At 39.9% G+C, this 72089-nt stretch overlaps 2 protein-coding genes across 3 annotated transcripts; both read left to right on the plus strand.

Moving 5' to 3' along the window:
• Positions 1-3521: 3521 nt before the first annotated feature.
• On the plus strand, positions 3522-9007 carry LOC118791071 (non-POU domain-containing octamer-binding protein-like). Of its 2 annotated transcripts, none has more exons than XM_036548318.1 (10): positions 3522-3645; positions 4464-4600; positions 4679-4872; positions 5213-5514; positions 5998-6093; positions 6529-6725; positions 6875-7062; positions 7453-7483; positions 7650-7741; positions 8566-9007. In XM_036548318.1, the coding sequence occupies exons 2-10, from the start codon at positions 4465-4467 to the stop codon at positions 8701-8703; spliced, it is 1374 nt and encodes a 457-aa protein (XP_036404211.1). In that variant the 5' UTR covers positions 3522-3645; position 4464; the 3' UTR covers positions 8704-9007. The 2 variants fall into 2 exon arrangements, with proteins under 2 accessions (XP_036404211.1, XP_036404212.1); XM_036548319.1 differs by having other exon boundaries at positions 8569-9007.
• Positions 9008-13807: 4800 nt separating this feature from the next.
• On the plus strand, positions 13808-56938 carry LOC118791014 (melatonin receptor type 1C-like). Its single transcript, XM_036548221.1, has 2 exons — positions 13808-14006; positions 56073-56938. The coding sequence occupies exons 1-2, from the start codon at positions 13808-13810 to the stop codon at positions 56936-56938; spliced, it is 1065 nt and encodes a 354-aa protein (XP_036404114.1).
• Positions 56939-72089: the final 15151 nt, after the last annotated feature.

The raw sequence follows: 72089 nt of genomic DNA on the forward strand, positions 1-72089 counted from the left end.
TTACCTCTCAATCGTCCCTATGAAATCAGCATCTATAAAACCCCACTATCCTCTGTATTTCATACAGACATTACTGGAAGAGTGAAGCTTAATGAATCACAAGGATACGGATATAATTGTCTCACTAATTTAACCTAATCATGGTGTTTTGCTTTGAAGTCTTTTCATTAGCTTATACACGCCAGTCAATGACAGCATTAGACAGCTCCATTAATGGGTTCATGAAGCCTTGTTCTCCTATCACTCAAAAACTAGATTCAGCAGCTGTTAGTGCCCTTTAGAAAATGCAAATACAGTATAATTTCATTTTATCTCAGTAAGCATCCTTATATATTGTTTAGCGCTCAGTATGAGATCAGCAATTATTGAACATCCAGCAGATATTGGATAATTCCCCACCAACATATCATTTTAGTGTTCAAAAGCCTTACTGAGCTGGAAAAGAACCATTTGAACGTTGTAAGAGCAGTCATGTGTACTAGAGGTAAGCATTTATACTGTCATCTGGTGTTGTAAAATGGCATCACAACAGATCAAGGCAAATCTCACTAAAAAATTATATTGCCATCTGGTGTTATGAAATGGCATTGCAGCTACAAAAGGCTGTAATAAAATAATATGGTATTAAAAAGGCGACATGTCTTTATGATCTGTTATTGTTAGCTTTTTTGTGAGTTGTTCACTACATACATGTAAAAGTAACAAAAAAAGAAAAACTTGAGTAAATGAGGGGTACAAAATATACTGAAAGAAGGTATACTTCCAGAGTTAATTAAGTAATTAGGATCCCATCATGCTTGGCATCATGCATAAAAATGCTGGGCAGGCCCATTATTTTGGCTACAATGCCAAGAAAAATAGACCTCAGTGACTTTGAAAGAGGGATGATTGCCAGGGTATATTTGGCAGGAGCTTCAGTAATGAAGACTACTCAACTTGCTGGTGTTTCACAAGGGGTTGCGTAAGGTGATGCCAGCAAGGACGTCTGAGGGAAAGACAAACATAAACTAGGGACAAATGTGGTCAAAAATGCATATTCCTCAACCGTGATGTCTGTGCATTGGTTCAAGATGCAAGGCAAAACAAACGAGCAGATCTGAATCGGTTGACTGCAAATATCAATGTAGGGTGTGAGCAGACGGTTGCATCAAGAACAGATCATTGAGAACTTCACAGAGAGGAATACTATGGTAGGGCTGCAGTGCATGAACCCTTTATTACACCTATAACTGCACATTTGTGAGTAACATGGTACACAGGCAGTGGTCTACTGAGCAGTAGATCAAAGTCATATGATCAGATGGTGTCATCCTTCATCCTGTGATGAGATCAAGTGGGTGAGTGCATGTGTGGCACACACCAAAACAAACTTACACACAGCAGTGCTTGTTTCCCCTGGTAGAGGGCTCTGATGGGTTTGTTATGGTGTACGGTGCATTCTCCTGGCATGATATAAGTCCATACAATCCCTTCGAGGACAAGGTAAGTATCAATAAATACAAGGTCATTCTGAGTGATCACCTTCATCCTGCGGTGAAGTATTTATATCCAAATGGGAGTGGTCTCTTCCAGGATAACAATGCCTCCATCCACAGGGCACGAGTGGTCACTGAATGATTTCATGAACATGAAAACGGTGAAAACCATATGCACTGGCCATCTCGGTCGCCAGATCGCAACCCAATCGAACACTTATGGGGATCCTGGAGTAGCACCTGAGACATTTTCTACCACCATGAACAAAGCACTAACTGATGGAATTTCTGGTGGAAGAATGGTGTCGTATCCCTCCAATAGAGCTCCAGACACTTGCAGAATCTATACCAAGGTGTTCTGTGCTAGCAGTTCATGGTGGCCAAACACTCTATTAAGACACTTTATTTTGGTGTTTTCTTTATTGTGGCAGTTACCTGTATGCATGAGTATGTGTGTGTGTGTGTGTGTGTGTGTCTCATTCTCCTGAGATGATGGTTTCTGTTAGCTCTAGCCTCCACAGGAGAGGAGAGGTAGTGACAGCTTTCCCATGGGAGAAATCCCATGTACCCCCATGCAGCATTTTTATTTAATCACCTTTACTGAAAGTCTGTTTTATTTGTCTGTCAGAGTCTAACCAGAACTGAAAAGGATATGGGCTGATTTAAGATGAAAATATAAAATAGGAAATGGCATCCTAATTCACAGGTAGGCAAAGCATACCCCATACAGCACTGAGTGCAATGGTCTTTATGGGGTGTCCTAAGGAAAGAATCACAATAACTACAATCACATGGTAGATGGCCAAACTTGGATTATTTTACACTTTCCTCCTTATCTTATTCTTCTGCTTATTTATCTTAATTTCCTGCCAAACTACTGTAAATGATTGCCAATCCTCCGGGGCATCTAATAACCCTTGGTCTGTCCAGCCTAGACACTAGACATGGTCTATTCTATTTGATCATATTCAGCCTAAAGTTACACCTGTTCCTTGTAGTCTATTGTTGAGCATTGTGAGTAATAACAATTACAGGTGCAGTCACACCTTGGATGTGATAGTAGGGCAACAATAATCCTTTGCCTTCAATCAGGTCAGTGAGTAAGTTCATCTGTAGCTGTAATACTGCCTTAAAACATCATGTTGAGTAAACGATGTTTATGATGATATAATAATGTTTAAATGTTGAAAAAAAAAGCTCACCATTTGTCTGTTCTGATTGAACTCCCTAAATTCCATGTTACTTGTCCTGTAGCTGTCTGTCACAAACAGGCTAAGTTACTCACATGTACATATCATGTCAGCACATATTTATGTGCAAAAATAGGTCTGCCACTCAGTATTTTGATATCTCTAACTAAAACACTTTCAATATACATACCACATGATTCACAGGTTCAAAGAACATGTTATCTATCTGTAAAAATACATGCACATTAAAAAAAACAATAATAAAACAGCTTTGTAAATGCCGATATAAATATCACGTCAACTTACAACTGACCGATAATAAAATTTGATCCCAAAATTTTGTGACAAGATCACGAGAGTTTTTTTTTTTAAATATATATATATATATATATAGTAGGTAAAATCAGTTTATTTAAAAGCAAATAACTTTTACGTGGGCTCTAGTCAATATAGTTTTGAAGGCATTTGTCATTCATATAGTTGTAACAAATGTATCCTCCCTCACATAAAATATAAAAAATCTAACAGAAAGTAACTACGAATATTGTACACCCCTTCCACATTACATTTCCCAACTTCAAGTACCTTTCTTCTTTGACCATGTCTGAAACCATCGAATCGCTATTTAACAGGATTTGACCAATCGAATTCAACAAAGAGATTTTTAAAATAAGTACCAATCAAATTATTCTAAGGAGTAGTAGAAACTTGATTTTGGGTTGTGTGCCGGAAACTAATGTCCAATAAACATGGGTAAATATTTGATTGACGTTTATCTTACCGAATTATGGTGTTCTACACTGCCATGGCTAGCGAATCAGTGATTCTGATTGGCTATCATGGTAGGTTGAACGGAAGGAAACTACCACCGCTTTCTTTCCGCCTTAATGAGCTGACGATACGGCCGTAATAGAAAGCCCATAGATTGTTTCGTAGCATCCAAGAAGAGGATAATACTGCTTGTTCGATCGCCAACAAAGGTAAGCTATGTTGTGCAGAATTATTCCTTCAAGGCAACTTGGCTACACAGCAGACTTGAACAAAACACTGAACCCTCAATGTGTTCTAGTTAGCTGGCAAATTAGCAATTTCTTCAGAAAGTAGCTAACCAAGCCAACTTGGCTAGCTTCAGATAACGTAGATTGGCCGACATCCTTATTCTTATGTCTATCTAGGCGACACAGCTAGCAAGCTAATAACTGGAGTGGTCTTAAGTAGATAGGTAATGTGATGTGAAATCTAAATGAGGATATTACTTTTTGGCCTAAGTGAGTTAACGTTTCCTTTCCAATTCATACTGCTAGCAAGCTCTAAGATTGCTTGCTAGCGGTTGAATGAAGGTGTATCCAAGTACTTAGCAAACTGGTGTACATAAAAGCCTTTAAATTGCATGACGCGAAAGTCGTTACTTCAGTGTTAGCTAGAGAGATGGCTGCCTCGCTACTAATTTGTAGCACAATGGCTAAATGTTGCGAAGATATTGACTCGTCAGATGAGATCAAAGCGAAGCATACGTGTAACGTTAGCACTTAGCTATAGCTAGTAGCTACTCGGATAACAACATAACTGATTGTTGGAAGTCCTTTTGTTTATCACAGGGAAGGAGTTTCACTGGGCCACGGCGCGCTAATGTCTGCTGTGTGTCGTGTGGTGGCTCGCTGAAATTTGATTTAAGTTTTCTGGGTAGCTTATTTTCTGTAGGTGACAGTAAAGACTGCACTCACAACATTGCGTTTACAATTTGATCTAGTTTTTAACATTATCCCTTCACGACATTTCAAATGTGCCTTCTCTTCAGGATGCAGGGCAACAGAGGACCCCGTCCTGAACAGCACAATCATGGGCCTCCTAGACAGCAGGGCCCCCCGGCCCATCAGAAAAGAGGAGAAGACAGCAACGGGCAGCATGCCGAAAGCAGCAAACAGCCAAACGCAAGTAAGGCCGTCACCTTCGCTGGATATTTGTGTTTTTTGTCTAAGCGGGTTGTATCTTAATATTTTTTTTTTCGTACAGATTCGTCTGTGACGATAGATCTTCAAGCTTTCAGGAAACCGGGTGAGAAGACTTACACCCAGCGCAGCAGACTGTTTGTAGGCAATCTACCGACGGGGGTGACGGAAGAAGAGGTGGAGAAGCTGTTTTCGAAGTATGGCCAGCCCTCTGAGATCTTCATCAACAAAGACAGAGGCTTTGGCTTCATAAGGCTGGTGCGTCAACTTTCAACTTTGTTACACTTTCAAACCGTGTAGGGACAACTGTGACGTAATGCAGCGAACAGAGAATAGAGTTGACACCGCATCACTATGCAGGAACCGCTCTGATCCATTTTATAACATCAATAAATGGCATCGCATGTTTTGCTCTTTCTTAATTGGAATAACTGCTATTGTCGCTGGTAAGATATAGTTGGCTGCGTTTTTACAGGATGTATTATATATACAATATATCAGGCATTGTGATTGCAATTTTGCGAAATATTGCAGACTTGAAGGGAATTACATTATTCCCATGCAAGACCACAAAATCTAAATCATGTCCTGTCAACAGGAGACCAGAACCCTGGCTGAGATCGCCAAAGCAGAGCTTGACGACACCCCCTTCAAGGGCAGGCAGATTCGCGTGCGCTTTGCCACCCAGGGGTCTGCGCTCTCGGTGAAGAACCTGCCTCAGTGCATCTCCAACGAGCTCCTGGAGGAGGCCTTCTCAATCTTCGGCCAGGTGGAGCGGGCCATTGTCATAGTGGATGACCGGGGCAGGCCCACTGGGAAAGGCATTGTGGAGTTCACGGCGAAACCGCCGGCAAGAAAAGCTCTGGATAGATGTGCCGACGGTGCTTTCCTGTTGACCGCGTGAGTGCACTTTTTTAAGGAGGGTATGACCACTGGGACATCTTGTACTGTTAGCCATGTGAAAATATCTTCCAGTATTTCTGTTCATTTAGAATTTATCCTTTTCTTTCAAATGAATGATTTGAAGTTGAATGGGTTTACTGGTGCTGATCCACTGTTGTCTCTGTGTGATTAGCAAGTTTATCATACATAGCACAAAGTCAGAGTCTAAGGTATGCAGAATGAGTCCAAAATGTGTCATGTACATTTTGGTTGCTAATAAGTGACTGACTTTTGAGCATGATGAATTTGCTTAGTATTAGACCAGCAAGGCCATCACAGCCTCTGTACCTGTAAAGCGGGGGTGGCCTGCCCACAGCCCTAGCATCTCGTGCAGTCCCTCAGGGCTGAATGTAGTTATAGGAAACGTCCCTACTTTAAATGCAACTAGCAATTCATCAACACATACGAGGTATGTGAAGCAAACTACAATGTCTTTTCCAGATTTCCCAGGCCTGTAACAGTGGAGCCATTGGAGCAGTATGATGAGGAGGAGGGCCTGCCAGAGAAGCTTCTCAGTAAAAACCAGCAATATCACAAGTGAGTATTACATTACATTATTGTCATTTAGCAGACGCTCTTATCCAGAGCGACTTGCATATGTTACAATTTTTACGTGTTACCCATTTATACACCTTGATATTTACTGAGGCAATTGAGGGTTAAGTACCTTGCCCAAGGGTACAGTAGCAGTGCCCCCACCAGGAATGGAACCAGCGACCTTTCAGTTACCAGCCCTACTCCTTACCACTGTGCTACACTGCCGCCCACGGTATTGTGCTCCCCTTTGTTCCCCTGGAGACAAGCCACTTTGTGCTGTATTGCCTACTCACAAATTGCTGTCCTGTGGAGGTGTGTGTGTGTTTGCCATTGTACAGGATTTTACACAGACTAATGTAATGTGATCCCTGTAAAAGCAGAGCAACAGGAAGTGGAGCGGGGGGGACTTGATTAAACGGAGCACTCTTCCTGCAGGGAGCGGGAGCAGCCACCACGCTTTGCGCAGCCGGGGTCGTTTGAGTACGAGTACGCCATGCGCTGGAAGGCTCTGCTGGAGATGGAGAAGCAGCAGTTCGATCAGGTGGACCGGAACATCAAGGAGGCCCGGGAGAAGCTGGAGGCGGAGCTGGAGGCCGCCCAGCATGAGCACCAGGTCATGCTGATGAGACAAGGTGAGCCTGCGGGGGACATTCTATATGTCACCACCTCCTTGTTGTGCTTAGATTGGGGAACGTTGGTTTTTATTTTATCTGCGAAGATCTGGAGGCTGCATTGATTGTGTGTGTTTGTGTGACTTCCGGCCTGGGTCCCTCTGTTCTAGACCTACTGAGGCGTCAGGAGGAGCTCCGTCGGATGGAGGAGCTGCACAGCCAGGAGGTGCAGAAGAGGAAGCAGCTGGAGCTCCGGCAGGAGGAGGAGCGGAGGAGGCGTGAGGAGGAGATGAGGAGGCGCGAGGAGGAGATGGCCAGGAGACAGCAGGAGGGCTTCAAGGGCAACTTCCCTGACAACGTAAGTGACTGTCAAGCTGCATTTCTCTGTCTGACACCAGATCATTCCAATGCAGAGTTCACAAATTGAATAAATGTGTGCTGCCAGTACTCCCAAAATTGAATTTGGGAAAAAGTTTTATTTGATACTGCATCTCAGCATTTTTCCTGTTGGTTTCACAGTACTGCTCATGCATACGTGGCAATTAAGTTTGGACAAAACATTTTAGGTGGAAGTGGCTAGATTTCCTGCGTCACCGCTGGCTCTAAGGTTTTTTTAGTATTTAGTAAAGTAGAGGAAAATGTTAATTGTGTTGGGCTAAACTCTGACAGTTGATTAAAAGCCTTTTATATGTTTAAATCTTTGTTTTGGTAACTCGCCATGTTGATTAACTGTGTTTGTCCTTTCCAGAGGGAGCAGGAGATGAGAATGCACATGGCAGGTATGTGTCCATGCATGTGAAAGTGTTTTGCGCTTCTGCGTATAACTTTGCGTGTGTCTCTCTGTCTTGGTATTTGTGCCTGTGTGCCTCCCCTTGTTTGTCTGTCTGTCTGTCTGTCTGTCTTCCTGTGCATGTGCATGTGTGCTTACTGTGTTTCCCTTTCCAGGTCAGGGGATGGGCATGAATCGGAACCCAATGGCGGGGCCCCCTTTGCCTGGTGGACCTGGGAACATGCCACCTGATGCCAAGCCCATGATGGTGAGGACAGCAGTGATCGCCTGTGTGTTCAGGGCTGAAACGGTTCAGCATGTCGTCTGCATCCCCTAAACACACTTGTCATTCGCACACATTTTACCATTAGTATAGGGGATTCATAGATTATTATGTCAGTGTGAGTCCACTCAGGGCTTTCAGTGATGTGAAACTGCCTGCACAGGTCTGCCATACATTTAAAGCAAGACGATCAAGCAAGTTAGTGTTACAAATGAAGAAATTCCTTGGTTGAGTAAAAGAAAAAGTTGGTTTGATTCAGTGAGAAGATGTGAATAAGGGCTCCTTTATTAGCTTTGTCAAAATATTTTTTAGTTTTATTATTAATCTGATTGCATGGGCTGATTAGCTAAAGCTTTACTTTTTTGGACTGAAAGTTATCGTTTTAATAAGGTGGACATTGGAAAGCCATTGTTGAGAGTTGGTATGTTCGCTGCACCTGACGATATTGAGTATGTGCCCATTTTAACGCTTTCACTGGTAACTTTTAAAATCACTAGCAGTGCCTTCAAGAATGAGCAGTGAGGCATAATCTAAAACAAACTGGTTTATCTATACAGCAGTGCGAAACAGTGATGAAGAAGTGAATGTGTAAGCAGAAGTTTCAAAAACTGAGTAGTGATCTCTTGAGCAAGGTGCTTAACCACAGTTGCTGCTGTAAAACATTGCTGCTAGTGGATAGTATGTAAAATGTGTGCCATCTAGGTTGCCCTGGCTAAGCGTGTCTGTGGTGAAATGCATGTAAGTCGCTAATGTATTTCTTTCGACCCTCTCCCGACTCTCCCTCGCTAACCGGGGCGTGGCCCCTGTAGCAGCAGCCGCCGCAGCAGCACGAGCGTTTCCCCATGGAGGGTGCGGGAAACAGCGGCATGCCCGGACCACAGCCCGGCTTCCCCAGGGGCCCCCCGGGGCCAGCCGACTTTGGACCCAACAAGCGCCGCAGATTCTGAGGAACATCCCTTGTTCTCTTAATTTTTTTCGAAACCTTTTTATAGACTGCTGCTGTACGATATTTTTAATTTCATATTATGGAGGATGCCTTCTGTGCAGTTTTTTATGGATAACTTTTAAAAAAAATGTGCTGAGAACCTGTTCCTCTGGGTTGTACCCCTCTTATGTGGGTTTGACAGTGTAGAAGTTCAGCCCTGCATACATCATGTTTCTGATCTTTTTGCCCCTTGTAGTGAGCTTTTTGTACCCCTCCACCTTGCATTGTACAGTGATAGTTTGATACTTTGAGACATGAGAAAATAAAGCACATTCTCATAAATACCTGTTCTCCTCCTTTAATAAATCCATACTGCCATCTCCAGTATGATCTCTTCAGAATTGGGTGGTATAGGCCTAAATAATTGTCAGTTCTTTACAGATCACAGATTTACAGATTTCATGTAAGCGGTTCATGTAATACTGAACATAATCCAAAGGAATGAGGTGCCCTAATGGAGCACCTTGGTTACTTTTAGAAAAGGTTTTCTCCTGAGAGAATGAAAAGATACACCCCAGATGTAAAAAATTTCACCACATTCCAAAGGCAGCCAAAGATTAAGATGAAATGGACAGATAACATACTATCATAAACTGGCACTGAGTTACACTGGCAGCTTACTAAAACTCTTGGAGAGTTGAAACTATTCCAGTGTATATACTGCCAAATGAGATCAGATGTGTTTAAAAACAGCAATCAACCATTTCAATATGAAAAGGGAAAATGATTTCAAAAGCAGTGTTAGCAAGTGTTTGATTTCCTGGACTGTCATTCACAATAGGCCCCTCTATCATGGCTTGGGAAAAAAAAAACTATGGAAAGTTATAGAATGAGTGCAAAGTTCATGTGTGACATGCTGAGTTATTAACCATGGTGCTTACGGTTATCCATGAACACACAGACAGCTATTTGCTATCCTTATGGCAGGATGCTGAGGACATGTGGGTTAAGGACTTTGATCAAGGGGCCAATGCTAGGGCTCTACATTGAATTCAGACCATGCAACCTGTTGAGTACTTATGGCAACAATACTCAGGTTGCAAGGGTGCTACTGCAACCCACAACAATGGCCATGGTTTCCTTTGGACCTGTTGTGCTGTCACTCCTGTTTCCATGTTTTCCATGCATGCCATTGTAGGTATTCTCCACCTACTAGGGTCACCTTAAAGTGAGTCTTTTCAGAGAAGGACGGCCAGATCGGGGCTTTCATATGTTATAATCACATGGTCATGATAATACAGTAGAGTCTGAACTGTATAAATAAGATGGTTTGGGGTATTCACATATTCCAGTCAAGACTCTGGGACTTAAATTCAGCCATCTCTACAACTATTTTTGTGGACAGGAAGTTTGAGTCAAAGGTGGCAATTTGGCAATCAATCAGGACAATTGCTTTTGATCTTTTCATTTGTCTTCATCTTTCTTGAATGCAAGGTACAAAACAGACTCCACCTGCAATTATTTTAATAAGGCACCTTGGTTTCACTTTAGAATTTAAAAGATACTCTTTTTGCTTTTTCTTTTTTTAATGGTTGTTTTTTCAGACGTCAGAAGAGGGATGATATATTTTTTGGAAACTGCATCACCTGAATAGTGATATTTAAAAGTTTAAAAAAGAGAATAATGGATTGCACACTACTTAACTTAAAATTAACTGCAAATTAAATTCTTTTCATGAAAGAGGCAATGAAGAAGCTCAATAAGCACCTTTCCTGTGAACATACAGTATATTTATTTTTTTATGCAAAGGATAATTTTAAAAAATGCACTCTAATCCTATATGATTGATGTTTTAAAAATCTAATCTAATCTAATGTTTTAACAGGATAGCACTACAGTAAAGAGAACAGCGCAGTGTCCCTTTGTTCATGGTTCTCCATATCACAGCTCATGGCATGCCGTCTAATTAAAATGATGTCAAGTTCACAATTTTAAAACTACCCTAAGATCTGTGTCGTAATGGAGGTGAGCTATTATTAGAATGCGGTTCAGCCGTGGTGTTGTAACTCATCTGACAAATCAGAGTTCTTTTATTACTGTGAGTGTGACTATATGACTAGGGTCACAAAACAAATAAAAGGAGACAGTTGAAACAGGGGGCATTACTGCATTTGCTGAGCTTTTATAATAGCCACTATTGTGTATTAATAGCGCATCTCCTTGAAAAGATCAGAAAGTATATCTTGTGGGAGTAAATGCAAAAGAACATACTAATTGCTTGGCCCACAGTACCCCAGAGTTCACACGCATTGTGATGGATTTTGTGACACCAGAACTGCAGCTTGATTAGGCTGGCCTTAGAAAGCTGCTCCAGCTTCCTCTGTATAATACCGAGCCTGTAAATGTCATGCTTTATTTAAGGAAGAATTTAGTCTCGACTTAAGGGTTATGGTAACAAAACTGTTGGTGTCTCTGCAGCTTTAGTGACCATTTGTTTATATCTTGCTAAGATAGCCGTACCACAGATGTGCATGTTATTTCTTCATGCAACAGAGCTTGTCTATTTTTACATAACAGTGTGTGAGTGCAGAGTTAACAGCTCAGCAAGGAAGCAGTTATTTCATTTCATTGAGTCTATGGCTACCTTCTCTGACTACATGGAGAATTTATTTGGAGGTCACCTGTTAATTGGTGGTGGTTAGGGCCACCAAGGCCTTTAGTGAAGGCCCTAATAGATTTAAAACATGTAAATTTATTAATAAATACAGAAGTAAAATTAGAAGTGAAATAGATTTCTATCTTGACAACAACACAAAGAGAGTGTTCAGTGTTTGGACCTGAAACCTAAAGCCAAACGCCTGTCAATTACACAAACCTTGAATTTGAGTGAAAAAGCCCAACGAACATTGACTGAGTATGTGAATCACCCAGTTATTTTTTTTTTTTATATTCTGCAGCCTTTGTGCTTATGTTAAACCAGTTTAGGGTGCATTTTCAAAAGAAACACTGTTATGATGTTAGGATGCTCAGCAGGTTTGTGGGGTTGTGTTAGTACAGTGAAGGCCATGTGAGCAGTAAGCTGGAACATATAACCAAAAGTGGTCAGAAAGAAAATACTGGATAGAATTGGAATAAGAACAAAGATCTTTTTTTTTTGAAAAACAAGGAGCTGAATCAAATGCAAAAGCATTAAACCAAATGAAATATAAAACAGTACACAGTGTAAAGCTACCGGCAGGGTACCTACTTTGGGCAGTGATTAAATAGTACAGCTTTGATGTTTTACTTCACAGGATGTTATTAAGATTCCACCTGTGTGACAGAATGTTAGCATTTCTAAGGCCTTTGCAAGGAATGTACTGCATTTCTTTGAATTTTTTAAAAGGAAGTGAGATAGCTGACTCCCCAGGGTTTTTTTTTTCCCACACCGCAGAGTTATCAAAAAAATGATGTTGTGCATTATGATGTAGGACCATAAAACTGTCAGCTTGGTGCGCCAGATATCGTTGACCTAAAGCAACACGTTTATAATACTATGAAATCACACTTGCACTAACAATCTACGTAAAATATTTAGCGTAAACATGTATTGCAATATGTGTGGATGATTATCCACCGTGCTACTTCCCTGTATACATATAGCACATTTAGTCATACCAGCTAATATTTATGGCTTATGTTAAGTTGTATAAGTTTGCGATACCACGTATTCATCACATCGTGGCGCCATTTCCCAAACAATAAGACTTGAGCAGAACACACAGACTGACAGGAATCCTGCGAGTGAAATGATCAGCTACGGACTTGACTGATAATTCGGGGGGCTTCACACAGTGATACACAGGGACACGGGTTTAAATGAGAAGGACCTAAGCGACAGGCTCCTAAACTACATTCCTAGTCGTCAGGTGCGATGGATTTGGCACGTTTGAAACTAGATAGAACTGATGGATTTAAGGCAGTGGTTTACTTATTTAAATTCGTGGCAAAATGGTGATACTTAACCTTTGTTAAACGCACTCTATTCCCATCTCCCTCATTGATTTAAATCAAACTGGAAAAACAAACAATATTACAGATACCATCAGTTAAATGAATTATCCAGGAACCTATAAATGTAGCAATGTCACCATTTTAATACTTTGCCGTATATTGTATTATTTTCAAACAACCTAATTGTATTATTATTAAATATGACTCTCTAAATCTTCACTCCATTGAGCCTATATTATACGTGGCTGAATTAACTCTAAAAGTTAAAAACAAATGTTTTAAAACATTGCACAAGTTGCACAAGTAACGTTGCAAAGAGCGTGTCGGAGGCGTGTGGTATAGTTTCACTAGGGGCCGACCTGTAGGTAGCCTAAAAAAAAAAAAACCAGTTCGATGCGTACTTTGGCAGGTGCTTTAACCAGTGACACACCTGGACTTCCGATTTCCCCCAGCAATATAAAACATTAAACTGGCTGATACATCACCGCCGTTTAAAAAGGACTGCAAGGATAGCCTACCGTGCGTGCGTGGTGTGGGCTACAGTGCACCATCTCGGGATCTCCAGCGCGGCATTCGTCTGTCGGTTTGTCTCTCTCAACTTCTCAAGATGTAGAAACAGCCACCCCCGCATGTCGACACAGCAGAGAAGACGCCACTGAGAAAGCTCTGTCTGATCAATCCAATCATCCCAAACACGTCACTGATTATTGCTTTTCATTCAGGTTTTCTTTTGTTTCATTCAACGGATTTTCTTTCAATGAGCGGAGACGGTGAATAAATGAATGGAAAAAACAGTTTACAGTGCGTGCCTGTTAAGACAGGCTATAAAGTAGTTCTCGATGAGAACGCGCGCGCTCAAGAACAGGGGCCAGAAAGGACGCAGCTACAACGGAGAGGCACCCGGACTTACATAAATAAATGCATATTGAATGCTTACTTCTTACTGAATACAACTAAGTCTACTACTATTTGCTACACAGTATTAATGTGCTATTGCTCACTTATGTGGAGAAGTCATAATTAGTATGCGTCCATGGCAAAAGTTGTTGGATTTCGGACTAATTCAGTTAGCTCAATGTACATATGTATTTTTCTGAAGACGTTTTTGTTCATGGGGCTTCATATTTGTGACTATGGAGTTTGAGGCGAACGTGAGCTGTATCGATTGTTCGCGAAACGGTCCAAATGAAAGCAGCTTCGCGGCGCAGACCTCATCAGCCGGTGTGACGACAGCGCTGGCCAGCGTGCTGATATTCACCATCATCGTTGACATCCTGGGGAACCTACTCGTGATTCTGTCGGTGTTTAGGAACAAGAAACTCAGAAATGCGGGTAAGATGATGTTGACACATTTATTGTGGCTTTATCCTCGTTGCTGTTCTGTGTTTGGCAAAACGTAATTGCGCTCATAATTAGGTGGATCATTAATTAATCTACCTGTAGTTGATGCAGACTTATCTGAAATGCTCGTTCACATTCTCCTCGGATGTAGCGAATAACATTGGTAAACAAAGTTGTTGGTCTCACTGTAAGTCTCCATATTTTCCATCCCTCAATACCACATGTAATATCACATATAATTCACACGTCAACAGATATAAACATGGATAAGCATAAACATAATATTTGTCAGTTGCGTATGTAAGTTTAGTCTCTAAACGATTGCGAGTAGTAGTCATGCATGCTCCAGACATGATATTTTATGTTGATATGAATTGATAGGTGTACACATTATATACCAAGTAGCGTGATTAAGTGCCCATTGTCAGTACCTGACCATGCAAAGCCATTAAAACAAAACACACAAAAAACGGTACACAACGGATAAATGGCCATTCTCTTTAATGAACGAAATGTAAGTAAAGAACTCACAAGTTTAACGTATTTACGTCGAAATCAAATTATATTTAGAAATTATTCTGACACTTTTGAATACTACAGCAACGCGAGAGTATGACTTATATGAATATGTCATGACTTTCATACATCATGAACCAGTTTCAGACAGTTAAAGCGCGCTTAACATTGAACGCAGTGCGCATGCGACTATTTAGCTTTGGTTAAGTATCTTCACTTATGATGTGTTGAAGTTATTTTCTTTTGCGCCTTCTGTGGTGGTGGTGAAGTAGTCATGCATGTAGCCTGTCCATTCTCGAAACACAATCGCACAGTGCAGAAAGAGTTTCCTTATTCTATTGATAAATTGTATGAAACGGAAACGTGTAAAGTGAATAAATATTTGTTACGGGCCATTAAATGATACGGGAACTCACAGTGCCTTCACTGTTCTTTGATTACGTAATGTGGAAAACTGGATAAGCAGTTTGAAACCACGCAATTCCCCCAGTGAGTTGAAAGACATTTTTATTTATTTTAAAGAAATGCCAGTTGCCTGTGAATTGCACATCTGTGTGTTTATAGGGTAGTCATTGATTTTTGTGCAAAGCAGATGAAAACATTCTTTTAAAAAGTCAGTTTAAGAGTTCAAGAGGGCAGGGTGTTTCCTTAACTTCTAACGCAACAGTCAGAGTCAATAGTAGAGTTCCAAGTTAATTTTGTTCAGAATAATCTCTTGAGTGTGAGGTACAGTAATGTAATCTACAATGGACAATTATATTTATTTGCATTAGTTAGCATGTGTTTGTTGACTATTCACCAAGTCTACATAAGCCCTGTTAATGCATTGTAAATCAACAATTACCATGGTAATATGATTGTTCATGTAACCTTACTGTAAAATGTTAGTAAATAGATCTATCATTTTGTCATTTTGTCTAATCTGTTTTGTGATAAGTTAAATGTAAAATTCAACTTATTTTCCTGTTTTCAAAACATATGGATTACTATGACCTCTTATGTGGGTTTATTTTGGTAACACACAGTGGGCTTTTAATGGCAGTTGCTGTTAAGGTTTAAAAGGCCTAAGAGATGGTTCTATTTCAGTTATGTGTCTTTATGGTGAATAGAATTAACATTCATGGGGTAGCACACATAATCACTTCAGTGACTTTATACATTTAAGTCACTGCATTCTCCCAGCCTCCAGCCCCCCCAGAAAACACACTAAATTGAGAATGGCAGTTTCCTCTTGGTGATTCTGAATGAATTCAGGGGTCTGAATAGATTGATTGTACATTACATACCATTTCTGGTTTGATCTACCAAAGGAAAGCACAGATTTCACTCAAGTTGTATATAATATAATCGGCTTATATGTCAATATCATTAATACATTATCTGCATTTGTGACAACTTGGTATTTGGTTTTGTAAACTACCTCTGCAGAGCTGTGATTGCCAGGCCAAAGTTTTAATGATTTATTTTTACTTGAGCTTCAGGTCCACAGGTTTTCCCTGTCAAGCAAGATCTTAGATCTTTAGATCCTTTACTTTGTAAAACCTTGCAATGTCTCTCTTTCATCTGAGTGCTGGCTCGCTACCTTAAGTGGAGAAAGTCCTTGTCAGGAATCCAGAGCAACATGGTTAGGCTAACACTGATGTTTCTTGAATCATAGCTACTTGCGCGCACACACACACACACACACACACACACACACACACACACACACACACACACAAACCTTTTGTTATGCAGCTGAGCAAATAGAAAATAGGTGATGTGGAAAAACATGCATATATTACCTATTATTTACTTGCATAAATTAATTATTATTAATATTAAATATGACAAATACGACAAAAAGCTCAGTTTACATGATACTTGAGGAAGAGGCTGCTATAGCTTTAATGGCCAACATTTGGCCCTGCAGTGATGGAAGAGGCATATTTGATTTTTATCTCTGTGTTGCAGAAGCTTCAGGTTATCCATCTCTCTGAATACATACAATATGTGAACACCAGGTCCATCTCAGTGTCACTGCATGATGTCTCAACCAGTGGATCTTTGTCCCTAGACACCTGGCCTGGGAAACTGTGTCTGTGTTCAGAGTTGGTGGGGTTGGATTGCACTCCCACTTGGATTAGGCTAATTGTAATGTAATAAGATGCGATTTGGGTGAATTATTATGTTGGTGACCCCTGTGGTACACCTGGGGATGCAGCTCCAGTGGAGAAAGCTGTGTACTGTCTCCTCATCCCTTGCCTTGCTATAATATCCCAATTGGCCTGGGTTCATCACATCTTAAAAGAGTTGCAATAAATTACATTCCCCCATCAGGGCTTGTATCTCGACAAACGCCCACTGAGAGAAATCTTTTCATCAGGCCTTTCCAGTCCTGTACAGCAGCCCTGCAACATGCTGTGTCCTGGGTAATAAGTGTGTTCCTCTTATCTGAAACATCCACGGGAAAAATGACCGTCTGCGGTGGGAAACATCAGAGATATTAGACCTGCAGACAGAGAGACAGGTTCCATTGTTCAAATGTGGTCACCTATGCTGCATGAATTTGGGAAGGCAGACTGGGCAGAGTTGGGGGGGGGTGGTTCCATTAACTTCAAGCTTTAACGTTTAAATTGAATTGAAAATGTGATAAAAAAGGGGTGTCCAGGGAGGTTTAAAGAAACATTAGACGATACAATTGCTGTGCAAAGAACCACATGCAATTTGTGTACAAATTGCAAAGTTGTGAGTGTAGTCAAGAGTATCATAAATCACAGTTATTAAAACTGCTGAATTTAATCCCTGTGATATCCTAATGCTAAGATTCAAGTCAATACAATCCTAGCTAATCCCTTGTCAGTTTACTGAAAAGTGTCAATACAGTCAGTCTCATAGTCACTGTAATTGTAAACCCAGACACAGTCTGAGCAAGTGAGTCATAAGAAGGGGAGTTTAAGGTTGTGAGTGACTCTGATACTCTGAGGTCCATAGCTGACTCCACCAATGAATTACCAGAAAAGAAAATTAGGGGAACCACACCAGTGGTTGTTAGGGACAGAAAAACCATCAGTGTTTGACGGTGGTGCTCAAGGAAGGTAAGAGGCCCTATACAAAAAGTTGAGCTGGGGGAAGCAGCATTACAGCTCATTGCAGACCTGCTCTAAAGTTTAGATCCAGCCTAACGTCAATGCACGTTGTCCTTAACTTTTAATAACAAATCTATCAAGCATTACCTATTCCTGTTCTTTCAACAATGTTCCTTCATTCTAGTGACATAAAAAGTCAGGATATTGTGTATTTATTGAAAAAAAATCAAAACTTGCTGAAACTCATCACTCAAAATAAAGAAAAAAGCACATATGCATTATGGTTGAATAGAGTCTGGGTAAATGTGGTTGTGGTGGTGGTGGTGGTGGGGGGGGGTTATTGGATGCAACAATTTGGTTAAGAACACTTCCATCAACTGTTGACATTAAGGCACTCATTCTACACTCATGAGTTATGCATGGCAAGTAGCAACATTCCATTTACCTGCAGGCATTCTAACAACAGATGGACTTATGAGACATGTTTAAGTTGTAATCTTGGAGATGTCATCTTGTCATCTTGTGAGGGGAATTTAGTTGTCTAAATGGAGAGGTCTCTCATCTCATGTTCTGTCATACCCCTGAGTGGTACTACTTGTTTAGATATAAATCATCTGAAACCCGCCCAGCTTAATTTTCTCAGACTGGCAGCTGTTACTTTCCAAATACCAGACAATGTCTGTGATGCAAGTGATAAATCATCACTTGGAAGAGAAAAATGCTGGAATTGAAACCTTTTGCTTAAACAAATTTTTATGGATTTCCCCATTGCAGTTGGCCAGCCTTCTTCTGCTAATCTGTGACATATAAGAGAGTACTGCTGCGCACTTAGGGGTATTCTTTGAATGCAACACAATATTATACCAACAGTCACTGTCATTAGATATTAATAGATATTAATAAAGGATAAACAGAAAATGACAAAAAATAAAGCAAATAAACTTCACAGGCTATATGATGACAAACTAGAGCAGCCTGTTGTAAAGATGTGTGGCTAGTTTATGTGCACAGCTCATGTCATTATGTATGTTGATAGACATTAAATGAGACAGACTGCAAGGCTGTACTGGTGTTCATTGAATAAGTAATTCAAATGCTTGAATGTTGCTTCTTTAACTCTAATTCTATGTTAGTAACACCTTCCAGATCACAGCGGTCATGCTGTAAATATTTTGCCCGTGATTAGTAAAAACGTTTGTATGGTCTGCAAAGCTGAATGTACATTAAATCGAAGCTTTAATTTAAAATGGCTGCGCTACAAGACAGCCACAGATTTCCGTAAGTCTCTTGCATACCATGTTTTGAATGGGATGACGACAGTAGAAAAGTACAGAATGCCAAGTACAGCTAGTTCCTTGATGTTATATTTGCAGTAAAGCTGGATGCACTAATTGCAGTTAAAGAACAGCAGGGGGTAACTGTGGAAAGCATTCTCTACAAACATTGTTTGGCATGAATGGATGAGGGAGGCGGAGGCTTATTTTTCTAGCCAAACCTTTCAAAAGGACAAATGTGTGATTTGTTAAACATTTTGATTAGGGGTGTAAATAATGGGTCGAAGTATAAGCACTTAACATATTTCAAAATTTTGAAGCGCTCTTCAACATAACACATAATTCATAACATTTCATAGTTGAGAATGTGTTTTTATTTCCCTCTTCAGGGTCCCCGGTGACCTGGCCACGATTCACTTCCAGAAATAAATGAATAGTGCTTTTACCTCAGGGGTAACTTTTACTTTCTTTCAGCATGTCTAGACTGTTGTTGATTGTTGCCCTTACAGTTTATGGAATGCATGTGTGCAGAGAAAACTGCTTCTTCGCCATCACTAAACCAGGCCCATCAAATAACAAATTTTGCATTGCATTTACATTTATTCATTTGGCAGACACTTTTATCCACAATACAAATGGTGCGACTAGTCGCACAGATTATACCAGAAAAGTTTACAAGCTGGACAAGCTGGAATGAAAAAAAAAATGCATTATCCTTTTCAAAATGTGTAACATTGTTGGTTAAATAGCCAGAATTTGATAAGTAGATGCCTGAATATTAGTTTACATCCCTAATTTGACTTTGTGTCTGTATTGTTTTGTCTGCAGCAAGATATTTCTTCTGCTGCTTGTTGCCAATCGCCACCTCCCGAAAGCGCAGTTCAGAAGATGGCCTGGCTCCTATTTTAAGATTGCGTGCCTGGTGGGCCGCTGAAAGATCCCTTTTTGCGTTATGGGTTTAGACACAAAACATGGATTTCAAGCCCGCATCTATAATTAAAGCATTGTTACTGTCTGTGGTTCAGGAGGACAGCCTGTGACTCTCAGCTGAGAGGATTCGTGAGCTCATTTCTACATCTCCGCTTGGCAGCTCTCTGGGCTGTGCTTATGGAAAACTGCTACAGGAATTGCTGCTGTGAAGTGTCTTTTCTTCAGACTCATTTCTTGGTCTTGAATGACTCCATGGGAACATCGGTCCCAACACAGCCCAGTAACACATAAGAGATGTATGGGAAGGTTTATCCTCAAGAATTCGGAGCGTGTTACATGTGTCTAACAGTATGTTTTGGCTTCATGAATTTATCGTTTTCTAGAGTAGACATGGCAAGTTCTCAACTCGACGTATAACCAGAGAGTTAGGTAAGTAAGGAACTTAGGCAGTAAGCAACTTGAACTGAATTGCCTGGAATATCCATCTGAATAAATGGATGGTATGTTAAGTGTTAGAAGTGATGTAAGTTTCACTGGGAAACAGAATCTGCTAAGTGGATAGATAATGTTTCCTTACGCAACAACACTACCAATAACAATGGCTATGGCTCGGTATCCAAGCAGTCGTGGTCTGCTGTTATGCAAGAAGTCTTAAAGACACATTATCCGAGTTACAGTATATATCAGCTCTTCTTATATGGTGAGTAAGGTGTGTTTTTTTTGTTAGAAAGAAATATTGAACCAACTCCCATTTGATGGTTGGCAGAATGTGCACAGTATGTTTAGCATACATGTAACTAACAATGTCCTGGACATTATTATCAGTTACAGAACAATTCTCCATGAAAAGGTATTCCTCCTTTGTCTGATGACCTTTAGCTTGTTGGGTGGAAATATGACATAGTGAATAAAGAGTCGTAACCATAACCAGGTTAAAACCCCAGTGGGACACTGCTGTGGTACCCCATGGAGCACCATTCTTAACCTTTATTGCTTCAGTGAGTGTCCAGCTGTAAAAATGGATCGTTTATAAAAGGTGACCTATGCAAGTTGCCCGTGGATACGGGTGTCTGTAGACCTGCGGAGTATTGACAGACATGACAGATCTTACAGTAGCACAGTAGCACATGTGTTCCCCTCTAGGGAAATGAGTGAATGAGTGCCCATGTCCAGCCGCTTTCCCTTTGTGCCTGCTTCCTGGGTAAAACGTCTGAGTTGACAACCTCAACATTCAGTGTACAAAGTGTAGGCTATACAGGAAAGCAGCCTTTGACTGTTAGCAGGTGCATTTCTGTGGTAACATAGCCACCTTATTTTTTCCCTTTGCCTAGTTTTTTTTTTTTGGGGGGGGGGGGGGGGAGTATAAATACAAGCACATTTGCATGGTCACATACACACATAGCAAAAAAGAAAATCACACACATTTTCAATAATCAGTGTAAGTTCAGACAGCAAATGGCAATTATAGCAGAAAATAAAAATGATGTAGGCATCAGTAAAAATGATGTCAACCTGATGAAGACCATGTGGGCAGAAACATTGTTCTTTTTGCAAAAAATCACTTGGAAGCATAACAAGCCAAACAGGCTTTATTTAGATTGCACAGCTTGCTGCTACCTACACACTGTACCTCATTATCTAGAAAGCATGACAATTCAATTTGATACTTTGAAATGTATCAAGAAACATACCATGTATATCAAGATTTTCTTGCACTAGTACTGATGTTTACTTTTACTGTTGCACACGCATATTTTTGTGTAAGACACCATAAATATACTCTTGAAGGATTTTTCCTTATCTTCTAACAGTCATAGCCAATTTGTTTCGACCCATTTCAGAGTCATTGCAGGTTGGTGCTACTACAAAGTAGGTAGTGTGCTGTTCTATAAAAGCCAAGTAATACTAGGAAATAGAAAGCCCTAGGGGGAAACTATTGCAGTGCAAATTCACAAGTTAAATTAATTCAGACAGATTTTTCTGTGTATGTTGTATAATCTAGCCACACTTGGGCTGGTTTCAAGATTCATGAGCAAAAATAATTAACAGCAAATTTTCTACATGAGCTCTTGCTTGAGAAGATGACTTGCTAAAGGCACTGACAATGTAAGAAACGTATGTTTGTGTGAGGCCATTTCAGATTGAAACATGTCTTTCATAAACATGGGTTGTGAAATAACAGAATAACATCAGAACGTGGCTGTTTCCAACAAGCCCTTCCTCACAGCCCCTTTAATGTAAATCACCTGTCGTTAGTCACTGTCCCATTCTATGTTTACTGAGGGAGTTTTTGTCTTATTTGTCTTGGTCTAATGTGTAAAAATCTGAGGGGAGGTTTTATGCAGAGACCACTCTTCCCAAAACATTTATATTGTCATAGGTGCCACTTAATTATTAAGTTTAGCTTCATAAGACCTCGTAAGGCATATACCGCATTCATACGCCTGATTAAGTAGTTCTACACAAATGGAGTGCCATTTAATACTAATGTTGGACCATATAATATGAAGCATTATACCACTTTGTTGTTTTGTTTTTGAAAATAATACACTATATGGCTTTATATCAGCCAGCAAAAAAACATCACAGTTGTTCATGAACATGTTATTAACTAGCCATGGTCATAAATGGGTTATGTATATTTTTTGAATTTTTACATCTCTGACCCAAAGATGTAAATATTCATAAGTAGTGGTTTGTAATTGAGGAATTTAGTACAGATTAACCTAGTTAATATTACAACCCTCTTAATGTCATTTTTTTTAAGTTCCACTTTGTAAATCATACACATTTATGCAGTGCTTCCAGCAACAGAGAGGCTGACTGGCAGTTCAGTAGTCCAGATGCAAAGCTCTGAGAATGTGAGATTTTGTGTGCGTTCTCGTGCCATAAGGCTCTTTTGAAACTTTGATCATATCCGTTGCCTTTTTACCACCCTAGTCAGGCATTCCAGGGTTTAGAACATTAGCAATTTCCCACTGTGCATGGAATCACTGGAGTGGAAAGAAACAAGCACTTTATGAAAGTGTACTGCAAGCTCAGGAATTTGTCTAATTGCCTTACTGTGTTCAATAAGTCTTGATGGACTAACTATTGTATGTTATATAGTTGCTGAACCTTGAACCAAAGCTCTCACTTGCCTCCCAATGTATATCTCCTTGGCTGAGAGCACTTAAAGCTCAGTGTATGAAAAGAGCTTTAAAATGTGTTACTATTCATTTTTCTGTTTTGTGCGTGAGGGTATGACAGCATCTGTCCACAATCCCCAGTTGGATAATTTCCCAAGCCTAGCAACCATTATTGGAAATGTGGAGTACAGGAGACTGGACATTGTATTAGCAGTGAACAAATTATAGAAGTTGTTCCAGATAAGCTTCTCCACAGTACTCCACAGCAGTCTTCATACTGCAACATACCAATCCGATGATGCACTGATGAGAGTTTAGACAGGATGAGGAGTGCTCTCACATTCACATATTTCTAGCCACATATTTCAGACCAGCTGTTTTTTTTAGATGAACCTCAGTTATGCAATATGTGACTCCATAAACCATCCATAATGTATTAAGTTGAAGTCTTATAATAATGTGAGAGTGGGGCAGTGAGTACTGAATGTGAACTGTCCCTAATTGGATCACTCTACAGAGCTACAGCTCCTCATAACAAGGAGATGAGTTCCAAGGTCAAGGTCATCATTTTTCTCTCAGGGGGTTTGTGCCTTAATGGGCTCCAGCTGATGCTGGAAGTTTCTTATTTATGCCCTGTCCACAAAGTCACATCCTTGTTGAAGACTTTTTGACTATCTAGCTCTTTATTTTTTTCTTTTTACTGGATTTAAAAGAATTTACTCCATGGGATATGTTATTTGAAATGGTAAGCAACTCTTTTCAACATGCATGAGGTTGTCGTTGCCCTTTGCGGCAGTTCTGGGTCTGTGAGCTCCCATTTGGAAAGACAAGTGAAGTTTAACATTTTGATTTGAAAGCTGGCAAAACTGCCAGATGCAGGGAACAGTTGGCTTTGTCTTCTTTGTTTCTTGGTGTCTGTCTTTGGGGCTCAGAATGTAGCAGAGCGAGCAGGGAGGCAGAGGGTGCGGCTGCCCCGGGCCCATGGTTCTTCCAGTTCCAAAGGGGCCCACCTTGGGCCAGATCTGCCTGACTAAACATGCAATTTTGTTGTTTAGTTGAATATTTTGAATAAAGACTGTTTGTGTGTCTTGATTGCAGCAAAAAAATAAAAAGTCAGACTGAGGATGTAATGGTTTCGACTAACCCCTAGCTAAGTTTCTCGCTGCGATATTTATTTTGAATGTGCAGGGACACAATAGAGTTACAGAAAACTTAATTCGCTGTCCAGTATCCTTGTGTAAATGTTTTTTGTAACAAAACAGAAAAATTACACCCTCTGTTCGAGTCCCAAAATAGAAATTAGGTGATCGCTGGCTGTCTTGTTTTATTTCCCATCACGGTCACTCCTGACCTAGCCGTGGTATTTAAAAATGGTCTCATGCAATGAGGTGTGCTGAAATCTAAGTTTCCCCTTGGATCTGTCTTGCATCTCCATACAGCCTATAATAGGCTCTATAAGGGCCCACTACAGGTCCTCACCCCCTCTGCAAAGAGCCATTGGCTAAGCCCCTGGGCTCAGATATCAATCTTGGCATGTGTTGTGATTTCCTTTCCAATTTTTATTGTAGGCACCCCAAATATGAAAACATAATTAATATACAATATTCATTAAACCTGAGTGAACACATGGGGTGAATGGACTGACTAGTGAAATGTTTTTTGGAGAGGTTATTTGTTTTCCACTGTATCCTTCAGCTTTTTCTTGATTTTTTTTTTGTTTGAGGTCAGCAGACTGCAATCATTATTGTACTGCATCCAATTTTTTCACAGCATTCAACATACATCATCATAGCATGATGGTGAGGTATGCATACCTTGCACATATACAGGCACATACACTCATATGCAATTTGCTTTATTGGTACAAAAACATAAAAAGCAATTGCAAATGTGTAGTACCAACAGTTTAAACATATTTGACAATTTGTGTTTGTAACTTTTATTAGTAGGACCATAATTACAGAGACTGTAAGCTATGACTAAGAGTTATGCACAAGAGGGCAAAAACTGTTTGGGGGAGGAGGAATCTAAAATTTGGTCATTTTTATGGGCCTGGCATTATGAGTTACCTTAATGCGAACCAGCACATTGTTATTATCATTGCTAAATGGGGTGGGTCACATGAAATTATTAGTTGTTGGTGTGGTGATGGTTGGACACTCTGATCACCACTCCTCTCTCATAATTTCCTCTTTAGAAGTCATTGTGTGGGTGGGTTGCTGATTCTAGAATTCGACATGGCGCAGTTTGAGCAGATTCGCCAATTTGGGTTCACCGCTGAGGAAACTGAGAGAGTTTCTCAGGTGGATAAAGGTTTGCTGGGTGGGTAGAGCCACAGGGAGAGAGGAGACAGAACCAGGGAGGAGGACGGGGAGCGTATAGGGACTACAAAGCTGCCACGATCAAGTGACAGATGTCAGGCAAGACCTAACGGGACAAATGTAATTCAGGGCACCACTCCTCTAATGACAGGTCAAGGAAAGAATATCTTTTCTTATCTCTAATAATGTAGGAGTTTATTGAAATAAAGTTATATGAAATAATGTTAAAAAAAAATCAATGGATATCTTACAAGATGTTTTCATGATGTAGATGCATGTCAGTGTAAGTTGATGTTTCTCATAGACATGTTCCGGATGGCAAAGCACACCACAGTAAACTTTGGCACAAAAGTGTTAAACCTAACAGGAGAAGCATGTCTTTTGAGTGGTGTAAAAGACAGACACAATCCCAACCTAATGTTGCTTGGCTTTCTGTAAGCATGCTTTTGCATGGGCTGCAAAGGTTATAGAGATCATGTAATTTCTCTAAATGTGTTCTATGGGGGACCTGGTTGAAATAGAAAAAAAAAATACTCTATCAGAAGCCATTGTAGAAAAGTAAATGTTTAGATTTTTGCGTTGTTTTTATTACCTAATTTTGCAGTGACGGCATAAAAATGTGTTTTTGGAAGGAGAATTAGCCTCTGTGAGGCCATTAAAGAGTCAATGCTTGCATAATAATAGTATACAATTTCACTGTTGTCCCCCATGTGTGCAGTTAATGAAAATAAATGCACAATTTATTTTTAGAAGAAATAGAATGTTTAAAACACAGCGGAACTGAAACTTCTTGATTTACTCCAGATCAATACAGAAATACAATGATTAACCTGGTACATACAGTAGCAAACAACATAACAGTTAACTCTAAAGTCCAATAAACAGAAATTTAAAACTGTAGTAGCATGTAGACAAATAATGTTATGGAGAAACATCGAAAGGGATTACCACTAAAACTGAAGCATTGTATGGACTGGTTCCCCGCGATGATGTAGTGGAACGATTTGATGACAGTAGTCACATTTATGTCATGTGCCACCAAAATCAGAAAGAACACTGACTGATCTGAACCTTGACCTTTTTTGTCCACAGATGGATTAACTAATTCAAATGAACAGAAAAATCGATTAGCATGTTGCTCGCAATGCATTTTGTTTTGTTTTCAGTGTTTCTACTTAATTTAATTGCCAGGGCTGCCGAGGTGGAAACCAGAGGCTGGCACAGTGGTTCAGACAGAGAACAGCTCCATCAGATATGGTTAAACAGTTTAAAAGATGTGGTATGGCTTGTAATTGGTGACCAGTAGGCAAAGATGTCTCTCTACTTGATTCTGATTGATCTGACAGTTTCAATAAGAGAGCATTCCTTCATGTGGCTGCTGTAACTATATTACGTACTATGATTGGAGTTGAAAACAATGGATCTGTTTGCAGGACTGTGACAAATATAGTAATAAATTCACTTCTGACAGCTGTGGTTTCCTGGTGGCATCATGCCAGCATGCTGTGGTTTCCTCTCAACAGGCAAAATGATGCTGAGTAATGATCACTGTGGTTGAACAGATTCAACATAATATTAATCATGTATTGTGGCTGAAATTTTGATTAAGCATGTGAATTCATTCTCAGTATGTGTGTGTGTGAGTGTGTGTGTGTGTGTTTTGTGCCCCCAAACCAGTCAGCAGTTATGGTTATCATTAATATAATGGGTCAAGGAGGTCATTTTGACAGTGGTCAAGGGCTTGTTTGTTTCCTTGGATTCTCTGATCTTGAAAAATAAAGCCTAAGTCAGTTACTCTTCTCTAGTAAGAATTTACAGTGCTACACATTCATCTGGAAAAATCTGAACACAAGCCTAAGTCAGTTACTCTTCTCTAGTAAGACATGCATCATTTAACACTCTGTATGATATGGCAGTCAATTTCTTCACTGAATAAACACAATGCTTGGTTGCTGAAATCTTTCAGTGCATGATTTACAGATTATTTGAGCTAAACCTTCAGCAGTTCTCATTAGTCTTAATTGGGCAATGAGCGCTGGTTTCATTCTCTGAATCTCTAAACATGCTATGCTGGAAGGACTTTCACTGCTGGTCAGAGAAGATGTTTCAGTCAAGTCAAGATGGTATCACGGCAAAAACTGTTTGCAACAACCATAAGGTAGATTCGTCCACATATCCAATGGCCATTCCTCATAAAACAAAGGAAAACAAAACACCACATAAACATATTTCAACATAAGATATATGGGGCACAACTACATTTAGGCCAAGGGCTTGAGTGTCATGAGCACCTCCATGTGCCTGTCTATATGCATGCAGGCCTGCTAAGAACAAGTTTGATCTTTGGTCAGTCATGTGTAGAGGGAAGTTTTTTTTCTCTTAAATCCATAAATTGCGCAACAGATGGATAACATTATGGTGTAATGGGACAATCTGTCAGGCAGAAATATAAAAATACTAAACGTTTAAATGCAAAGGTTCTGTTCTCTGTGGCAATTCCTTTCTTTAGGAGTGCTACCACAAACACACACATTTTGTTAACATGCTTTTCAGAATTATAGAATGATGTTTCTTCAAGTGTTACTTGTGGTAATGTCATTTCGGACAGACACCTTACATAAGAGTCTTTAGTGGAAGAGACAAATGCATGAATTTTGTACCCAGCACACGATGCTCTCTAGTGCTGACCTCACTGTGAATTGAAGCACTCTGCTCAGGGCAATGGTGTCAAGGGCCTTCTAGCTGTAAAGGCCATTAGTCGAAATTGCTTACTTTCCTAATTACGAGAACAAGGTAATTAAAGCAGAAATGTGACACCGACATCTACTCTACACAGTCTCCTGCTCGCTAAACTGCAGAAAGGTCACACAGTAAGCAGAACTTCACTTGTGTTTAACATTTTAAATCAACTTGATGAATATGCATACCATAGTTGAGCTGAATCAAGTGGGTACTTGGGGACAGCTTCATTGTCGGTAATTGTTTTGGTTGCAGCGTTTCCAAAAAATACTTTGGACATGCAGCCTATACTGAGATCATTGTTTGACATGATATCATTGTAAGACACAGTCAATGATGGAATTAATACATAAGCATTAAATTCCCCTTGCGACAGTTCATTCCCCTGACATACATGCAGTCTGAGTAATTCATTCACCTTGGGAATTGGCCCCAAAACCTGTTGTTGACCTGCTGCAAATTGTTTTTGGTCAGAGTTGTAAATTATGATGTAATTATATTGAGCTAGGCTTGTCATTTGTTTTGGCTATTTTACTTTATTACTTTTCAGTGTTTATGTTATCATTTCAATTATCATCTATGCAGATGTGCTCTGCAGAAATCTTATTGCCAGAAGGTACTGGATTAAACAAAATTGGATTGGTAGACAGATAGAACATTTGGGAGGATATTAGTCTTTGTTTATCTCAAATGATCTTAATGATGCACTTCAGCCAAAATCTATAATTCGATCCGCTGCATAATGCATACAAAACATTACCTTGATAACTGAAAATGATATGCATTTAGCCTGGAATTACCCCGCTCCATTCTTCTAACAAAACAACTAAAGATGGTCCAGAGCTGTCGCTACAAGACAATGGCAGGAATAACAAATTCATCAGCAGACATAAATATTTAGGGACAAGGAAATATTCACAATTCAGAAAGGACAAATCAGTACATTCCGATATCAGAGACATCCATATCCACCCTGTCTGGTGACTTTAATTGAGCAGACACACAAAGACATGGAGAAAACTGACTTCTTATGATGGCATCCTGCTTCCTCCCTCTCGGGAAGCAGCTCAGAGCTGTCTTTGATTCAACCAGACCATGAACCATTGGGAAGATGCTTGGTTGTACGGTAACACAATACAAATCTTTCAGGAATAAATGTAACCCTCATGTTTGCTAGAATATTATATAAAAATGTGATCAGTATGGCTTGCGCAATTCTAGTCAGATTAACTTTTAACATTTGCAAACATTTTGAAATAATAAATACAATGTATAATACATTTTTCCTGTCAGGCTTTACATACATATATAATACTATATTCAAATACATAAATAAAAGAGGAACAACAACAAAAAAGTGTGACTGTGTAACAGATTACAATTCTGGCTCAGCAGCAAGAGCACTGTCCTCAGGAAAGTACCAGGTGATATTTTGAAAGCACAAAAAATTCTAGTTGATTTCAGATCTACAGACAAGTTGTTCCAGTTGCTTGCCTTATAACTTTTTTTTGTCAAACTTGTTATTGACCCTTGGAACATTAACGTAATTTCACCTTCTTAGTGAATAGTCATATTTGTACATCTGTAAGAACACTTTAAGATAGCTAGGGACACTGAAATGGATGCAATTAAAAAACAAATTGCAGGCAGTGCAGCTGTTTATCTGATAATGAGTATGATTTCACAGTGTTGTGCTCTGTAGCAGCCCCTAAGAACAAGATTATTGTAGAAAATGTCCAGTGCATACCAACAGGTTATTAATGCATTCTAGCACATTGTATCACCATAATCTAATTATTTATTTTTATATAATCTAATAATAAGTAGTTGGGTTATTAACCACTTTCTTAGGTTGTGTAAAACAAGGCTTAGAGCTGCTTGGACTTACAACATCCATAGCTTACTGTTGACCTTATTCACAAGCTTGGCAATGGGTTTCTCAAAGGATAATTAAGAATAAAGCCATAAACCTATGTATGTGTGTATTAGTCAACATTTTCAAGCTGTTTATTATCTTCTCTACAGATGCAAATTTCATAGCTTCAGACTTTATCCTTTTTGTTGTGCCAAACAGAATAGTCAATATCCGATTGTTTGTAATAAAATCTTTGTAATGTATTCTGAATCAGCATGGAGAGAAGCAACTAAGTATGGTACACTTCTGCTTTCTGCATAAATGGCCATGTCATCAGCATGTAACTGAATGTTTGCATACTTACATACTGAGGAAAGATCATTAACAAAAACAGAAAACTGCAAAGGCCCAGAATGGAACCGTGTGGTATACCTACAGTATTTCTATTTCCTAGGTCCAATTTTATGAGATTTCAGTTTATGACAAAATACTACCTTCAGTTATGGAGGTAAGCACAAAACAAATTCAGTGTGTTTGCAGAGAAGCAGAATATTATAGTCAACTGGATCTGTTTGGGGGTCTGTATACATTACCTACCATTATGAATTTTTTATGTAACTTAATTTTTACAATTAAGCTTTCAGATTGTACTGGTAGAGTCTTTGGTGTGATTTTCCCTGAAAATAGGGTGTTGGAAATATGGGTGGCCACACCCAGCTACTCGTGGTTGTCTTCTCTGTATAACATGTAATTAGTAGATCCCATTTCATTGTCAGTTTTTTTTTTTTTTGCTTACCCATGTCTCCAAAAGAAGTTTGTTGGCTTCAGTTCCAATTTTAAGTAAATTAGGATGCAAGCAGGTTTTGCATATTGGCATGCTAAACCAAATATGGTTACCAGTCTAAAATTAAGTATGCTTCTATTTGACAGTTTTTGTAAATTTCAATCCACTGTTGAAAGACAGTAATCTGTCTGAAACCAGTTTTTGATCCACCCTTGTACATCACCAGGTTTAAATAAGGATTATCTAAAGAGTGAGCAGATGGGTTTTGAGATCCGCAATCTGAAAGAGCACCAAATCATAGGGTAAAGACACTTTTTTGAACTTAATGCACATTTTAACAGTTTGCATCTCATACTTGTTTTTAAGCTCATTATCTTTTTAAATTGTATTTGCTAAAGCACTTTTTAGTTATCGTGAGCTTAAGTGATGTACTGAATGTGCATGTATACCCAGGAATCAGCCATTTTAAGGTTTCCTAAATGATTGCTTTGTGGTATGGCACGCAGGCTGCGGAAATGTCATATCTGTGAAATTCACACGGCTCACATCATTGCCAGCTTGTAGACTGCAGTTTTTCTCAGATTGCAAAAATAGTGCTCAGGAAGGAGTCCTTAATTCATGCTGGCCCAGTTCCATATCTTGGCAGAGGGTCGACGTCTCTGGTATCTGAGTAATTATGAGTGCACATGTCTGCGATGAATGATGAATCTGCCTTGTAGCGGCCATTCAGTTGGTTCATGCTTGGGATGCTCAACAACATACATTACCCATTGATTACAAATAGTCAAGTATCTTTCCCAGAAAAGTTCATTTCAAGCTCCATTTAGATGTATGTGTTGAATTATTATGTTGAATAACTGCTGGTTAAACTCCTCATTGTTATTTTTTTCTGATAGCAGCCTTAGATGTCCTTCTTATGTTCATTTCCCAGATGAGTCACACCCCCAAGATCTATCTATCTTGGCACTTTTACAATCATATGCATAAATATGAAAGAGTAGCTGTATAACATGACAGTGACATAGATATTTACCTGACATGCATTCTATAGTGTGGGTGTGTATGTTTATGTATGTATGACCTCAGCTGTTTTGCACAAAAGCACAATGAAAGAGTCAATGAATTCCTCCCTCTTTTTCCACACAAAAGCTACAAATCACTCACTTCAGTACAGACTCTTAACCACTATAGCATTAAGGCACAAAAGGAAGGAGTTGTTTTTTTCTGCCTTTCCCTAAGAACAGAGCCCCAGTGTGGCCAGCGCTTTAGATTGAGGCCCTTTCACTCCAGTGCACTCCTGTCAGATCTCACATGTCAGAATGTGTTTGTCTTTTTTATTCCTGCCTCACCAATGGAATTATGTGCAGTCCACCCCACATGGCCAGTGATTCACGGGGGAGCGCAGAAACTCCAGAGAGCGTGCTGCATTTCCAAAAGCGAAAGTTTCATTTACGCTCGGATCTGCTGTGAGCCAGCCAATCCCCCCCCCGCCTATCTAACAGCCTCCGTTAATCGACCGTCAAGTGTCAGCTGACAACAGCCGGCGGGAGGAACAAGCCTGTGACATGCCATCGATATGCCGCTGGCCTTGAGACATAGCAGAGAAAATGTGTGAGTAGTACTGTAGCGGCTGAGATGTGGTTACGTAATAAACTTAATTTATATTTAACCTAATCATTTTTCCTACGAGACCCACTTGCACTAAAAGGTGTTTTGTTAATTCTCCAGCTGGTTCCAGTGTTAGAGGTACATCGACTATCAAATTCCAGCTCTGCCTTATTGGCATAACTGCACATTTAAGGATATTGGAATAATAGGGTTACACATTTTGAAAACATAACAACGATGACAGCAATAATTGATAAAATAATTTACATGCTGGCGTAAATTGTATAATTTTATAAATGATGTGGCCATAGTCAGTTCATCTCCTTCTCCCTTGAATACCCGTCCTTACAGCAGGTTGTGTGAAAATTTGGAAAGAGACATTTCTTTCTCCAAGGGTAAGATGTAATTTGAAATGGCCCTTTGCTGTCAGCACTCCCTCTGATTATGACACTTCAGATAAAGGAGCTATTGTAAAGAGGTCCCTTGTGAAGCTCAGAGCTTCTGGTCTAGAGACATGGTGTTACAGTCCAAGCCCGTGGCTGCTGCGGGCTGACTGGTCCCCCGGGTACAATCCTCAGTTGGGAGCTGTCAGGGACAGAGAAAGCTTTAACTGGCAGCACGGACTCAGAGCGGAGAGCCATTTCACAATGGCTGAAGCGACAGCCGTCTCCTAGTCATACAAAGAACAGTATGCCTTGGGCAGAAGGCAGCAGAGGGCTTAGTGAGGTTATTGCCGGGCGTCCCGGGTCATTTAAGAAGGGGGTTGGGGGAGGATATGTTACATCATAATACTGATGCTGAGGCTTGGCAGTATCGCAATGATTTCATCTGCATCGTGCACCGGAAGCAAACCTGAAGCAGAAGCTATGGAAACGACAGGACATTCTGGAATGTCAGCGCTGGTCTCCGTTCCCACTGAACCAAGGACCGTTCCCACTGAACCATGACTTGCGTTTTATTTGCCTGGTCTGTGCAAACACACAAAAGTGGAGCACACTGCAGAATGTTTGCAGAAATGGACTGAGATTTACACTGATGACCTGACGTCTGGGAATATCCAGATGCTCACTCTGATTTACGATGGAAAGCCGGTCTGTAACAAGGCCATTACTTGCTGTTGTAGTTGGTACTGAATGAGCAGTGTAACAACATCAGCTGCTGCTGGTTTAACGATGTCCTCATGAATAAATAGAGACTGATGGATTCTTGTCTTTAGAAAAGCATGTGTGTGTGTGAATTCGTGTGTAGGTTCTTGTGCGTATGTGCTTGTATGAAAGTGTGTGTTGTGTGTATGTGTGCATTCGCATGAGTATGTTTGTATGATTGTCCTCAGCCGTATTATAGGTGTGTGCATTTTGAGGGACAAAAGGGGCTTGTCTTAAGCCCATGATTCTCAGAAAATACTATTGGCAAAAACCACTATTGGAGCTTTACCACAAGCCTGCACAATGTGACAAGTTTCAGATTGGCTCTGACTAGCAATGTAAGACTTCAGTTAAAATCAGCACTGGTGTTCCCAGAAGGTGCTTTCTAAAGGAGGCATCCATCAGAACATTTTCACAGCAATTGCCCTTCAGAAGCTACTGGTGGCATGCCGCTTGAATTGATATTCACATTATGATTAACTGCGCACTGAACTCCCAATAGTAATGACTACAGCTGTTTCATGGGAAGAGGAGATGTTTCATTGCATCCCTGATAGTTCAAATGTCCAGTTTCATTTTTAATATGTCCAGCCATGACAGCATGTCTATATATCACTCTCATCATCTCTGAACGTTGTCAGAGCAGGCTTTCATGGCCTGCAACCATGGGGCAACTGACGGTCCCATCTTGATGGGGTCACTCCTCTCAGACACGAATACTGTGTGTATTTGTCCCTCAGTGGTGGAATGGAACTTTCCATGGGGGTCAGGATAGTGGAGTCACTGGCCCCCTTTCGACACAGACTAAAGACCCACCTCTTCAGACATCTTGGTTCCACCTCAATCCCCACCCCGTAAACCCTGCTACTTATAGTGCTTGCTGTTTGTTTTATTTGTAGTATTGGGATGTGTTTTGGATTCTGCGATCTAGTGACTGATTCATGGTAGTGTGTGTGCTTTCTAGGCTGCCTAGTCAGGTTGCACAAGTTATGGTAGGGCTTGAATAGTGTTATGCTCACACTCACTGATCTGGGAGTATTGTTAGCCTGGTTTGACGGTGTAGCTTATTCAGCTTGAATAGATACACTTCTGTTTTTTGTGATGGAAGTCACTGTGGATAAGATGATATGCTAAGTGAATGTAATGTAATGTAATTGTCACAGTGGTTTACATCTTCATTTTTTGGTCATGTGTTCATGATATCAGTCCCATCCACCACATCACACAGTTGCACTAATGATCAGCATCATAGATCATTGGCCAAAAAAGTTGTGTCAGACTACCTCAATTGAAGGCCATGCAGACAACCTCATTAAATGAAAAAGTATTCATTATGTTGTCTTTGCTCAAGCAGTTGCTTTCGTCCACAGACTGTAAATCAGACTGCTTTTTTAAATTTCAAAGGGATATCAGTCTTTGAATGTGGTGTAACTTGATAGATAACATACATTCTCTGGAGATGGAAAAGTGGAACAGTAGGTTGTGAAAACAGCAATTAAAAATTTTGTAGAGAGAATCAATGTCACTGACTATTGTTCTCACCCTGGAAAAACACCGCATTCAAAGTAGGCCTTGTTCAGCAACACCTTTCAACTAAATAGTCAATATAGCTGGCTTTACTAGCAACAATTTTTTTTCATAGTAGAGTCACAGACACATTTTAACAATGGGAAAATCGATTTGTGAGAAGTTTTTTCTGAGATTTGAAATAAATTGTCTTTTACCTCATACAGGTGAAGATGATGACCATAAGATGGTTTCTTTTTGATATCACAATCAGAGAACACTTCTGAGGCAAATTTTTGAGGCAGTATTTTGTGGGAGTTTGCAAATACTCTTTAACTTTCAGCATATTTTCAACTTTTAGCAAAGGCTCTAGCCTCAAGCCATGCTTGTAAACTGGCAATTATTCAGTTAGCTACAGCCATTAGGGCTTATTTGCATTTGATTATTTATCATTGAATTATGGTGGAGTTTGGAACATTTTTTGAAAATTACAGAGGCAGAAATAAATAATCTCTCTGTACTCTCAGCCTTTGATAGGACAGGTGACCTTGTTACTCACACAGTGTAAAAATAGGAGTGCACAGATTTGAAAGTATTCTGATTGGTCTGGAATCAGGCCCAGAGACTAAGAAGGCCAGAGGAAGTGGATGTGCAACCCAAGGCCGGGCTCCCACACTGTGTCAGCAGTTATAAAGATGGCCGGTTGGTTGTGAATGGTCTGCGGTCTTAGGATTTGATAATGCTAGTCATTTATTTTCACTGTTTGCTGACCTTGCACAAGAATGCTTTTAATTTAGGAATACGTTTTTTGACATTGTTAAACTCTCAACTATTTGCAACTGCAGCTGAGCCTATTGCCTCCATAGCAATTCCATATTATTAAGATTAAGTTGAATTTTTGGTGCTGTTGCTTTTTCAGCAGTGCTGCATTGTTTTAACTGTTGTGGTTAGTCTTAACCACCTGTGCAGTATATTCTAAATCAGGTGTGCTCAAGAGGACCAAATTCCAGTGGTTTTCCCCTTTAAACTGTCGACAAGAACTGGGGAAGGAAGCTGAACTGATTTAACTGAGGAAATCATCAGGGAGTTTACATGCCTGACTGGAACCATAGCCTGAAGACGCTGCAGCCCTCCGTGACCATGGCTGAGTCAACTCTCGTAAAAGATACAAAGTTTGATGCTTAATAAGGGCATTGCATCTTAAGGGGGTATGTAGACGTAGATGTTTTGAAACCCTCCAAATGATTCTTCAGAAATGATTGGGTGCATGATTTATGATGGGCTAGCTCATTCTGAAGGACCAGAATTTTACGCTCAGCGACACTGATGACGTCAGGCCCTGTCCCAGACCATGGAATGTTTGTGGAAGGGGTCTGTATCTTAAAAGTAATGAGTCTCAGAGCAGAAATCCATCACAGGCACCCCATCAATATTTACCCTAAAATGCATGAGCTCACTCCATCTAATTTCATCATGAAACGCTAAAGTATGAGTCAAGGGAAGACAATGATATTACTACAGTCATAAATTATTTAATGAAATGTACACTGTACAATACAATGTACATGAGACTAGTGTAGGTAGAGCCTAAACAGAGCAAACCATGATGCTTTGAAAGTGGAGAAATCCCAGACACATGTCCAGTCTGTGAATAAGGGCATTTCACTCTGTCCTGTGTCAATCTGAGCTTTGCTGAACAGTTTGTAGCCCATGTGATATTTACAAGATACAAGGATTTACATGCCTACTAATCTGCCAGCCACCAAAATCATGTATAGAATTAAATCCCATATTTGCCCCAAAGCACTGCTTGAAATTCCAGTTCTTTCACTGCAGAAAAGAACTCCATATTCACTCAAACTTATAGATGGGACAATGACTGGTATCTTAAGTCTTTATCTACTATTTTATGCAGGATGCGTGGGCTCGCCCTTGTAAGCATTGATAAGAAATAATTAAATTTAGCTGAATGCTGATTAAAATAACGTAATGATTTGAATAATAAAAAATGTATCATCAACCAGTGTAACCACTGTAACTTCCACTGTGTAGCATGATCATGTGTTCAGGAGAGGTCTGAGTGGACAGAATGGACTGACACAATTGATGGCATCAGGTCCCTCAGTCAGAGTCATTTCAGGCTGCAGTGAGCTTGTCAGTCGACACATATCCACTTCGGTCCATAGGACCACGGGCCATGCATAACAGCAAAGAAATTAAACACAAACCAGGAAGCTTTTGAAGTTTTCAAGTGAGGACTCTGGCCCCTGATACCTCACTACCTTCAGCGGGAGCAACTACCTATTAAGAATTAGAGTACGGAATGTTTCTGTAATGATAACATGGCTGAGCTGGAGTCGACTGCAGTGGATTGTTTTTGTATCTTTGCTTTTGATGGTATGCACAACATTTATCACCAATGTAGCATTGTGTATTGTTTTATGTAGTATTTTATACATAAAGATAGTGATCTGCTACAACTGGGGAGTTTTTATTCTTCCCCTGAAACTTATATTGAACAGTATATTGTAATTGGCAATCTGTTCCAGTTTCCTAAATTGTCTGTTTTCATAGTTGTAGTCAGCCGTTTGCAATGTTTATACTGTAACTGCTGAGTCTCGGCATCTGTTATAATGGTGGGCTGATTGATATATTTAATTTTATTTCAGTCATTATGGATTGAAAGTGCTACCAAGGTAATTAATATGTGATTTCATTAAGAAAAATGGAGACAATTGCTTACATTTTGTGCAAAAGGAATTCAAGAAAATAACAAAAAACGATGAACTAAAAAAAGATTTGGTCTGGTGGCTTGAGATATACAGTATATGCTGTTCTGAAGAAGGGACCCACATGTTGCAATGTCATGGTTATATATTATACTGTCTGCCTGCTGAGAATGACTTGTGTGAACAGTTTTGCAATGTGAATTATATTCATAATTACTTCATCCAGTACATCAAGAATGAGAAATCTACCCAGCAGCAGAAGTGCACCCAGCAGACTGAATTGAGTAAGGCCTGAGAGAAATTTGTACATACCCGTTAGGACACTGTGAGCCACTAACCAAGCCATTAGCCTATTCATTGTTTTGTTATGTGTCAATTGAATCACTTTTACTACGGCACTGTAAAAATGTATACTGTCTGTGCAGGGACATGAATATGAATAAATCCTGCACTGTTGAACGTTGTGTGGGTTGAGTCATTCCTCATCTCATCCCTTAACTCATTACCCTGTGTCCTCACCTGCCACATCTGCAGTCACCCAGGCTTCACCGTGAAACATGCACAGAACTAAAAAAGCACTTCCTGAATATGAGTGGTATGCAGTGTAGCAGCACTTGTAAGCTAAGGGTTGCCAGTTTGATTCCCTACTGGGGCACTGCTGTTGTACCGTTGGGCAAGGTATTTAACCCACAAATATTCAGCTGTATAAATGGGTAACACGTAAAAAACGGTAACCTCTGTAAGGTGCTCCGTCTGCTAAATGCCAATAATGTAAAAAAAAATGTAATGAAAGCTTAAAAATGTGCTTTTCTGTGCTGGAATTGGTGTAAATGTTTAGGCGTAACCAAGAAGACATGAAATAATGACTCTCACCTGGACTCAATCAACATTTGCCCACAACTTTCTATCATAATTACTGTTAGTGTCACTTTTTTCTTCAAAGAATCAGCTCAGCGTATTCAACAATCACCAAAGTTAATAGAATTTTTTTTTTTTTTGAAAAGGTAGCACTGGCATTCATTTATAATTCAAAGCTCAAGACAGAAGTTGAGTGAACCAAAGAGGCAGTGTTTTTCCATTAGTCCTTTGCTGTTATGTGCCCTGTGTTATTGTTTCAATAAAGAGTGATTATTATCAATCATTTCCTTGTTTGCACAATAATATACAAATGAATGTGTCAGTTTCAGATTCAGCAAGTGTCTAGCCTATTGGGCCTTAGGGTGCATGTTCTGTTTTTTAGATCAGTGAGTGGTTACAGACCTTTGAGGATTTCTATAAAGTTTTTTTTTTTTTTTTTTACGTTGGTGACCATTTTGATGTTGTGGAGGCATCTATCATTATTATGACACGTGTGTTGACTGCAGTTTTTCAAAATGGGAAAAGAGGTGGTCTGCATATGAGCAGAGTGATCAAAGCAGTAGTTTTAAGCAGTGTGGGGAAAACGTAGAGGAACAACACAAACTTGTGGTGTAATCACCAGTTGTCAGCCTTCTGCCTGTTTTTGAAGTCAGTGAGCAGAAAGCAGAATCTTAAGACCTTCAGTTTGCTGTTTCCTTTGTTCTGCTGTTTACCATTCGAACACCGGAAAGAGGCAAACTTAATTCAAACCTCCAGTGCTATACACAAGAACCATAAACCCACTTTCTGCTTTGAAGACCTGCCTTGTGAACTCAGAAAGTCTTGCCAAAAGGTGCCCAAAAGGCAGAGGGGGGCGGGTGGATCTCGCAGGCCTATGGCCTTTCCAGATCATGCAGGGTAATTGATGACTCTTTCGCTGAATTAGTTGCACTAATCTTTCTCGGCTATGGTGCCTTTTACAAAAGAATGCTGAGGGGCATGCTGGTTGCCACGGGGAGTTGTCTGAAATCCCCAGATGCTGCTGGATTCTGGGGTGACTGGGAAGCTGTGGTCAGAGGGCTACTGATTGTCAGTGCAGGAGGGAGACCAGATGTTGGCTAAGATGAATCTCAGATGTGCCACAGAGGGTGGGGGGGGGGGTGGGAGGAGGTACCTAAAAGTCTCCTGGCAATGATATTTGCGGGTGAGGCTCAGTGCGGTGCCACCAGTGTTGCTCACATTGTCGGCTGACATAAAAAGAGGCACTGAATGCTAATCATGCGATTTAGGGAGCCTCCGGCGCTGTTTGTTTTTGCCATGGTTATAGTTCTGAGTTACGGAGTAGACAAAATTAGAACAGGGATTTTGCAGTGTGTAAGCCGTTGTGATGTTTGCTGGAGCGGAACAAAACAAAGTCATGTCAGAGCTGGTGTTTAGCGTAAGCAATATAAGATGTTGCTTATCGGCTCAAGTCAAGCTATTCACGTTTTCCAGTATATTACAGTGTGCGAACCAGAGGAAAATAAAAATGAAACATTTGCTCATGAGGGGAGCATTTCAGGATAGAGCTGCTAGAAAGTAGTGTTTTCAGTTGTATAATTTTCATAATTTATGGTCTATTCTTCATTGTACATTTTATAATATGTATTTCTGAAGGGTAACTTTTGCTGACAGGTTGACAAAGCAAGGCAATGTGTGGTTTGAATCTTAGACATAATAATCATACGCTAAGTAAGTGTTTTATTTTAAAGCGAAAGACACGTATAGAAACCATATCCACAATTGGCCTGACTTTACACATTTGACATGTAAAATGTCAAATTTCATTTCACTAAACTCAGGTTCTTGGTAATCACGTAATTGCAAGCTTTTCTGTAAGTTTGCAACACAATGTCATGAACCATCAAAAACAATTTCAAGACTTTTGGGAACTCTCACATGGATGCATTTGTAGCATGTAGGTAAACTACACAGTCTGCAATGCTGTTGTCTTCACATGGAGCATCAAATCGGCTTTGACCTGGGCAAAAAGCTCAAGCTTTACATTGACATTAACATATTTTCAGCAAAATCAAAGTTAAATTAATAAAATAACCATATATTTTCAGTGGCTGAGGGAAGATGGACTGGGGTCTCCAACAAATGGAGGAGGTCTGAATTTAAATCAGAGCTTCTCTATTCAGATGCTAGAGGACTGCAGTTTCCATGGGACTACTAGACCCTGATCCAGGAGGCTCACAGTGTCTGCAGGGTTATTCATCCCAGGTCCCAGAGGGCCGCAGTGTCTTTGAGGCTGTTCAGCCCTGACATTGGAGGGCTGCAGAGTTGGCAGGCTTGTTCCAGTGAGGCCCTCAACCACATGGTTCAACTTATCATAGCTTTCTGATCTTCTGATGCATTATTCTGCTCATTTATCACAGTGCTTGCTTAATCCCCAGATATTTATTTTAGCACATGTAGGCATGGGGGTTTTTTAACCTCATGATATACCTCTGTCTCTCTCTCTCTCTCTCTCTCTGGAAGATAAGGGATTATACAAAAATAATTCCTTTGGCTTGAATGGAGACCTGAAATGGCAAAGCTTGGAGACCTGGCAGGTAACGTTGCCATTCTGTTCCACTATAGCACTTGATACCACAGATAGACAGATATTATTATTGGCGACATACCAAATGCCCTCAGTCAAGTTTTGCCTCAGGGTGACAGCAGAAAGTAACGATGTTGGGGGGTAAGAGAGAGAGAGACACTTCTCCATAGGAGGAGTGGAGGAGAGATTCCCGTGTTGCTGATATATGAACCACCGCCAGCTTTCTCTCTCTTTCTTTGTGGTCTTCAAAACGTCTGATGCCGTTTTTCATGTGTGCATATGGAAATGTCAGGACTCAGGCACAGACTCCGATGCGGACCATGAGTGCTCCAATTCCAGGCGTTTAGTAACAGAATCGTCAACCAAGCAGGCAGTCCAAAACAGGCAGGGTCAAAATACCAGGTAGGCAGTCCAAGGGCAAAACAAGGATCAAAACAGCAACAGGCAGGGTCAAACCGTGAAGGCAGGCAGATCAGGAAATCAGGACAGAAGGGCAGGCAAAGATGATGACGAGGAACAGACAAGGCAAAAACCAGCAAAACCCAAACAGGGAAACAAGACAGGCAGAAACACTGAAACGATCTGGCAAACAAGACAGAGACAAGCAGGGTAGATATAGGGCTGGGCTGATGAGGTGATGGGAAGCAGGTGTGCAGGCAGGCAGGTGGAGACAATCAGGTGGGCGGAGACAGGGCAGAGAGCGGGGCAGGGCTAGAACACAAGGAAAACAAAAGCACATGGACAGGGAAAAACAAAAACACAACAGCTAGGGGGCGGGAGCCCTGACAGGAAAAGGAGTCGGGTTTGAGGAGCTGATTTCCCTCCTCCTCCCCTGTGTAGCAGACCTTATACACCACACACAGCAAAGTGTCGGGAACCAAGACCTTAGAGTACTTGACAATCTGGAAGTCTTATTCTGGTACGGCAGAGTAACTGAGAGTTTATCACAGCCCCCTTTTCTTGATTTCACAGTGCTGACAAATAGATTATTACTCATTGTGAACTCTGAATCTCACATTACATTACATGCATTTAGCAGACACTCTTATCCAGAGTGACATCCAGCACAACAGAACCTAAGTGCATCCATTCAAGTTAAATGAGCAACAGTGTCATACCAGGCTAACAACACTCCCAGATCAGTGAGTGTGAGCATAACATCATTCAAGCCCTTGTGCCTCAAGTTAACTTGTGGAACCTGACTAGACAACTGAAGCCAAGTACACAACGATACACTAAATTCCTGTTTAGCTTCTGTTTTAAAATCAAAGAGGCTAATTCCTTTCTCAGTGCATCGGTCATTGAAACAGCTGAGTGCCTGCCTCATTTGTTTTATGGTGTTTTCTTATGTCTTATTGTCAGTGCTTGGTTTATCTAATTAGGCACATGGACTGTTTTTTTTTTTTTAGGTGTCTCTCCAAATTGTTAAATCATACACCTATTTGTTGCCTTTCCACCAAACAGGTCATTGTTTGGTGTATTTTTGAGGGTGTATTGCCGGTTAGTTGGGGGTATGTTTATTTATATTTTGCTTATGCAAACAGTGATATATTTAAGGTAAGATTAAGATGGTTTAGCCATGGCATACCATCATTGTGCACGTGGCTGGAATGCTGAATCAACCAATCAGAGCGGATGAATGGAATTATCCATTTTAAAATATACAATAAAAACAGCAACATATGAAAGACAAGAATGAACCATTTGTTGAACAGCTTTTGTCAGTAGAAGGATTTCGACAATGTTTGCATTAACTTCTTTGATTACATGTGAAACAACCCCACATTCACATACATACGTAAAGATATACAAAATGTGTGTCATCTGAAATTGTTTGCAGTTACAGGTACACAGAGGTAATATGTATGCTGTATGTTTGAAAGAAAGGCAGCATCATTGAAATAAATGCTCCATAAATAGTTCGAGTAATAGAGTTGCTTTTAAATGATATTTCAAATGCTTGTTTTGTTCAGATGCCTATTTCATTACACATGGTGGTAAAGATAAAGTGTGCCTTTGAATAGAATGTTAGAATTAGATGATATGTAGCCTGTCATTGTTAAAATTATTTTTCACAGTTATTTCATTTCAGTTGATCAAAGTCTGTATCATGCTATATCAGGGTGCCAGTGGGTATGGAATGTCCTGAAATATCACAAACACACACACACACACACACACACACACGTGGCTGGCTAGCTCACAAGATAATGACAGTTAGTGGTATATGATGTGCATATAGGCTACATTGGTGTTTTAGTGGTGGAAGAGCAGCTGTTGTGGAGGTCAACATGAAAATATAAAAATATACCACTTTTAGCAAATCAGAGATAAATAACATCATATGTGACTGTGTCATTGGTGACTCAAAGGAGCCACAGTTACTTTCAGCCCAGAAATGGCCCAGAGGCAGTCTTTACATAGCTGAGAGTTTGTCATAGATAAGGTCATGACTGCTGCTGGATGTGCTGATTTGTGGTCAGTTGTCAAATGTAGAAAGTAGGACCCTTTTTGCAGCTGCATACTCTGCATATGCCAAGAGCCAGCCCTGATGAAGACTGTTTGCTGGATTGATTATTGTCTTTCATACAAAAGATGACATAAATGTGACAATGGGCCTCATGCAGCAACATTCTGTTAAATTTCTCATATTTTCTCTTAATTTTCTGTTGAGAAAAAAATAAGAGAAGTCAACTCCAAACCAAACGTTCTTAACCATCCAAATCTGCTCTTACCCAGGTGTGCTGAATGATGAATCCACCTTGATCATAAATTGGAGGCACGTGGCCGTTTGTTTGTTATTAGCATAGGTAACGCCCCCTAAACACTATATAAGGGCAGGTGTTGTACCATGTGCAAATACTCTGGCACATGCCCAAGAATTGGAGAGATCCCACCAAAAAAGGCTGTAAGAAGAACAACAACAACTTCAGCAGTAGTGAAATTTACATACTGTTAAATAAACTTAAAGTAAACGTGATTTTCCAGAGTGTCAGTACTGGCATTACAGGAAAATCAAAAACCCAGCAATGGCAAAACATTTGTGATGCTGTAAATGCCATGTCAGCAGAGGGACGCACAGTAACTGAAATTAAAAGAAAATGGTTTGACATGAAAGTGGAAGCAGAAAAATGCATTGCCCAAGCCAAGCGCCCCATGATGACAACTGGAGGAGGACAGGAGGAGGTGTAGATGCCTTTGCCATGTTTCTCATACCTTACTCTTATTTTTGGTACAAACATTCCCTGTAGTATTGTTTGATTAGATACTGCACTAAACTGTCTCACAGGCCTCGGGTGGTAAAATCACAAAAAAAAAGTTGTACAAGTACCACTGTACCCCAAATATTCATAGCCACTCGTGCACATTTTTGACCACTCCCCATCACTATCCTACAAAGGTGCTGTTACATTAGGTATGAAAATTGCAAACCTGGTGCAGCTGGCATCTTTGTCAAATGCACTGACATAAAATGACCAAAACCCATTGCTCTGCATGCAATTGCCCTCTGTGCTGCGTTTGTGAACCATTAACATTGGGCCCTAAGTGTCCAATTGCTGTTATGTATCAGAATGTCTGCCATTGCAACTATGTAGCAAAGGCATGCCAGTAATTAAGAAAATATTGTGTGTACTTGGATGTGGGTCAAAATCTCTACTGAAATGATTTGTAAAGAATAGAAGCTGTTTACGGTACTTTTAAAGCAAGTGATGAGAATTGTGACCGGCAGGTGATGCATGCTACGGAAAGTTAACACATGAGAATGAACTACATCCATCAATAACTGTATCCATTGTATAACATATCAAGGAATTCTAGAGTCATTATTTTTTCAACTGGTTCATGAGGTTTCTTGTGGTTAAAACCAGAGGCTGGCAAATCAATGGAATTTTTATCTTCCCACATTTTCTTTGATGCATTCCACTGTCAGTTTCTTGGCAAGATATTGACTCAAAGAGGGACTGCATATCCTTAATACAGATTGTACTACTTTTGTTCTTCTTTTGGTTTACAACTTTTTGCAGGTGTTCCCACCATATATGCAATAATTTATAAATGCCTGTGGTACCATAAATAGATGTGATGGTCCCTTAAGTGGTCATAAATAAACTTTATTCATTTTCCTGCAGGCTGAGGTTTCCTTTTTGAGTGCCGTAATCAAGTAAGCTTCTCAGGAGTCAGTATAGTCCATGATAAAATGAGTTGTTTTATGATCTAACCAAATGTATTCTTTCCTGGTTGGAGCAGATGGTTTTCTCTCATGTTTTACAAGGACATCATCTACGAAGTAGTTCAGTTCTGGGCGTAGACCTCTGTATTCCCTGCTTGTGTGCTCGGACATACCCACACAAAAGAACAAACCTACTTCAAAAAAGGACATCAATTGTGTATGATGTCTCCTTCTCTTAGATAACAATCAGGGCAGTGCTGGTTAGGCTTCCCCCTTCTTGTCTTGTGTGTGTTTTCACACTGAGAGCGATCAGTTGCCAGTGAGAGTGAAATGTTGGACAGCTGGGAGGAAGCTCCAGGCCGACTCTGCAACGGCTCCGCCAGGGACATCATAGCAACCGAATGTCACACGCTGTTACTCATCAATCAGTATGGGCCAACACAGCACAGCAATGAGTCATGGTGACAACGTAAATGGCAACCTATCAGTAATGCAAACTTGGGAGTGTATTTCTCTTGTCACTTTGTGACAAGAAGAACTTGCAAGGTTTGTGATTCCTCTGTTTTGTACTTGCAAGCTTGAAAAAGACTAGAAAAAAATCTGGAATTTAAAGCAACCATTGCTTACACCTTGCCTTTATAAAGTCTGCCACTTCTTAAAAATGATTAAATAAATAAATAAATAAATAGTGCTTCTCCCCGTATATGCTACCATGTTTTTGGACTGGCAATTGTATGTTAGGTTTTTCTCAACCTGATAATCTTCATACTCATGTGGGAGCACCAACACTAGGTGAATCCACTCCTCCAATACACCCGAATGTACGCAGTGGCCATTTTTCCACATACAGTGTATGACAATGGTGTCGATGCTCATTGGAGAATAGGCGCTACTCCACTGACATCATCTGAGCAACTTTCACAAATAGCAGAGTGCCTGAGAAAGGTGAAACAAGGTAACCCTGGGTTACCTACCCACACTTATCGCAGGCTGAAAGAAGCCAATTTCTACCACCATGGGTTCACGGCCATCGTAAATATTATTGTTGGTTTCAAACCCACACTTTATAATCCAAATTCATTGACAGGTAATCCTTTTTTCATAATTGATTACTTGTTCATGCCATGTTAGAACATTTAAATGATAAGTCAGAGTTCAGTGTTGTTAATTAATTAGATCAATACAAAGACATTAAAGAAGTAGATTACACTGTAACTATTAATCTAAAAAGCTTTGAGTGTGAAATGCAACAAAGGCTAAGAAACACCCTGAGAAGTTCTGAATTTTCTTGTGAATTTAAACCGCAGAATCTGTGCATATTAATTGATATTCATGCTTTCAAAATGCCCTGTTGAAAATCTATCCACATGACTAAATAGTCTGAATATGTCAACATATAGTACAACTCTCTGTCAAAAAAGGACACTTCATGTACATATCATTAAGAGAAAGGGAATTAGCTTGAGACTGATATGGAGTGTTCGCCTAATTAATTATCTGAGTATAAAATAAAAACAGGCTCAGAGAAATGATTACTTTAAGGTTAGATAAAGTTACATGTATGCCTTTTTTATTTCAAGCTCACAAGCACCGCCTGTCAGACAAGCAGCTGCAGATCTGCTTCTGTATTTCTGCAATGGAGAGTTGTTATATATATATATATATATATATATATATATATATATATGTTAAAATGTTAAGATGTTATGTCCTCACCAAGTAATCCCAATGCACACACTTCTCTGCGGTACATTACGGGTGCCTGGTGTAGCCAGAAAGGTCATTATTGTTACATATCAGGGTGGGCTGCGGGCAAGGACAAAAATTGCCTTTTCTTCTACTTTCATGGACCAAGGAGGCTGATGTTCACAAACTGTGTTCTTTGGGGGTGGGGTATTTTTCTACAGAAAGGGACTGAAGAGGCTTTTTTGAAGGATGAGTAAAAGTAAATGTGAGTTTTCTTTCAAAGGGATTAGTGGGTGGAGTTGCAGGGCAGGGCTGGCCTCAGAGCATGTTTTTGGCACCCCTGCTCTTGCTTTCTCTCTCTTCCTCTGTTTTCAACTGCTGTGACGATTTCACGCATCCTTCATGTAGATCAACCCTGATCATTGTGTCTGCTCTGCGTTTGATCTTGAGTCACCGCTGTTAAAACACGGACATTAGACCTGTAAAACAACAGAGCAGCCAGCCGTACCCCACCAAGAGAGACCTGTCAGCAGTACCATTGGCCTAGCTGTCGTTAACTGGCCTGAGCGAAACAGTCCTGAATTATATTCACTACAATATTCAATAAAACGGGCTGCTCCGAAGCCTAGTTGTGCATGTTACCAGATCTCGATGTGGTGCGGCCCCCATTCTGTACTGTCACTCAAAACAAAAAAAAAAAGAAATAAACAAATAGCATTATGTCAGAGTGAAAAAAGTGAGCCGAGCAACAGAGCGACAGAGGCAGAGATGCAGTAAACACAGACGGCTGCCCTAACACACAGTGACAGGCCTGCACACAGTGATGAGTCACACAAGAGATAAAGGACGCGCGACAGCTTTTGTACCAGCAGGTTGCGGAGACGGAATCAATTTTTGCGGTTCAGCGGGAGTTTGCGACTGGTTTTGTTCTCTTCCAGATGAATGTAATGTAGGTAGTGCGCCCCTTAATACCAGCGGATCTTATGAATAGCTACTCCGGAAAAGCACCCCCTAGGGACCTCTACAGTGCCGTGCGTATTAGCGAGCTTGTTCTAGTCAAACAGTAATACCTAACACTCCGCACAGTTTTCTCTCTTGGGCTGAGACATCGGTTGCCTGTTGCCAAGGACAAGCGTGTTTATACAAATTGGTTTTGCTTTGGCAAAAGCAGTTCAACACATCACAGCTGTTTCCCAGAGATTGGTCAGAGCAGGAAGGAGGGAAGTTGCGGGTGCAGTATGTGGACTGCTCCTATGAATACCATGTGTACTAAATGTTGTTTCTTGTTGTTCTTCCTGCTGGACGGTACCTCATTTTCCCCCATTGGCAATCAGCAGTTATACCAGGCCTATAAGTGGCCATTTCAGGCCTTGGTTAGGTTCAGAATAGAAGCTTTCATGCCTTTGCACTGTTTACACAATCATATCTCCATATGTTGTTACCAGTGGTGAACTTATATCACGTATGGAGATTACTCTGATTCTTAACACATGCTTTGGTAAATAAGCTGCTGTAATCTCCATCTGCGTAGATCCAGGGTTCTTTGTTTTTCTAATTTTTAATCATTTTTCTATTCTTTTTAGTGAATCAAAATGTAGAATGGCGATCTAAAATTAGATGCTCGCAGATAGATTGATTGTTTGTCATCGCATGCATTCATGTTGTAGCCTCTCAGCGTCAAATATATAAAAGTCTGTTTCAGTTTGTCTCGCTGCAGGTAAAGCTGTTTATCCTTCCAATCCTTTGAATGCTTGGGGGGACAGGGGGTGGGGGTGGCACATTTTTGTTATCTTCTTTGGTTCTGGATCGCGATCACTGTGGAGTGATTGCAGTGTGTGTGTGTGTGTGTGTGTGCGTGTGTGTAACTGGAGGGAGGATGGTGTGTTAAAAACAAAGAATGAGCGTACTGTCTTCAAAGCAAGAGCTCTTTTTTGGTGCACTATTCCTAGCACTGCTTTTTAATAAAGCTGACATCTAATTCTGTTGTTCACTATGGGGCAAAAACAGAGGCCCCCATTTATCAAAATGTTTCCTGAAATGAGCATTCTTATGACAATGAATCCCAGTCATTTTCAAATTAGATGCTTGTGCATGCTTTCTGTAATTAGCAGAAGAAAACTGGTGGCAGTACAGACAGGTGTCATAAAGCTGCTCTCTGAGTTGAATGAAGCTGTGGGAATTCATGGAACGCTGCTACCACGCCTAAATTAAGTGCACAATGTCCTTAAAGTACCTGTTCTCTGCTCCCATGTCTAGAGGAACATCTTCCTGCTTTAATCTGTGCTTTTTGAAACTGCAATCTGTTTTGTATTTTGCAACATGATTTGATACATATCACGAATAGTTTAAAGCGTATTTCATGAAATTGAATGAGCACTGACTATTCCATTAAAAAATAAAGTAGCAGACTCTTTCTTGTCCTCTCCTAAGTCCTCCTGCTTTATCCTTGATGAAAATGAACCTGTGTGTCAACACTTCAAAGGAGGACATTGCCCTCCTAAAGCAAGGTGGCATAGTCTTAGCATTTTCATTATGTTCCCCACCCTACTTACTTGATAAACATCACATAAAAAGACTCAGTAGACTTTCAGTAGATTTTGGATATGATAAAATTGATCGGAGGATAGTGGAGAAAAAACCTCATCTGTCTTTTTTTTCTTATCAGCTTCAGAATTCTACTTAAAACAACTGATAATTGAACTGATAGATATCAGTGGGATGTAGATTTACTTACACTGAGTCATTATTTCTGCAGAAAAAATGTGTGTAAATGTGTTTCATGCAATGCTTGGTGGGGGGAAGTTATGGGGTAGGAGGTGTGGGGTTTAATTATTCAAGGCTCAGTTTTGGTAGCTATAGAATATTTGGAAGTAAACATTAATGGACATGCACAGTTTAAACCAAGCCCACTGAAACTGCTGTCTGGTTCATGCTGTCTGCCATCCAGGTTACTCCAAAGCTTTGCGCCCAGTATTTTAACATTCTGACCATGAAATGAAGGACTGCAGGATTTAAAGGATGAGAACCAGCAATCAAGGCTGGAGAACTCCATTATACAATATTATATATTGTCCAGGCATATCACATGCCGTCAGTCCACGTTGCCTGCGGCAACAGTGCAAAATGGTCACTTTCAGCTTGAACCTAAGCTGACTATCCCAGTCTTGGCCCAAATGCACACGTGCTTACCTAGAGAAAATCTCATCTCAAGCTTCACACGTAGAAACAGGAGATTCTCCAGGTGGAGGATAAGGAACTATTTCACTTTGTGACTGATATGTCCTGACACAGCATTTTTTAAAAAAGTTACAAAATTGTTTAAAAAAGACATAAATGTTAAGTAAGGTAAGCTGAAAGAAACATGAATGTGGCATAAACCTTTCACTGATTCATCATGCTACTGTTTCAAGTTCCATTTATTCATGTACTACAGCCAGGGCTGAGTACATTTTTTTCAGGTGAGGAAACCTAATAGAAACCTTTTGACCTGAGTTCCTACACACAATCTACACAAAATGTATCAAAATGCAAAATTAACAAAAGACATTAAAAAAAAAACTTTACATTTTGAATTGAAATCCCTGAGCATACAGTACCTGGCCAGTAAGGCTTGTGTTACTGGATAGTAATATTCACTGGATATGAATATTCATACCCAGACTATGCGTTTACTTTAATCAACAGCACAATAAGCTACAACCAGGGGAGGTAGCAATGTGCTGCTAATCACTCTGCTTGATTAACCATTTGAATACTGTTTTAATGGCTTTATCTTTGTACTTGTTTACACTATGCTAGCTCTACCTTTGTGATCCTCATTCAGGCATCTTAGCTATAACAATACCAATAAAAAATCCCCAAAAAATTAGTTTTAAAGTAAAAAGTGATACAATCTTATTGCTATAATCAAAATATCTGGTCATTGTAACCTGCTATCTCTATTATAAAGAAAACAATATAGGAAGCATAAAATGGTAATACAAGTACACACCACAGAAGTAAAACAAGGAATCAGCTGCTGGTAGGTGATCCTTTACATTTTAAGAGTAAGTCATCTGCTTCTGGTGATGCCATTAACCAGGATAAAAAAATAGAGCCTTATAGTTTGTCTGGGCGTTGCGGGTTGTCTGAGGCTGCATGTCGCCTGTTGGTCTGCGTGCTCATCCTTGTTCTTTTCAGAGAGATTGCCAGGGGCCCCTGATAATGCATAGCACAACATGTGAGCCCATGTCACTCAGTTACCCGTGGCTGTGTGCTGTCCTATTGCAGTCTGAAACTGTGCTGTGAGCCTTTGGTTGGTTCCCATGGTCAGTGTTTCCACACTGACACTGGTCAGGCATCATTTGCATGCCACTGCTCACGGTGCCCATAGCACTGATAACATCTGCTATGTCTGTGTTTCTCAATCCTACTCCTGGAAGCCCACTGTCCCGCATATCTTCTATCTATCCTTGCTCCAAACACACCTGATTGAAATTAGTGTGCATGCTCTTAATTAAATCAGGTGTGCTCAGCTAATCAGCTAAGTGCCACTGATGAGTTCAGTCAGGTAGGTAGAGCATGGAAAGATGGAAAACGTGTGGAGCAGGGGGCCCCCAGGAGCAGGACTGAGAATCAGTGTGATATGCCACACAAGCCAGAACCGCTTGTCACGATTCTATGATTTGTGCTCACTGTGCACAGGCACTTACCAGCATTCTCACTTTTGCTTCACTGTTTCTTTAACTTTGGATAATGAAGTTTGACGTGCGTTATTTTTTCTTGTGCACAAAATTTGTCATCACGTGCAGTTATTGTTACTGTCCACAGCCTCCAAACCCACAAAGATGTGTATGAAACAAAAACCAAAAAGTAGAATTTCATTAATATCAGTATTCAATGTTATGGACAAAGTATGTTGCTGTTGAACTGAGTCTGGGCCTTAGTCTGTTGTATTATAAAGTGTGTTTCTGTTATGCAATCAGCAATCATAAGGTTGCTTAGTGGAAAGAAAAAACTGCATATGGAACTTATACTACATGTAGCATATTTAAATAGCAGGAGCAGTAGCAGTTATAGTTGATATTTCTTTCCTATTTATTAGGTTGGCAAATTAAAAACATGTTCAATGGGATAATTAATAGACAATTTTCCTCAACATCAGAAAAGCCTGTATTGCATTACCATCTGTCTTGCCAAAATTGGTACATTAAATGATGAATTCAGCAGGACAAGTTGTAACACCAGACAATTATTGCACTGTATATCATCTGAGATGATGCATGCTGCAACAGTTATAATGTCTGATTTCCATCTAATAAAATATGAATTAATTATTAAGCTACCTAATTTCCATTACTCTCCAGGCTGTCATAAACTATCCAACATTCATTTCCTAACAGGAAATATTTTATTGCCAAGTGTCATCAAAATGTTTGACCCAATATAATTTTCATTCTGGTTTGCCAGCTTCCCGTTGTGAATGGTTCTCATTCCTCTCTGCTGAGGAGGCTGACTAACTTATCACTACCTGTGAATCCTGGCTTGTCATATGCCGGGAGGTTTAACCAAGTGCAGACAGCGATGGAGCAGACTCCCAGGCTGTTGACCATATGGTGGTTCCTGTGTTCCCAGCTGCCTCCTGACAGTGTCATCATTCAGACATCTGCATCTCTCTGGTGTGATGTTGGATTGCACCAGAAAAAAGGGGGCTGGTGGCATGCTTTCACAGAGAGGAGTCAAGCTCCACAATTCAGAGTGTCCAGAGACTGATTATGTGGCAGGAAGGTATTTGGCTGTAATACGGTTGAAATCGCTTAATGTAATTTTGGTTGATACCTGCCTTATCTTACTTTATATTCGCCCTGAACGAGACTATGCTCAAGGTAGAGGCTGAGGAGTCTGGGCATGGGGTTCAATCTAGCTGTTTTGGTGCTATGTCCTTAACCTTCAGACTATTTTATTATTGAAATTCTTGCAAAACATATTTATCATTAGCTCCAGTGACCATGGATCTCATCAAGATTTTCAACAGAAAAAAATGCTGGATTAAATTTTTGATGTAAAGTTAAGGGTAATGTGCTAGGGTGTTTTGTATGAATGCCCCCCTAGGGCATAATCAAGGCTTGTTGAAAGATTTGTTTGTAGATTTGTTGAAAAAGGTCAGAGTTGGGAAGGGGAAGTAAAAGTAATACGAAAATCCTGCAACTATTTTTACAGTCCAACTGTCAGGGGGGTCCACTATTAATGTGTTTCAAAGTTTATTATTTCAGATAAAAAAGCATATCTGTAGCAGAAATAAATATGAATAGGTCATGCCTTTCACAAGGAGCAGCTTCAAAATTGCTGGAAAATCTTCACCTAGAAACAACCAAAAGGCAAAAAGTCAACTGTCACTGTTGGAGGACATCATTAATTGTTGACACTAAAGTTGGATAATTTGGAGAAAACCCCATATTGGCTTTAATATGAGCAGTGACTTTTTCAGAGAAATGGGTCTTAAATTGGATGGTATTGCTTTTCATCATACTCAGCTAGGGTGACCATCCGTCCTCTTTTTCCTGGACATGTCCTCTTTTTGGGACACATTTTTTAGGTCCCAAAACGAGGACATGTCCGGGAAAAAGAGGACGTATGGTCACCCTAACTCAGCACAAAAGAACTCTGCCAAACACAGGTAGCATGCTGGCTCTGTCCACATTCAGCAGTGATACTTGTAATGCCTGCATCTAATCCTGACCTGTGTATGCTGCTGTTTTCCACCTGCTTTTAATGAGTTACGCTTGATTAGCTAAAACCTCACCTACTGACAATCTGCAATGCCTTCCCAGTATGTCAGCTGTAATTCCTTTTTGCTTGGTTAGTTTGTGTTTGTGCTGATAAAAAAAATCCAGATAAAAAGGTAAGCATAAATACAGGTAAGCTTGACAGATCTTACATAAATTGAAGGCAGCTGTCTATTAATGTTATGTCTGTGAAGGAGAGCCTTCACCTGTCCCTGTGAACTTTAATTAATTGGTTAATTGTTTAAATGTGTAAGAATCCTTGTCTTTCCATTTTTAACTTCACACCATAACTGTGCTTCTTTCAATCAGCAGCAAGTAAGCATGTTAATTGTTTTGTTGTTAATTGCCCATTTATAATTGTCTTTGTCTGTGTGAGCCAACCATTGGTTAATGAACCTCACCTGCTCAATTAAGAGAAAATTAAATACAGGTGTTTGGGTGGAGGAGGGCTCATGTTCTTCAAATGTCCCCCTGTTAATTCCTGTATGGTGTAGCTTTTTTTAAAAGCTCTTTTGTATTTCTTTTGTAAATTTGTTCTTTCTGCTTTTGTGTATGTGTGTGAGAAGCATTGGAAAGCTTCTTATTTGAGGAATCGTTATAGGCCTTAAATGGTTAACTGAATACTTCAGTTATGTTTATAAGTTTGACGTTAGAAGTACAGATATATCTTCCACTAATTTTGTTACATTACATTATTATTTAGCAGATGCTCTTATCCAGAGCAACTTGCATAGGTTACAGGTTTTTTTTCCCCAATATCCATTTATACAGCTAGGTGTTTGTTCTGGGTTAATAAACCTTGCCCAATTGTATAGCAGGGGTGCCCCAGCAGGGAAATGAAACAGCAACCTTTCAGTTATGAGCCCTGCTCCTTCCGACTATGCTGCATTGTTCAATTGTGTCCTTTAAAGCTTTGACTTATTTGAGATGCACAGCACATCTGACAAAGGAGGCAATTTCTGCCTTTAGCTCCCCACAGATTAGTCTGTGACTCCACTGAGAGAGCTTGAACTGTGCTGCTGAAAGGATTTAATCTCTTACTTCCAAATAGCTCTTAGTAAATCTTTTATGGACTTAGCTGGTAAACAAATTAAATTTGTTACTCATGCTCCCTATATACTTATTATATCAAAGTGAATTACTTACTAGAAAGATAACTGATCATGGAGAACTTATACCATAAATTAAATAAATCAAAAGGAATACCATGAGGACCCTTTAGCTTACTGATGGTTTTGCACCTCCTTGCTATACTGTTGAACACAATATATAGGTATTTACATGGAATCCCTGCCCCTAACACCAGGCACCTGGTATCTGATACTTATCTTACGTGAAGCATTGTGATGCATTTTGAATTGTTGTATAGCAGTATACTTGGCTTCTGTCAGATTGCACAAGTTAACTTGTGGTAGGACTCGAATAGTGTTATGCACCCACTCACTGGTCTGGGAGTGTTGTTAGCCTGGTCTGACACTGTTGCTCATTTAAATTGAATGGATACACTTAGATTCTATTGTGTTGGAAGTCGCTCTGGATAAGAGTGTCTGCTAAATGCATGTAATGTAATGGAAGTACATGCCATGTGGTTTTTACTACAGTGCAGTGGTTTCATGGACTACCAGAGCTCTACCCATTGTGTACTCCTTCATGACAATTTGGACTTCTCAGAAGTTTTTCGATGAGATCAGTATTACGTGACTGGGATGGGCAAACTACTGTGCAGCCTCAACTCCCTCCTCCTCAAACTTCACCTTCATTCTTCCAGCAATCTGGTGTTGTCATGTTTCCAATACTTTTTTGTCAAAGCTAATCTCAAGAAAGGATTCACATCAGTTTTAAACTCCATTTCATTGATAAGTGTAGGTGTGTTTTTCTTAATTTGGTGACTTTTGATTGTTAGTGTAGCATTAAGCGGCATGCTGAAGATGCATCTGGGGCTGGTCTCTGGGGAAATTATTGTTTACTTTAGAACAATCATTTGACATGCAGCATCACTGCACCTTTAAATTCATTTTGAAGTTTTCTGGGAAAAGATTCAATGCGTTACAATTCAATAAGAATTTGAAATGTGATGGTGAGTACCTTGTTGGAATTATTAAATACACAGCAGTTCAGTGGCTCATACAAGGGTGTTTCATAAATACTAGTCACCGGGTTTCATCTTCTGACAGACCTACAGTACCAGTCAAAAGTTTGGGCACACTTTTCTTTCTTCAGTTTTACTATTTACCACATTTTAAAAGTATTTAAAGCATCTTTAGATCAAAATGTCTTTGAATGCATGTTTCCCATTATCTTAATCAGGTGTGTCCAAATTTTTGACTGGTACTGTACTTTAACTGCCTATGAAATAAAATTCATAGCCCAGATGAGGTGAATTTACTTCCCTCTCTCCCTTCTCTGCAGGGAACATATTTGTTGTCAGCCTGTCTGTGGCGGACCTGGTGGTGGCTGTGTACCCCTACCCCCTGGTGCTCATGGCCATCTTCCACAACGACTGGACCATGGGGGACCTGCACTGCCAGGTCAGCGGCTTCATCATGGGCCTCAGCGTCATCGGCTCCATCTTCAACATCACAGCCATCGCCATTAACCGCTACTGCTACATCTGCCACAGCCTGCAGTACGACCGCCTCTACAGCATCAAGAACACATGCTGCTACCTGTGCCTCACCTGGACGCTCACCGCGATCGCCACCGTGCCAAATTTCTTTGTGGGGTCCCTGCAGTACGACCCCCGTGTCTTCTCCTGCACATTTGCCCAGACGGTCAGCTCGTACTATACCATCTCGGTGGTGGTCATCCACTTCATAATACCTCTGCTGGTGGTGTCCTTCTGCTACCTGAGGATTTGGGTTTTAGTCATCCAGGTAAAGCATCGGGTCAAACCGGACCACAAGCAGAAAGTGAAGCCCAGCGACCTTCGCAACTTTCTGACTATGTTTGTGGTCTTTGTCTTGTTCGCAGTGTGCTGGGCCCCGCTGAACTTTATCGGCCTAGCTGTGGCCATCGACCCTGCCCGGGTGGCGCCCATTATCCCAGAGTGGCTCTTCGTCACCAGCTACTTCATGGCCTACTTCAACAGCTGCCTCAATGCTGTTGTGTACGGGCTGCTCAACCAAAACTTCCGCAAGGAATACAAAAGAATCCTTTTAGCCCTCTGTACTCCCAGAATTCTGTTCATGGACACCTCCAAGTGTGGGACAGAGGGTCTGAAGAGTAAACCGTCACCCGCAGTTACCAATAACAATCTGGCGGAAATTAACTTGTGAATAAAAGGGGAGATATTCTGTCTCTGTTTGCTGCTCTTACGTCACATCTGCAGTATCTATACGGAGGACGTTTCAAGGCGAGGGAAGCTGTTTGCTATGAGGATTTGTTGCTAAGAGGATGGCTGATTTCTTTGTGCCTGTTTTATGTTTGGAGAGGGAGTCCAGTTTGGATGACTTTCTTTTTTGAAACCTCTATGAAGGGATGTATTTTTTCATCAAAGTATTTGTTCTGGTAATTTTAATATAAATCTGTTTTTAAATGTGATAAAAGAAAATATGGGGTTTTATCCTTTTCCATTATTTTGTTGGAAGATACATATATGTTATTTTGTATTACTTTTTATTTGTAATTTCAGATCTCTATGCCAGTATGAATGTTTAATTATTTTAGCTCAACAGTCCTTGTTGTGCTGATCAGTTTTATTGAAACTAAAATAATAAAGTGAAAAATCTGTTGTTGCATTTCATGGGGACTGATGTCATTTCCTTATGCAGGGACACCCACCGTGAGGTCACTCAGCACCACGAATGAAACCACAGCCACACCAATATAAGCAACACTATCAAAATGTGTGCGTCACTGGTATCAGTGCTACAGATGTTTCAACAGTTTTTTGAGATGTTAAACTCAAGAAATATCAATATCCATCAATATCCTAATTTGCTTCTACTCAGACTTCCAAGACAAAAGATAAACCTGTAACCCCTCTAAGCACTCTTTTTAAAAATCTGATTCTGTATCTGGTCCTGTGCTAGTCAATACTATAGTCTCACAAAAGCAAAATGGTCTTAACAGGTGCAAGGGCTGCTGCAGAGGCCATTAGTACAAACAAAGAGTAGGTGCTATTAGGACGGACAAATTTAAGATCATAGGGCAAAATTGCCATGCTGTTTTTTTCCTGCTTTTTGAAGAAAACTAAAGAAGAACTCCTTTCAACATTGCTGCTCTCCATTAGTATCCCTGTATTTTGCCCCAACACACAGCTGAGGCAAGGCAAACTCTCAGGAAGCTGGAAAATCTGAGGTCATGGATAGTTCAGCTGGTTTTACCCTGTCAGGTTCCTACAATAATAGACGGTGGTCTGATAAAGATTTGTTTGTGCTGCTGGAAGTCAAAGATTAGCTTTTGGCTGCTTTGTTGCCTACCACAGTCTATGTGCTCACCTGCTAAGTGAAGGGCTTGTATAATTTGTTTCTCATAGCCTATATTCAAAATAACCCTTTATAGTAGTTCTATATAGTAATCATGTCGAATTTAGAACAGGGTGGCTATAAGAAAACAAGTTCCTTCAAACACCCCTCAATCATTCTTCAGTCATCCTTCAATCATTCCCCATGTCAGGGATATATTTTGACTTAATCTGATGTCGACATGTACGAATTGCATTGCTGTGATCAACTAGTTGCTACGCATTCTGTCTCGTCCCGTTTACCTTAATACTTTTTAATCATACTGATACACGTTAATGATCGCATTTTGTTTTTCTATCACAACAAAATCAAAGCCTTTCAAATGGACATCTCCTTCATAGATTTTGCCAAAAACGCTGAGTCTTTCTTGTCAGGGTGTTATTAACATTATGTTTAATTTTCACGCAAGCTTGACTCTGCAGATAAATGATTATCTTTCACATGACGTGTAGCCTTATGACATTTAGTGATGGCTAGGAATTATTGACGACCATATTTATCATATTTTATGATTGTGAGAGGATTGACAAACCAAAAATAACAGAGTGATGAGCTGAGAGTGAGCTGAGAGCAAGATTTATACAATGTTTCAGCAGTGAATCTCTAATGGTGAAAAAATAAAATCATTTAGGCAGGTGAAAAGCATCAGGTTTAAAATATTTCATCTTAAATCATAATCATATTAAAATTAGATGTATCCATTTTCAAATCTTTAACCCCAGTAATGTTTAGCCCCAAGAATATAGGGAAGTGTTTGGCCTATTTTCTTCAAGTTTCTTATCTCTGTATGAGTGACTATATGCAAAAGCCTGCTTGGTAAAAGAATAAGCAGATATTGCTGTTACACTGCTCTGACATGTGCAGGAATCCATTTTCTTCCCATCTGAGATATGTTGGTTTGGCTGTCCCTGGAGCCCTGGTGACTGACAGCGATGTGATAAATGATATTGCTCACCACATAAAAAATTAAAGCCGCTTCAGATATCTGTAATATTATTAAACAGTTCAGCTACTGCGCCCGGATCATATTTTGTAGCTTTGACTGGAGATGCCAGGAGAAGTGACATGTTATTTAATTTAATTGTTTTTCTTTTTTTGGAAAGAGCAGTCAAACTGTTCTCCGGCTTATGGAGAGGCAGGGAATCCATTATACCGCAGAGTAAAAGCTTGCAAGCTGTCACAGCTATGGCTTCAGTAGCCCTCTACACCTACCCAAACTGCACATGCCCTCCTTGACCCTGTCACCTTGGTCTGGCTTCATCCCTTCTGATCTAACTAACTGATGATCCTTCACTAAAACCCCACCCTGACTGACCCCACCTTTACTTATCGTACTTTCAGTGGCTGCACCCACAATGACTATTTAGAGAAAACCATTTTTTGTCCACTCTTGCGGGGGGAGTGTTTCATTCAAATATTTGTGTTTGGATACTTCACTTTAAAATTTGTCAACCTTGCCACCTCTGCAATCTATTTTCACAAAACAGTATCAGTTTATTTTTTCAGCCAGTAATGTGATAGTACACATGAACCTATAGAGTTATGAAATCCCTGAAATATCCTGAGTTTCTGTAGTATGTGTTTTTGCTTGAAATATCAACTAAGTATTCAACATTACAAGGAAACAGCTAGCGTGCAAAAACATTCAAACTGTAATAATGAAAGAGGGTGAAAGAATTCCACGACCCAGATCTTTAAATTGCTATTAATGATGACATTCCCAAATTTGTCCTGATATGGAACTTCGGCTCTGATGTGTCCAGATTGCATGATGGTACGTTGTCTTTTTCCTTGGTGAGCTCTCCATGGATTTTATATTCTAACCATTGGTCTAGCTTGATAATTATCAAGGTTGTCCATCTTGCTCAATAATGTGTCTAGGGTTTGACCATGCAACCTTTAGCTCAAAAGCCTTCTTTCCAGGCCACTATTCCACACTGCCATTGCAGGAATGAAAACTAACTGCGATGTGAACCCCCCACCACAACTCCAGCCAGTATGGTAATCTGCTGTGATGGGCTCAAGAGACGCTGAAGCATGACAGCTACTGTACCAATGCAAGGCTGAGATGGAGGCTGGCAGCGAGGAAGGGTTAAGCAGACATCACGCAGAGCACAGCCGGGGAATCTGGCCCCTCTTCGATCGGCTTCTGTTCTCCGCATTCTAAATTTGGAATGACACGCCACGATACACGGGGCAGGAGGCGACTATCCGAGCAACGCACAGCTATCTCTGAACTGTCACGCTGCCATCTCGGAGAATTCCCTCTCCCGCGCCTCCCCGGGATAACACAGATCTCTCTCAAGTCCTGCTGTCTGCCTCCGACACGGAGCCCTCCAGCCAGTATCCCAGGAGCCATGTGCACTGTGAAGACATCGCACCGGATATCTGTCATCACCAAAGCTGTTCTTTTTTTTATAAGCTCTCTGTCTTTTGTTTTACTTTCCAATAACAGCAGAAACTAAAGCTCTGCACATTGGATTATGAAGGAAATTTTTTTTCTAGAAATAGGGCACATTTACAACAATGGATGATAAGTTTATGAAAACTGTCCTTCTCCCTCACCCACCCTGTGAATGAACAATTTAAACTTAGATGGAATTTCTAGTCTCAGGATTAACGTATTACAGCAAGGCCAAGACTGACAATTTAATAAGTGTTAGTTTAAATTAAGTCCTGTCTGTATAATGGGAGTCTATTAAGAGATGTTTGGAAGGACTAAAACTCAAACCATTTTTGTTGTTTGTACGTGTGTGTGTGAGTGTGTGCGTGTGTGTATGTGTGTGTGTGGGTGTGTGTGTGTGTGTGTGTGTGTGTGTGTGTGTCAGTATGTGTATGTGTATGTTTGACATACTGCACCGACCTTTGTCCATATATCTTTAATTGTTGCCCCCTATCAGTAATGAAGTAGGGCATTAATCTGCCTTCTATGGTCTTAATACTTGATTTTACATCTCTTCCAATAAAACAACACTGAGCCAAACATGTCATATGTACTTACTCAAGAGCTAAGGGCATCTGGTCATGAATATAATCAAAGACAGATGAGATCAAAATGATCAGCTGGTTGATTAATATTAATTAACATGGTGATTACATGCATGGTCACGTATAAATAATAGCTTTATCTTAGAAACATTGTTTTCAAAAGGCTTACACAAGTACTAAACAAATGCTACATACTATAACCATACATACTTAATACTACATACACAAACAATACTATACTATGTACACAAATGTACTACACATATAAAGCATACATTTCACTTAGACTTACATATATTCTAACCTAATGCAAGACTAATCTTAATCATATTTTCCTGCATATTGAATGGATTCCACTTAATACATTGATCAAGTTTTGCTCATATTTTTCAAAACCAGACGAACAAGTAAATATCTTTCAAATGCAAGATTCGTCTCGTCAAGGTCGACAGTGGATGGCAAATTAAAAAATCTGAAGACAAGCTTTTCAAATACAAGACGTGATGGATGGAATATTTATTCCAAATCAATTTCCGACTTGGTTGATAAAACACATCAAGCAGGCACAGGCGAGATGACAAATTGATTGCTTAAGAAAAACAGAGTGATTTAAAACAGTCCAGATGGAATGGAGAGATGGAGGAAGGGAGATGGAGAGGTAAATAATGACATCTAGCTATCACTTAGGCAACTGTGGGATTTGGGGAGTATTGGCCTGCTAAGAGGTAATCTTGACTGCTACAATGGGCATGGGACCATGTCAGAACACATGCACTTTGACAGCTTCAGAGCTCTCCTCTTAAAACTGTAAAGACTCTGCTGATTTGTAGTGGAGGAGAAATCGATTTAGGTCAGTTAATATTTCAGAAAAAAAAGACAAAAAATGATACAAGTGATTGGTAGAACATGCAAAGATACTCTTTATGCTGAAGTAAATCCAGTATGTATTGGCTTAATTAATTATTGTGGCATGTATCTTGTTAGAAATTTCATGCATTTTTTAAACAAATGGTTACTGTATGTTTCCATTTTGAATCTACAGGACCTCAAACATTGTTTTTTGTGGTGTTTCTCAATAATACAATAACGATAAAATAATTAGGAAGCTAATCGTGGAATATTGACTGTTATACAGAATCAGTTGAATATTGTTTAGAAAGGCTTAGAATGTAATGGTACAGATCTGAAAATCTCTGGGATTACTAAGGGCAATATCTTAGACAGTGATCTCCTGGACTGACAGTAAACATTGTTCATGTACATGTTTGTGTTCACTGTAGTCCTGTATCTAGCAACCCAATATTTCAAGGGCATAAATATGTTAATACTGACGGGGTTCCCGAGTGGTTCAGTCGGTAAAAAGTACTCGTTCTGAGTGTAGACTGAGCACTACGGCCCTGGTTCGAACCCGACCGTGTCACTAGCCGACAGAGACTGGGAGCTCACAGCCAGAACACATTGGCTTCGTTCTGCCGGGGGTAGGGGTGGGTACGTCAGCAGGGGCTTCGGTTCCATTAGCAACAGCGACCCCTGTGGCCCACGTGCCAAAGCTGCATATGAAATGTCTTCCTCCAACTCATCTCTGTGCTAGCCTAGCTTGTGGGCCATAGTGCGAAAAGAAGCAGCAGCTGACATCATGTGTCTCGGAGGAGGGCACATGCTTGTCCATGCTTTCCTGGATTGACAGTGGGGGTTGTGCAACGGGGCTGAATATCGATAATAAATTGGACTTTCTAGAATTCAGGGAATTGGCCATTCCAAATTGGGGAGAAAATGTAAAAAAAAAAAAATGCTGAATACTGCACACCAAAAGAGGCTTTTGCATATCCAGGAGTATTACAGTGATGCCTGGAAAGAACTTCACTTTAAGGGATTACACTGGCGACCCATGTTCCCTCGCCCCAAGGGATAAACCAAACCCTGCTCTGGACATAACACAGATAATGTCCTGTGGCGTGAGTTATGGGATGCGAAACATTCTGATGCCAGTACATGATACTGGGCATGATACTGTCAGTCCCGAGGCACCTGAGGGTAGCAGTGCATTTGCCTCAGATCTCCATGTGTGGGAGGCATCAGTTTGGAAATGAAACATTTCCCTCATGCTGTGGTAGCTCCCAAAAGGCTTTGGTTTTATTACCTGTGAATAAAAACAGACAAACATAGTGTTGAGACCCCTCATGATTTCATCATACGATGAAACAGAAAAAAAAAAAAACAAGATCAGACAAACTAAAAAAGAGGAAACAGAGAGTACAGGGTTAGAGTGACTGACTGTTAGCATGTTAATATGCAAAGGTAGAATATGGCTGTGGCTTAGGAGAAAGCATCTAGTAACATGCATTACAGAAATGTACATCATACAGTATGTTCCATATTTTGCCTTGACCAAGCTCATATTAGAATCACAGAACTGTGGCATATTCACATGAAAAAGTGATATGTGAAAACCCCCTCACTGAAGCCCTTTTCAGGATAGGTGGGTCAGCTGCATCAGATACTGACACAGCATCAGAATAGCTCATCCCTGGTGTGCAATAACAGAACCACAAAACAGTTGATTTAATGAAAGTGAATGAAATGCTGACAAAACTAAATGCTTTCCAAAAGAGATTTTGTCTCTAGTCAGTTTTCATCCCCTTGTATGAAATAACTGCTCAATGCTCATTTGCTATGACACCAGAGCCCTAATTACCAAATGCTGTATTTTGAGAGCATCAACCCCTTCTGAAAGGACCTTTCAAACATCTCAAATTTAACTTTGTACTTCTGCCTCTCCTGTACCTGCCAGCACAGGGAGGAATCTCATTCGTCCACCTGCTTCTGCGTTGTGTGAAAGAAAGAGAAGAAAGGAGCAGTTAATGTCACATTCAGGAGAGAAAGGGATGGTTAATACCACGGTCAGGAGAGGAAGGGGCTGTTGCTGTCACGGTCAGGAGAGAAAAGGACTATAAACACAGGTGTCATTTATGCTGGGGACGCTGGGGACATGTCCCCACCACTTTTTGTCGTGGCCCATTTCGTCCCCACCACTTTAAAAAGATGTGAACACGTCAAATCCCTTGTTATCGGCAGCACTTTTCAAAACAAACTGACGCCCATTACTACAAATGCCATGGTCAAGAGACATAAGGACTATAAATGCTATGGTCAGGAGAGAAAGGGACCATTAATACCACAGTCAGGAGACAAAAGAGCTGTTACTGTCATAGTCAGGAGAGGAAGGGACTGTTAAGGCACAAAGAGGCAGAGGGTCCAGCCAGCCCACTGAGATAGTAGCCTCTGGAAGGGAAATGAAGTAAGCCGGTCATTTACATAGAGATCCGTACTTTTATTTTTAGACAAGTCTTCAGCAGCAGATGGGATTACTCAATTTCCTATTTATTTTTGTACTACAATTCCTTCCCATGCCCCCAGTGTACTGGTAACAACCCCTACTGAAAGAGTGGTCAATTACTCTAGAGACTGCATCCTATTGCAGACATCAGTCATTCATGACACCATTCCTATTGGCATGACCTTATTGAGGGCACATCTTATTGAGCTTCATTCAGTGCTAAATGATGAACTGGGCTGACCAGTATATTGACAAAAAAGAAATTATGCAGATGCTAGAGCATACTTCAACTGTAATACTGATACAAGTATTGATAATGGCTAAAGGATAAAGGGTTTGCTATGGCTGGGCAACAACAAAAATAAGAATGGCTGACCTGCAGTACTCAAACACTGCATGTACTGTACTTCTGTCCTCATGAATTTCTCTTTCCAATGGAATGTGAAAATGCCCTTGGCCGGTCACATGGTAGATGATGTAAACAGACGCCAAGAAAGTGCAAAACATTTTTCCCCCATCATAGTGTTGCTGTTGTCTGTTTACTAGAGGTGATCAGAGGGTGTGTCATCTTTATCTGTTTCTGTCACTGTGGCATCTGTATCTGTATTCATTGTTGCTAACTATTATTAAAACTAGAATGGGGCATGGCTAATGTAGCATATGACCTGCAAACCCAGAAATAGTCATGAGAGAAGTGTATTGGGTACACGTCACTCATTGCGTTATCTACTATGGTGCGTGTATGCTTTCTGCTCTGGTCGTATCTCACCGTGGTGTACATGAAAGTCACTATGGATCACTGCTAAATAAATAAATACTAAATGGAGGCTACTAAAGTAAATATTAGCAATTTATTGGGATGGACCATAACTGGATACAACAAGGAATTAGCCTTCACTGTAAATGTATCCAACGTGGTGTAGGGTGGAGTGTCTTATCTGGGATTGAAAACCCATAACCTTCTGTTTATAGCTCCAGTCCCCTAATGATGACCACACCACATTGCTGCATCCTATAAACACATTAAATCATGCTGCTGTATATATATATACTGTATGTATCTTATTGCCATTCCTGCCAGTCATGTAGCATAGCACAGTCAAGACAGAAGAGGGGAAAACATTTATTTTCTAGGGGCTGAGCTGCGAGGTCAAGGGAGCAGCTGATGGAAAGTCAGGGGTGGAGCAGACTTTATGAGCACTTTATGAAAGAGAAGTCGTCTTTATTATTACTTCATGTTTTTTTGAAATAGCTAGGAGAGTGAATGGGATGGATATATTAATCTGCTTTCCTTTCCAGTCCAGCTGGTTCTAATTAAATGAGGGGCAGTAACATAGGGCCCAGGTGAAATGTGAAAAGTCTCAGGAATCCATCTCATAACTAAGAAATACGATCGGCTATTAGACCTGTTATTCCTCCAGAGTCAGAAAAATCCATTGGACCAATAATTGATGACTGCTCCTGTCTTTCCATCATGAAAATGAAAATAGTCCACCAATTACCAGGAATTTTCTTGACATTGCCGAGGAAAGAGAGAAAAACAGCACACTCAAAAAAGAGGTCTTTTTTGAAAAGAACAGTCATGAGAGATTGTTCACACTTGCCCGCCACTTAATTTTCTCTGGCATCTTAGAAGGAAACTAATAGAGAAGACAGAGCATTTTGCGTTTATGACATGTAACAGTCTGAAAGAAAAACACATTTCGGTGAGATGATTAATATCTGTTGCATTTGGGATCAGATTGGTGGAATAATTATAAACATAGCCAATGAATACAGTGATGACTTGATTTAAGAAAGTATATCTGACAGTTTTTTTTTTCTTTTACTTGCCTCTTTTCAGTCCTACCTTAGGAAAATGTATGTGGACACAGGTAGGAAAAAATCAATATGCAAAAATGTCTCTAATATTTAGCTGAATATTTGAGAAAGACACACAGAGAAGACTCTGATGGTGTACGTGTGTGGTAGTTGTAGTTTGTTAACCTGGAAATTTAGATCCATGCTAAATAAATAATTTTTCTGTGTGTTGATACAATGTACCACAAGTATGAATTCCAGTGAAAAGGTCGTGTGAGACCTCCCCACATTTCCCATGGATACAGCTCTGAGGACCCTGCCAATGGATTATTTCTATCATGATTTCTCTCATCATATATGGATGGTGATTATTATAATTCCTCCTGTTTTTGGGATGACCTAGCAACCATGGCCCCTGAAATGACTAAGGAAATTAAAGATCCAAAAGCCAAGGAAGGAGTGGAATGTTTTATTGGTCTCAACAGGGATATTTATCCTGCAGCATTCACAAAATATAGCACAATGATAATGACAAATATAATGGTGATGGACTCTAAGCAATAAAAATCATGGTCAATATCTGCATACATAAAATGAACCAGTGATCACTGTGACATACTTGACTGTCACTATCACTAGGATCATTTTATGGATGCAATCTGTGATTAAATGAATGGACCTTTATTTGCATTCACTCACTATCCCAGAAGCTCTTCCAAAAGCATAAACTGACATAAAATGATATCTGATGTGTTTGGGAGTAAAAAAAAAAAAACGTGACACAATGTGATGGTATACCCAGGTGACAAATTGGTTTTGACTTTGCACAGCCATAATGACAATCATAATCAATGATCAAATCAAAAAAACAACTTGATCTTCATTGAATGACTAAATAAACACATGCACACACACATACACACACACACACACACACACACACACACACACACACACAAACATATACACAATTAGTGCAAGGTGGGAGATGGATTCTTTAAAAACAAGGGAGATGCACAATTCACAACCTCCATCTCATAAATCAGATATCACTGTTGGGTCCATGGAAGGATCTGGTTATGCACTGCTAGTGTTAGTTTTTAGAGCATGCCATGAACCATCACATTCATTTAATTTCAAAGTCACAGGTCTGCGATATCTGATTAAAGTTTCAGGGCAAATATTTCTGCTTCTCCTATTAGTGTGTCACAGCATTAGCAGTGGTAAACACTGATTCCCCCCACCCCGGGGGCTGAAGATGGAACGTGCTTTCCGGGGAATGATAAAAACAGAGCCATGAAATCCATCCCATCTCTGCAGCCAAACTGCGCTCTGATTATGACAGCAATTACGAAATTAAGCCGAATGCTTTTAAAAAAGACTGCTGGTGTTTATCACACCCTTCCCACAATCATATCCCCTCATCCAAGGTTTAAAGTGACGTGGATTTAGGCCCCATATCTCAATGTTCCTATTCATAATGTGTTTTAGAAATGTGTCATCTGATTTGGCTGGATGGTATTAAAAAAAAAACTGACAGAAAAAAATTAATCTGTTGTGCCGTTGCATGTCACGTCTCTTGAGGTGTTAGTACAACGTACGAAATAATGTTAAAACTAGCCTTTTCTTTTTCTTTTTAGATTTTCACAACATTATTCATCTAGATATTTCCTAAAGGATTTCAGGTTAAGTTCCTTCCTCGAGGGCAGAGTGTAGGGCCCTACCCGAGGGCGCTCTCTTTCACAAACTTAGACAGTGGAGGCTGTGGAATGCTTTATTTCTCAGCAATATCTCTTTAGCTGATCTTAAGACTATCATAAGACTCCAGAATGTGCTGTTTTTCATCTGTAGAAATTGTCATTTTTTCACTTTTTTCTGTCATTTCAACTAAGATCCAGGCATCTATATGTATAAAGATATCTTCCATACTTGATTGATGCTTTAATAATTAGCACAAGATACAAGGTTCATGGCATCCAATTTCTAAATGGCTTTTTTCATTCTTTGTCTGCCATTGCACTAGATTGAAAATTTTATTAAATGTTGTGAGTGAGCCCAAGCTAATTCTCATAAGTGGAGTACCTCATAGAAGTAGAATATTTACAAAGCATAGTTTTGTATCACTATGCACGGCTGATACTTGTCAGTGATTCATACAAACAGAGTGCGGCCCATATATAATTTTTAGGGGCATTCTTCCACCAGGTTAATTTATATTGGATCTTGAGTGCTTCCCTAGGGTCAAAGCATAATTCCATGCACTGAACTGTCGTTAGAATTGGACTATAAAAGGAGTAACAGAGACACTCTGGACTGGGTGTTTAATTAAAGAACAGATGGATCGTCATACTTTTCTCCAAACGAGTGATAGATGGCTAACTTTCACTTCTGTAAATATATGGTGGAGAGAACTGGGGCACAGGAATGTAATTTTCTTTTTTCATGTGGTATAAAATGGTTTTGTCTATTTATTGATGCAGCCTCTCTCCTGCATATCCAATTGCTGAGGTTGTAGGCACTGGGCAAATTCTGGGATCTTACAGGATTTTGGAAAGCAATCTTATAAAATTGACAATTGTCCTTCCTAATAAATTGCAATATTAATGGATCCTTAAACATTCTTCAGGATCCCTTGCAGACAAAGGGAAACATTATGCCACAGTTAGAATAGCTCAGGCCCAAGAGTTATGGATTCAATCATGGGATGGACACTGAGCTCTTGTAAAATTGTACTTTACTTATATTGCCTAGGTAGAGACAAAACCAGATTAAGTAATAGATAAACCAGACACGTCAGTAGCTTTCATGTCACTGCCAAAAATAGTATGCCCCTTACATCAATTCTCTTAAACAACTTAATTCCCTTTGGTCCTTTTTTCATCGAGGTGAAGGCGTCAGTCATCAAGACCAACAATACAGGAGTTTTTCCATCTCTTTTTAAACTACTAAGAGTCCTGGAAAAAAAAATTAGTTTCACATTAAATTTGCTTAATTAACACAATTAGATGGTCAAGAGCTACACTTTACTTAAATTGCCCCGGTAGAGATGAAACCAGATTTAGTAATAGATAAACCAGACATGATTAGATGGTGAAGAGCCTGAAACAAAAGCCTATTTTAACCAATGGCTAAATAGTTTATCAAACCAATTTAGGATGAAGTAGGGGGAAAAGGTATTTAGCACAGCTATTTGATCCAAATCCTGTATTTAGCTCAACATTCTGTTTTGCAAACTAGAGTGCAAAGCAGTTACATTTATATACCAATGCATAATATGAGTGTATGATATGAGCAAGAAACCTGTCTTTTATGGGTACGGTTTCTTGATCCTCACTATACAAACACTGTAATTTCATCCATCTCCTTTATTTGAGTGTTGCATTTTACCTTAAAATATATGGTCCCAAAAAGAATACACTATTAGCTGCTACAGTCTTGCATCTGTTGGGTGGCACTGTGTCTTGTTTCAGCTCTAGTGTTCGCTGTTATTAAATGTCATGGAGATTGCGGTGTGACATAGCAGATACGAAACTGGGCTCTATGCTTCAATTTCTAGATGGTACACTACTGTTATACTACTGAGTAAGGTAAACAATGCAAGTTACCCTGCAGAAAGGCCTTTGATAAGTAAAGTATGCCGACTGCCTTGATTTAGAAAAAATGCAAAAATGCTCAGCTAAACCAACTAAAATGTAATCACAATAAGAGAGGTTGTTGTATCCCATGCACACAAGGTTTTAAGGTATTAATTTAGGTCTTTCCCTTATGGTGTGATATGATCCATTCATATGTCCACATCTGACCTAAGCTTGTTAGCTGTATAAAAGCAACCCAAATACATAAATGAGCAGAGCCTCTCTGTAACTCAGTTAGAGCCTCAATTTGATTAGACTGCATAATGTAACTGCATGACATTACAGTGTCTCTGCTCCTCCTAGTCCCCAAGTTTCTGAATGAATAAAACATTTAAAGCCATGGCAATTTCAGGATTACCTGAAGTCACTCCACAAAATCATGTGACCAAAAATCTCTATTTTGACCACAGAATCTGCAATATGCATCAGCGCACTAAGCACCATGCTTGCGTTGGGTATTTGTGGAAAAAAAAAAAAGGATCCTCTTTTTTTTTTTGCTTTTATGTGTGCATGTGTGTGTGTATGAGTGCATGTGGCCCAAACAACAAATGATATCTGCATCATTCTGCTGCATATCTGTTGTAGAAATGGAACAAATTGAAGAGGATATAAACATTTCACAGATATATTCACAAAAATACATTCCTTAACAACAACCAATCCAAAATGACAGCGTCACTATTATTCTGTTTATTTTCTCTAGAATTATGCCATGCCCAGAAACCATTGCTGTCAGCAAAAGTTGGTACAATGGCACTGCTCATTTTTGCCTCGAAGCTCCTTTTCATTTAGGCAGTTCTGGATTTTCTATTTTTTGCACAATGCAATATTCTTTCAACTGGCAATTGTCCTACATGTCAGCTAACTATGTATCTCTACAAAACTGTGAGAGTATCCACAAATATGAGATATCAGTTGAAGAGACTGTATTATTTCTCAATTACAGGTTTAGCGGGAGACAAGAAAGAGAAAATTAAGACAAAGACATTTGTAAAATTCCGTGAATGTTTGTGTGTGCCCCGTGACAGAATCCTGGTGTTTCTAATGAGACCGCTGTACTTACACTGCACACCTTTGCCTAACAAATGTTAAAGAGGTGAAAATAATCTCTCTAGCCCTCCAATAAAAATATATCTGGGAGTGCCCTCCATCACTCAGAATATCTTAAAAGCATGACATTTTTCAATGTGAGGTATAATAACATCCACTTATGAGTAAGTTTCCAAGAAAAACTACAAAATACCTATTGCTATTGTTTTGTAGCATACTAGAAATGATTGATGGACTGGTTAAATGGCCTGTATTTGATATGCACAAAACGTGCAGCTAGCGTTTTACAGAAACACCATAAACAGGAGACTGCATGACCTTTGCTAGCGTAATGAAAAAGACTCACCTTCCTGGTTTGCATATGTAAGAAGTCTCTGGTGTTATAAATCTAGAGCTCAGAGGGCTCAGTTCTGCACCCTGCAGGCTGGTATAAGACTCATGTTCTTTCTCCTGTTTATTTTCTGCTTTTAATCTTCTGGATTTTATTGCTTGTGTCAAGAACTTTAAGTGTTTTTTGTAATACTGTTATCTGTACGTGAAAGTCAAGAGTTTGGTTACTTGGTTTTTAAAAAGCTTTTACTAGTGGAATGTTGCGCACAATATTATTTACATATGTATTGTACAGTTTGATTCTAGCCAATTTATTTCTATTTAAGCATCCGTGTCTGTGGGGATTATAGCTATCATTATTATTAATAATACTTTGCATCTGTTTAATGCAATTCTAGGGTGAGACTGTAATAAATTAACAGTTTCTCTAATCATTCTTCAATTGGTATTCAGGATGCAAGATAACAACAGCATATTCAAATTAGATTATGCTGTATAACTGGGCTGTTATTAATTTCACAATTTTAATCATCCACCTTAATTTGAGAGCTGTTATTGAAAGGGGCTGTCCATTAACATAGTAATCTACATTATTGAATTTACAGTGGTAAAGTGGTAAAGTAAAAACAGTGATCCAGAGAAACTGAAACAAACAGCAGCAAGAAAGCACGTCTATAAGAAAGGAGGAAGCTGACTAGCATACATGACTGCATCACACAGCAGTATGATCGAAAATAGTAATTCTGTGTTTATAAATGGCACCCATAGCCCAGGGCTGTTTGAAATCTAAAATAAATAAATAATAACTGATGGTGAGCAT

Source organism: Megalops cyprinoides, chromosome 16 (genome assembly GCF_013368585.1).
Source record: "Megalops cyprinoides isolate fMegCyp1 chromosome 16, fMegCyp1.pri, whole genome shotgun sequence".
Lineage (NCBI taxonomy): Eukaryota > Metazoa > Chordata > Actinopteri > Elopiformes > Megalopidae > Megalops > Megalops cyprinoides.

What these genes read in the sequence shown, in the direction of transcription:
- LOC118791014 (XM_036548221.1), top strand. Translation starts at nt 13,808, where the DNA reads ATGGAGTTTGAGGCGAACGTGAGCTGTATCGATTGTTCGCGAAACGGT. An exon ending in CAAGAAACTCAGAAATGCGG is followed by an intron (nt 14,007 to 56,072) that starts GTAAGATGATGT and finishes CCTTCTCTGCAG; the next exon opens with GGAACATATTTGTTGTCAGC.
- LOC118791071 (XM_036548318.1), top strand. Translation starts at nt 4,465, where the DNA reads ATGCAGGGCAACAGAGGACCCCGTCCTGAACAGCACAATCATGGGCCT. An exon ending in CAGCAAACAGCCAAACGCAA is followed by an intron (nt 4,601 to 4,678) that starts GTAAGGCCGTCA and finishes TTTTTCGTACAG; the next exon opens with ATTCGTCTGTGACGATAGAT. An exon ending in GGTGCTTTCCTGTTGACCGC is followed by an intron (nt 5,515 to 5,997) that starts GTGAGTGCACTT and finishes TGTCTTTTCCAG; the next exon opens with ATTTCCCAGGCCTGTAACAG.